Genomic DNA, 72089 nt, shown 5'->3' with positions numbered 1-72089 from the left:
ACGTCCGCTGAACGAGACAAAGAGCTGCTCCGTCTGTCTGAAAACAGACGAGCGAGACACAAGCCCTTAAAGCCCTGACAGGGCAAAGGAAGCTCGCGTCCTTTTCCTCATTAGAGACCGGCAAGGCTGAGCCCTAAACGGTGTGTTGAGGGATTTAGGAACGTACCCGTGCCTTGGTTTGAGTATGACTTTCGAGTCATTAGGCCCAAACTCCATACACGTCGCGCTCACTGAGAGCGCTTGCAGGTCCCCTATACGCTTTACCGAAGCGAGAGCCAAAAGGAACACCGTCTTGAGCGACAGGTGTTTGATATCTATCGATTGGATTGGCTCGAATGGGGCACCTTTTTTGGCTTCCAGAACCGTAGAAAGGTCCCACATGGGGACTGAGGGAGGTCTGGGAGGATTTAACCTCTTAGCTCCTCTAAGGAAGCGGATGACCAGATCGTTCCTTCCCAGTGACTGGCCAAGCGCCGGTTTAGTAAACGCTGCTATGGCAGCCACATAGACCTTGAGCGTGGATGGGGTTCTGCCCTTATTCAGTAGCTCTTGCAGGAAAGAGAGAACCTCCGTCACCCCACAGTCTGGGGGTGATATGCCACGAGCTGTGCACCAGCTAGAGAACACTGACCACTTCGAGGAATAGAGCCGTCTGGTAGACGGGGCCCTAGCCTGTATGATCGTGTTTAGCACTCCCTCCGGGAGGTTAGCGGGTACCCGTTGATGGCCCACACATGTAGGGACCATAGCTCTGGGCGAGGATGCCAGATCGAGCCCTTGGCTTGAGAGAGGAGGTCCTTCCTCAATGGTATTGGCCATGGGGCAGTGCTCGTCAGCTGCATCAGAGCTGGAAAACAAGCCTGGTTCTTCCATAACGGAGCCACCAGTAGCACTGAGCATCCGCTTTCCCTGATCCGCTCTAGTACCTGAGGCAAGAGCGTGATGGGGGGAAAGGCATAGAGCGGGCAGGTTGTGCTGAGCCCAGACCAGGAGGCGCTCCGTCAGCCTGTAAAGGTTTCGGGACTTGATACCTCCTTGGCGATTTATGTAGGCCACCACCGACATGTTGTCCGAATGGACCAAGACGTGGTGACCCCTTATCTGGGGACAAAAGCGCCTCAGCGCATTGTCGACTGCCATCATCTCCAGGCAGTTGATGTGTAGAAGCTTTTCCCGTTCTGACCACTGGCCGAAGGACGGTCTGCCCTCGAGCAGCGCTCCCCATCCTGAGGTGGAGGCATCCGTAGACACCACCTTCACACTCAAGGAAGTCCCCAGGTTTACACCTGACCGGTACCAGTCGGTCGCTTTCCAAGGTTTCAGAGCTGAGACGCATTTCTGATCGACCTTGAGGCGAAAAAGACCGGAGGTCCACGCTCAACGCGGTACTCGCGCCTTTAGCCAAAACTGCAGTGGGCGCATGCGAAGCAGACCCAGCTGGAGTACTGATGATGCTGAGGCTACGAGACCCAGCATCCTCTGAAACTTTCTGAGCGGGACTACAGTGCCGCAGCGGAAGGTTTTCGTCATGCGCTGAATATCCAGTCTGCGCTGCGGCGATAGCTGTGCTGTCATAGACAGCGAGTCCAGTTCTGTGCCCAGAAAAGATATTCTCTGACTGGGAGACAGTGAACTCTTCGCCCAATTGACTTTGAGACCCAGATCCTCGAGATGTTCGAGTAATATAGTCCTGTGTTCTATGAGCTCTGAGTGTGATCGCGCTAGAACCAGCCAATCGTCCAAGTAATTCAAAACTCGCATTCCCCGGAGTTTCAGGGGTGCGAGCGCCGCGTCCATGCACATCGTGAATGTACGGGGTGCTAGGGACAGGCCAAACGGCAGGACTTTGTATTGATGTGCCTGGCCCTCGAAGGCGAATCTCAAAAATCGCCTGTGACGTGACGCTATTTGTATTTGAAAATACGCGTCCTTCAGATCTATTGACATAAACCAGTCCCCTTGGCGAATGTGCGAGAGGATTTTCCTGGTTGTGAGCATTTTGAACCGGCGCTTTGAAAGCACTTTGTTCAGCTGTCTTAGATCCAGAATGGGTCTGAGACCCCCGTCTTTTTTCGGTACCAGAAAATATCTGCTGTATAGACCCCCTTCGCTCTGAGCTTGAGATAAAGGCTCTATGGCCCCTTTGCTCAACAGATTCGCTATTTCGGCTCGAAGTAGATGTGCTACTTTCATTTTCACCATAGTTTCGGTTTGTGCAGCGTAACGGCGGGGACGTCAAGCGAACTGTAGCGAATAGCCTCTTTTTTATAGCTTTGCCCATGCACTTGCACGAATAGCTAGGGGTTGAATGAGATCTGGGCTCTGGCTGTGACATAATGGCGACCGGTGAGCTTCGGTATGCTGTAACATAGACGCCGTGCTTGCAGCGTTCGAGGCGGGGGGCACGCTGATCACAGCGGGCAGCCTGCCCGCGCTCGACTCTCTTATGGCGGCTTGCTGAGAGAGAGCGAGTGGGGTGAGCCCCGTGGGGCTTGTCATGTCTGTGAGTGAATGTGGCCGCGGGACAGCGGGCACATTTACTATACTGAGAACACCGTCGGCTTGAGCCGACTGTATGTGCGTTGGTTTCTTTTTTACAGAAACCGTGAGACATGCATTGTGCAGTGTGTGTGGGCACTGGGTCGTGGGCACATTCACTACATTTAATGCACAATCGACATGAGTCGATTTTATGTGTGTGAGCCCTGTAATGTGGCGGGCTGTGCTTGCGTGTAGGAATGAGCACTGGGCTGTGGGCATTTTTACTACACTCATAACACCATCGGCCGTGGCCGGGGGGGAACCCCGTGGGGCTTGTCATGTCTGTGAGTGAATGTGGGCGCGGGGCAGCGGGCACATTTACTACACTGAAAACACCGTCGGCTTGAGCTGACTGTATGTGCGTTGGTTTCGTTTTACAGAAACCCATTCTGGATCTAAGACAGCTAAACAAAGTGCTTTCAAAGCGCCAGTTCAAAATGCTCACAACCAGGAAAATCCTCTCGCAAATTCGCCAAGGGGACTGGTTTATGTCAATAGATCTGAAGGACGCGTATTTTCAAATACAAATAGAGTCACGTCACAGGCGATTTTTGAGATTCGCCTTCGAGGGCCAGGCATATCAATACAAAGTCCTGCCGTTTGGCCTGTCCCTAGCACCCCGTACATTCACGATGTGCATGGACGCGGCGCTCGCACCCCTGAAACTCCGGGGAATGCGAGTTTTGAATTACTTGGACGATTGGCTGGTTCTAGCGCGATCACACTCAGAGCTCATAGAACACAGGACCATATTACTCGAACATCTCGAGGATCTGGGTCTCAAAGTCAATTGGGCGAAGAGTTCACTGTCTCCCAGTCAGAGAATATCTTTTCTGGGCACAGAACTGGACTCGCTGTCTATGACAGCACAGCTATCGCCGCAGCGCAGACGGGATATTCAGCACATGACGAAAACCTTCTGCTGCGGCACTGTAGTCCCGCTCAGAAGGTTTCAGAGGATGCTGGGTCTCGTGGCCTCAGCATCATCAGTACTCCAGCTGGGTCTGCTTCGCATGCGCCCACTGCAGTTCTGGCTAAAGGCACGAGTACCGCGTCGAGCGTGGACCTCCGGTCTTTTTCGCCTCAAGGTCGATCAGAAATGCGTCTCAGCTCTGAAATCTTGGAAAGCGACCGACTGGTACCGGTCAGGTGTAAACCTGGGGACTTCCTTGAGTGTGAAGGTGGTGTCTACGGACGCCTCCACCTCAGGATGGGGAGCGCTGCTCGAGGGCAGACCGTTCTTCAGCCAGTGGTCAGAACGGGAAAAGCTTCTACACATCAACTGCCTGGAGATGATGGCAGTCGACAACGCGCTGAGGCGCTTTTGTCCCCAGATAAGAGGTCACCACGTCTTGGTCCGTTCGGACAACATGTCGGTGGTGGCCTACATAAATCGCCATGGAGGTATCAGGTCCCGAAACCTTTACAGGCTGACGGAGCGCCTCCTGGTCTGGGCTCAGCACAACCTGCGCTCGCTGATAGCAGCGCACGTGCCGGGCCACCTGAATGTAGGATCAGACAGACTGTCCAGGAACAATGTTCCAGCAGGGGAATGGTCCCTACACCCGCAGACAGTCCAACTGCTGTGGAAGACATTCGGCAGAGCGAAGGTAGACCTGTTTGCGTCTCAAGAAAACGCTCACTGTCTGGAGTTTTTTTCCAAGAGCAGGGATGCGCTGGCCCATGTCTGGCCCCGCTGCCCGCTCTATGCCTTTCCCCCCGTCACGCTCTTGCCTCAGGTACTAGAGCGGATCAGGGAAAGCGGATGCTCAGTGCTACTGGTGGCTCCATTATGGAAGTTTTCCTGTAGCTCAAACAGTAGAGCGTTGGTGCTTGCAACGCCAAGGTCATGGGTTCCATTCCCAGGGAAAGCAAGAACTGATAAGAATGTAAATGCGTACCTTGAAATGCAATGTAAGTCGCTTTGGATAAACATGTTAAAATGTTAAAAGAACCAGGCTTGTTTTCCAGCTCTGATGCAGCTGACGAGCACTGCCCCATGGCCAATACCATTGAGGAAGGACCTCCACTCTCAAGCCAAGGGCTCGATCTGGCATCCTCGCCCAGAGCTATGGTCCCTACATGTGTGGGCCATCAACGGGTACCCGCTAACCTCCCGGAGAGAGTGCTAAACACGATCATACAGGCTAGGTCCCCGTCTACCAGACGGCTCTATTCCTCAAAGTGGTCAGTGTTCTCTAGCTGGTGCACAGCTCGTGGCATATCACCCCCAGACTGTGGGGTGACGGAGGTTCTCTCTTTCCTGCAAGAGCTACTGAATAAGGGCAGAACCCCATCCACGCTCAAGGTCTATGTGGCGGCCATAGCAGCGTTTACTAAACCGGCGCTTGGCCAGTCACTGGGAAGGAACGATCTGGTCATCCGCTTCCTTAGAGGAGCTAAGAGGTTAAATCCTCCCAGACCTCCCTCAGTCCCCATGTGGGACCTTTCTACGGTTCTGGAAGCCATGAAAGGTGCCCCATTCGAGCCAATCCAATCGATAGATATCAAACACCTGTCGCTCAAGACGGTGTTCCTTTTGGCTCTCGCTTCGGTAAAGCGCATAGGGGACCTGCAAGCGCTCTCAGTGAGCGTGACGTGTATGGAGTTTGGGCCTAATGACTCCAAAGTCATACTCAAACCAAGGCACGGGTACGTTCCTATTTCCCTCAACACACCGTTTAGGGCACAGGTGATTTCCCTGTCAGCCTTGCCGGTCTCTAATGAGGAAAAGGACGCGAGCTTCCTTTGCCCTGTCAGGGCTTTAAGGGCTTATGTGTCTCGCTCGTCTGTTTTCAGACAGACGGAGCAGCTCTTTGTCTTGTTCAGCGGACGTTCTAAGGGACTAACCGCGTCGAAACAGAGCCTATCCAGATGGATAGTTGATGCTATAGCACTGGCTTACACTTCTAAGGGCCTACAGTGCCCATTAGGTGTCAGAGCGCACTCCACGAGAGGCATGGCCTCGTCGTGGGCTTGGTCTAGCGGGATTGCCTTGCAAGATATCTGTATGGCGGCGGGCTGGGCCTCCCCGTCTACATTTATTAGGTTCTATAACCTAGAAGTTCCCGCCTTGCATGCTAAGCTGTTTTCGGTCTAATGTAAGACCCTTAATATTCATCAGTTCAGGCCGAGTTTTCGCCCTGACTGTGTGGAACACTTGATATAATTGCCTCCTAATAGGACGCTACTTTTTACGGAAATGATGCTGTTCTAACCCCTCTTTCCCGGACTCTCTGCGAGTCCCTGGTGATCATGCACTATATGAGCCCCGGGCACCTGCCCTTGGGACTTTGGTGTTGGATCTCTTTGCATTGTGTTCCCCTAGCGTAAGATATTACGCAGTACGAGAGACCTCTCGTAAGAGAACGTACTCGGTTACTAACGTAACCTCGGTTCTCTCTAGAAGAGGGAACGAGTACTGCGTATCTTGCCGTGCATGCATCACGCTCTGGTTCGCTTCGGCGATGAAAAACCAGATTCGATCAGCCTATCGAGCTATATTTATAAGCCTAAGTCACACCCGTTTCGGCGGGACATGACGTCATGAGGGGCCTCTCTCGATAGGCTGCTGCAGTTGCCGCAGGGCAGCCAATGGGCACGCGAGCTGTCTCGCCTATGTCTGCATGCTGCCGCAACGCGTTTTGCATTATTACAAAATTACCAGAACCAGGAAGTATGACCATATTAGCCCTGTTCTTTCAAAACTGCATTGGCTCCCTATTAAACATCGTATAAATTTTAAAATATTGCTGATTACTTACAAAGCACTAAATGGTTTAGTGCAAGCTCTTAACGCATTATAGTCCTTCACGTCTATTGCGATCTCAAAATTCCGGCCTGTTGATAATACCTGGAATATCAAAATCGACTGCTGGCGGTAGATCCTTGTCCTATTTAGCACCAAAACTTTGGAAGAGTCTTCCTAACATTGTTTGGGAAGCAGACACACTCTGTCAGTTGAAAGTTAGACTAAAAACACATCTCTTTGACCTAGCATACACATAACACATTATAGACTTCTCTAATTCAATGTTAGGCTGCATAGATTAGGCCAGCCGAAACCGGGAACACTTCCCATAAATCCTGATGTACTCGTTACATCATAAGAAGAATGGTGTCTATGCTAATATTAGGGCCCTATTTTAACGATCTGAAACGCAAGTATCAAGCTCAAAACGCAAGTAGCTTTGTGGGCGGTGGGCGGGTCTTGGGCGCTGTTGCTATTATACCGGCGGGATAAATGACTCTTGCGCCCGAAGCAAATCTAAAATGGGTTGGTCTGAAGTAGCTTCATTATTCATAGGTGTGGTTTGGGCGTAACGTGAAATAAACCAATCAGAGCGACATCTCACATTCCCTTCAAGAGCAGGCGCGCTTGTTCCATAGCGGATTGCTATCATTACGGCGGATTTGCCAGACGCACACCAGGAGCGGTTCACAGCCGAGGAGACCGACGTTCTCGTCAGGGCTGTAAAAGACAGAAAAGTGACATTGTATGAGGATGGGAGAAACGCACCCAAATCAGCTTCGGTTAAACAGGCGTATAAAAATTTGGGTAAATGTGTAAGCTAGATTTATGCCTATTTTTTCACATCTTCATGGACACAACAATGATTTCCCTCGTGTAATATTTTTCCTTGTAATAATGTATGGTTTTCTAAAAATGAGAACTGCTGTGTCTGTGTGATGATGAGATAAGCAAAGTGCACACGCTACATTGATTATGGCCAAGCATGCGCCCTTAAATAGCATATGAATAACATGCGCAATGTGCCACTGACTTTTGACTAGGTTTTTCCTGGTTAGTGGCGGAATTGTTTTCTAAACCTGCAAAATACATTTGCGCCTCCTCTTTGCCCTCCCCCGGGAGCGCAAATGCATTTGCTAGTCTATCGACGTGAGTCTGTGGAGGGAAAAGTCCGCTGTGCGCGGGTGCAAAATAGGAATGATACATGCGTCGGTGTACAAACTCAATTGCGCTGGGTGCAAGATAGGGCCCTCTCTGTTTATACCGAGGTCTACCGCAGTCTGCCGGATCCAGATCTGATGAACAACCAGTGCCTGGACGCGACGACAACTCAGTCCTGAAGTGTCAACTAGTCTCTCCTCTTCCGCCGAATCCATGCCGTATCTAAATTCGATGAAGGACCTGCGCCTGGACGCGACGAGAAGCCATGGAAAATGTCCGTATTGTAAGTAGGCAATTCCTCTCTTCGTTTTATTACTCTGAGTACACAGTCACATTAATAATAGGACATTTTAACAAAAGTTTGCAGTCAAAAAAGGACCATTGTCAATAGCGTATGAACTTTCGAACCAAGCAGCTTTCTGTTAGTCAGCACAGTTAATTCGCCTGACTTTACCCTCACGCAAAAATTCCCATTAAAATGACAAAATTTTGCCCTGAAAAACTTTGCCGGTCGACAGTAAAAGTGACCAAAACTTCAGTAACTTTTTCCAGGGTTAACCATTAAAGGTATCATGGCAAGCATTCAACAGTCTATTCCAGGGGTCGTCAAGTAACTTTGGCCGCGGGCCAATATTTTTTTTAGCCAGTAGATGGCGGGCCAGCTACACAGAGTAGGCCTATGGATACAAATTAAATACTCTTATATAGGCCTATAATCGCAGAATATGATGGGTCCGTCACCGTCCGTGGATCATTCGTTCAATCGTTTTTTTCAAATTAAAACCAAAAAAAAAAAAAGATGAAAAACGACTTGTTTTTCCATTATTTATTTCCTGAACTAAAATGAAAAAACGAATAACGACAGGTTTTCTGATTTTCTGATTGTGCTCAGATCAAAAATAGAAAAAATTAATTACTGGATTAGACATTTTAATTTTGATTTTTAATTTAACACCTATATCAAGGAAATCATTTAAAACAGATCAAGTACTATGGTAACAGATTACAGCCATTTTAATAAAGGTGTGAATAGCAATCATACCTCATTCGCTTACAGTCCGACTTTTGAACTTTATTCCTTTTTTTTATTATTATTTATTGGGGACACACACATACACACCTAAGGTTTAAGGACTGCGCGGGACTGTTTTTTTTCCGTCCCGCTCCCACAAGGTTCTATTCAGCAACCGCTTAAAATACACTCGGTGTTCACCCGCTTTATTTCCCGACCTGACGGGTCTGCAAAATTTAGATCTCGTTTCCATAATCTCACATTCAAATGTCTCTAACGGAAAGGAGGAGATTAAGTAGCCTATAATAAATGCTATACAAAAATTGTGTTCGTGTCAATTAGGCTATTTTAACATTGTAGCCTACTGTCAGCAGAGAAAAAAAATGAAATATAGCATAAATTAATAAATAGGACAAAGCCTATCACTCAAATTTCTAAGCAACATAAGCGAAAAACCATATTGCCCTACTGACAAATGAAGTAGGCTATTTTCTGCCGAACTATTTCAAACATCCTTGCAAAAAAAGAATGTTGTTGACTGACAATGGTTTCAGTACCAAACAGCTCCTCAGAGCTAAGTGTACAGGTGGTCAGAATTAAGTGCGGATACGCTGTCAAAAGATGTCGGGAGTGGGCTATTGTCAGTCAGACCGCCCGCTCTGTCCAAAGTACACCAGAGTTCTGACCGCTACCGTCTTTTGACGTGCGAATGGACACAAAGTGGTCAAGCGTATAACTAGAAGGGGCAGGCGTGAATTTGACGCGCTATTCGCGTCCGGTGTGAACGCACAGTTATACTTTAAAATGTAATCCCGCGCCGCATGATTCCCTATGGGTGTTTCACACAGTATGCGGCGGTGAAATGGCCGCGCGACTACGGCTTTTCTCAAGTAGTGGAAGAGTTTTGTGCAGCATTTAGGACTTCCAAAATAATCCGGCGGGCCAGAAAATATTGCTGGCGGGCCAGTTTTGGCCCACGGGCCGCCAGTTGTCGTTCCCTGGTCTATTCTTTAGGCGTACTGATGTTCAAGATGCTGTCTGGGAAGTATCCTGACAGGAACCTCCCTCAGATGTTTGGTGAGCCCTGGTACACAGAAGACATTTCCAAAGGTGAGAGCATGTGGACGGGTCATACAGGAACTTTTGTTACAGCTTAAAATAATATGATCAGTTACACAAAGTATAACACTTACAATAATAACTGGACATCTCTCCCCTCTTCACAGAATGCAGGGATCTGATCTCTTCATGCATGGAGAGGGATCCAGCCAAGCGGATTAATATGGAAAAGATCCTCCTCCACGACTGGTTCCAGGTATCGTCCTCACCTAAAAATGTTTGGAAATATGATACCGTCATGAGAACCAGAACAAGAAACAGAAGAAACCCAGAGAGTAGGTAAAGAAAAAACCTTATGTGCCTAAACGAAAAAAGGTAAGGAAAGGAAGTATATATGTGTATATGTATACAGGACTACACTGCAATGCATTCTGGGTAAAATAAGACATTTTCAAAACAAAAAACATGGCGGATCGAGTAAGCACATTCAACCAGTCAGTGCAGTTTACCCCAGCGGGAAATATGTGTTTGTTGGAGAAGCATAACAGTTAACAGTTCCTGTTGCATAAAATCTCAACGCAGTGCAAACCTGCGCCATTCGGCGTCTGTCCATCAACGGCTCAGGACCTTGTTCAAAATCCTGCCGTGCCACAGAGCGCCATTTACATTTTTGTCTCATATTTGTCTCAATTCGTCGTTAATGTATACTGACTTCACCCTGACCTGCAATATACATTTAGTTTTATATTCATTTACAGAAATCAGCTGCATGGATGAAAACTGCTGATGTTATCGGATTTTCAGGTGGTATTCTCAATTCATTCAGTTAACGGACGGTCAGAGGTAGACTGAGAAAACTGAGAAAATGCGCGTCCAGTGTGCGATACCTCGAGTTGTCCTAGACGTGGCGCTGCGCTTCTCGTCCGGTGTGTGACCTCCTTTAGACCTAAGTTAGCCTGGGGGTAAGGTGTCTAATTTTTTTGGTCTAAATTAAGTCAGTCTTTATTTTTGTGAAACAGTCTACCTTGCATTAGCAACATTTTTTTTGGTACCAAGGTTACTTTCTGTAGAGCATTCCAATATAAAGCCCCTCATGACTGGAATAACCTTCCTCTTTTTTTAAGGTCTATTTCTACATTTGGGTTATTCAAATCGTCACTTTTTTCTTTTCTTAAAACTACATGTTCTTGTAATTAGGGACACCAATGGTATTACATATAATTGGTTCATGTAAAAAACATTTAGTAATATGTGTACAATTATGACTTTCTTTGTTATTTTCTTTATCTTGATTTTCTTTTACATTTCCATGTGAGATGTGACGTTATCCTGTATGTTACATTTTGTCATAAGGCATATTGATAATCGATTTATTATTATTATTTTTTTATTTTTTTTTATTTTTTTATGTATTCGGTTGATTATTTGTGAATATACTTTAATATGTGTGCTATGTTAATTATGGGTGCAAGGGCAGGTGAGCGAGGTATTGTTTTGTATATATGTTTGTATCTGTGTTTTTTTCTGTGTGATTAACCTTTGTGTCTGTATATATGCGCAGGACCCCCTTGAAAATGAGATGATACATCTCAAGGGGTTATCCTGAAATAAATTCAATTCAATTCAATTCATTAGAGCAAATTTTAGACTTGTCTAACACTATAGGCCGGTCTAAAATAGCGTTGTGAAACCGGCCCCTGGGGCTCAGGTCAGGAAGCAGACAGACTGGCTTAACCGAACGTCTGCTAGCTGACCTATTATGCAAAATTCACTTTTGTATGGTGTTTGGACATAAATGTGTGTTGGCAGTGTGTGTACACAACCACCCTACAGTGATAAAAATCAACTCACTCCTTTTTTTTTTAATCCCCATAAATCATAAGCAGTCTCTCCAAACGACCTGTTTTCAGAATGTGGCTTTAGTGATATCACTAAAGCCACAGGCCCCGCCCACGAGTGTTGACTGACACTGCCGTTATAACTTAGACCCGCCCTGATCGAGTTCACTGTGAGTTGTACACATCAGCCATTGCTGCAGCAATGCACTCACGAGACGCGTTGAAGCATCTCCCAAGCGTTGAAGGTGTTGTAGCTGGATGTATTCATTCACATAGCTCTCTCTATTTTCTCTTGAAATCTGCCAGCCACTGAAGACGAGGTGGATTTATTTTGTTTTCAAAGAAAATGCTCCCTTAACTCTACAGAAATTTATGTAAGTTACTTATGCACTTCTTATACTGTTTACTCAGCTCTAACAGTGATTTTCTGAAGAAAAACTGATGCTTCATCTTTTGTGTGACATACAATACTTTATTAAACTCATCAGTATATTTTGTGTCATCATTCAGACAATTCAGATCGTCAGACGGAGTCCTACAGCAGGCTTGCATTAATAGTGTATGCAAGCAATGCCAAATAGGTTATAATCGTAATTAAACTAAACTATACCTGTTCCAACTCCACACAGCATATATTCTCTGACTGTGTAGGCATTTTTATGGTCGAAATGAACACCATTACTGTGACTATCTGTTTTATTATTATCATCTTCCCTGGTCTGGCTCTGATCGTGGCTGCTTAGGCTCCGCCCCCTTTGCCGTGAACCAGCAGCTCATTAGCATTAAAGGGGAAGCACTAAAACAGTGCGTTTTTCACAGACCCAAAAAATTATGATTTAAACGTGCTGTAAATAAAATTCTGTTGGGTATTTTGAGCTAAAACTTCACATACACACTCTGGGGACATCAGAGACTTATTTTACATCTTGTGAAAATGGGCATAATAGGTCCCCTTTAATGCTATGATTCTATTTTAATGCTTTGATGCTATGATTCAGTACATATGAAAGCGCTATATAAATGCCTCATTCTATTCTATTCTACAGACTGTAATCTAGATGTGCTGTGTTTGACAGAAACCTGGCTTAAACCAAACAATTAAATTACTTCAAATGAGTCCACCCCGCACAAGATTACTGTTATAAACGTGAACCTCGTTTAAACGTTTAAACGTTTAAACATGGAACTTTTCCTTGACATGAAACGGTAAATAATCAAACCAGTGGAAGCCTGCAGTGCATGAAACTGCTGTATCTAACCTACCTTTTTCATGCAATATCTATTCAGTCAGTACAGTAGCCTACACTTTAGTAATGTTTCTGTTTAATGTTAATGCTTCTTTCTGTGACCTGTCCCTGACCCCTCAGGCAGCGCGTCCACTCGCAAAGCAGACAGCCGCGCCTCTGCTACCGCGGGCGTTTTTCCACATTTGAATATTAATTTTGACATTCGAAATTCTGTTTTTTAAAACTATTCCAATATATATTAGAATTTAGAATATTCGTTGACAGCCCTACTGCAAAGTCAACTCCGTGTTACAAATATGTTAGACCTATCACTTCTGCCACTAAAGGTTGCTTTATTAATGATCTTCCTGATCAGTTTCATCATCTCAGCATCCCAGATAGCTTAGAAGAACTAGATATTGCGACAGAAACCTTTAACTCTCTCTTTTCCAGCACTTTAGACACAGTTGCTCCTTTGCGCTTAAAGAAGATTAAAGAAAATAGTCCAACACCGTGGTACAACGAGCACACTCAGGCCCTTAAGAGAGCAGCCAGAAAAATGGAGCGCAACTAGAAGAAAACTAAACTAGAGGTATTTCACATTTCATGGAAAGAGAGCTCGATTGCATACAGAGAGGCCTTAAGAGCTGCTAGATCTGCTTATTTTTCAAACCTTTTAGAAGAAAATAAACAAAACCCTAGGTGTTTATTTGAAATAGTGGCTAAACTAACGAAAAACAAATCTTCAACCCCAGACGTTTCCAAGCAGCACAGCAGTAACTTCTTTACTAACAAGATTGATAATATCAGGCAGAAAATTATAACTATGCAACCGTCTACTACTGTATCGCATTGTAGTCTCCTTGAAGAAAAATTTCTTCATTCGTTGCTATAGGAGAGGAAGAATTTACTAATCTCGTTAAATCCTCTAAATCGACAACATGCATGTTAGACCCTATACTGACTAAGCTACTGAAAGAGATGCTTCCAGAGGTCACAGATCCTCTTCTTAATATCATTAATTCATCTTTGTCACTAGGATATGTACCGAAAACTTTTAAGCTGGCTATGATTAAACCGCTTGTTAAAAAAACGCAACTTGATCCTACAGAATTAGTCAATTACAGGCCGATCTTGAATCTACCCTTTCTGTCAAAGATACTAGAAAAGGCAGTATCTTCACAACTATGTTCCTTTTTAGAAAGAAATGACATCTGCGAGGATTTCCAGTAAGGATTTAGACCGTACCATAGTACTGAGACAGCTCTCATTAGAGTCACAAATTATTTGCTCCTATCTTCCGATCGTGCTTGTATCTCGCTATTAGTGTTACTCGATCTTTGTGCTGCATTTGACACTATCGACCACAACATTTTTAAATAGACTCAGAAATGATGTTGGCATTAGTGGAATTGCATTATCATGGTTTAAATCATACTTATCTGACCATTATCAGTTTGTAGCAGTAAATGAAGAGATGTCTTATCGATCACAAGTTCAGTATGGCGTACCACAAGGCTCAGTACTAGGACCGTTGCTGTTCACTCTGTACATGCTACCCTTAGGAGATATGATTAGGAAGCATGGCATTAGTTTTCACTGTTATGCTGATGATACTCGGCTCTATATTTCTTCACGCCCAGACGAAACTTACCAATTCACAAAATTAATGGAATGCAGCTGATATAAAAAGTTGGATGACTAGTAATTTCCTACTTCTAAATTCTGAATAAACAGAGATTCTATTTATTGACAAAAAAACGTCCTCATGTAATAACCTAGAATACTGTCTAACACTTGATGGCTGCTCTGTTAAGTCTTCATCGTTGGTTAGGAACCTGGGTGTGCTCTTTGAGACCATTTGAAAGTCACATGTCTAGTATCTGTAAAACCGCATTTTTCCATCTTAAAAATATATCTAAATTATGTCATATGCTCTCATTGACAAATGCAGAACAATTAGTTTATGCGTTCATGACCTCAAGGCTAGATTATTGTAATGCACTAATGGGTGGTTGCCCTGCACACTTAATAAACAAATTAGGCAAGGCAAGGCAAGTTTATTTATATAGCACATTTCATACACAATGGCAATTCAAAGTGCTTTACATAGAAGAAATTAAAATAATAAAAAGAGATAAGAATAATTAAAACAGTTTAGAAAAATAAAATAAAATACAGTGCAGTACAAACAGTCGGACGAACAGTGCTCAGTGCTCATTCAGTAAATGCATAGCTAAACAGATGTGTTTTGAGTCTGGATTTGAAAGTGACTACTGTAGGAGCACACCTGATCTTCTCTGGAAGCTGGTTCCAGCTGCGGCTGGCATAATAGCTAAAAGCAGATTCGCCATGTTTAGAGTGAACCCTTGGTATTTCTAGCTGATATGATCCTAATGATCTGAGTGATCTGTTGGGTTTATATTCAGTGAGCATATCTGCAATGTATTGAGGACCTAGGCCATTGAATGATTTATATACCAGTAATAATACTTTAAAATCAATCCTAAATCTAATTGGGAGCCAGTGTAAAGACCTGAGGACTGGTGTGATATGTTCATATTTTCTGGTTCTGCTCAGAATCCTGGTGGCAGCGTTCTGCATGAGCAGTGAGGAGTCCATTACAGTAATCCACCCTGCTGGTGATGAAAGCATGCACAAGTTTCTCTAAGTCTTGTCTGGAAACAAAGCATCTAATTCTTGCAATATTTTTCAGATGATAGTATGCTGATTTAGTTATTGCTTTGACATGACTACTGAAACTAAGGTCTGACTCTAGTGTCACACCAAGGTTCCTGACTTGATTTTTAGTTGTTTGACCCCTAGAGTGAAGGTATGCGTTCACCTTGAGAACTTCATCTTTGTTTCCAAATGCAATGACTTCAGTTTTGTCTTTGTTTAACTGAAGAAAGTTTTGACACATCCAACTGTTGACTTCATCAATGCATTGGCACAGGGAGTCAATGGGGCTGTAATCGTTAGGCGATAGTGCTAAGTAGAGCTGTGTGTCGTCTGCATAGCTGTGGTAAGCGATTTGGTTCTTTCTCATTATTTGGCTCATTGGGAGCATATACAGGTTGAAGAGGAGTGGCGCAAGAATTGAGCCTTGAGGGACTCCGCATGTCATGGATGTCCACTCAGACTTATGGTCTCCTATACTCACATAATAACCTCTCCCATCTAAGTATGACCTGAACCATTTTAGGACTATCCCAGAAAGCCCCACCCAGTTTTCCAGCCTGAGTCAGTATTTAAGCGAATATCGTTTATTGTCTTTATGAGCGCTGTCTCTGTGCTGTGGTGTGGTTGGAAACCTGATTGAAAATTGTCAAAGTATCCATTCAAGCATAAGAATTTGTTCAGCTGGTTGAAGACAACTTTTTCAATGATCTTGCCTATGAAAGGAAGATTTGAAATCGGCCTATAGTTGCTTAATATGGTCTTATCCAGATTGTTCTTTTTCAGGATGGGCTTGACAACTGCAGTTTTCAGGGAGTTTGGAAAACTCCCAGAGAGAAGTGAGGCATTTACCACTTCTAGAAGATCTGCTTCTAAACTGTTTAACACACTTTTGAAAAAAGATGTGGGAAGTGTGTCAATAGCGCAGGTTGATGTTTTAAGGTGCTGTACGGTTTCTTCCAAAATTTTGCCATCAATTTCTTTGAAATCAGACATAGTAACTACTTTCTCAGGTGGTCTGATCTGTCTGACCCCAGAGCAACTCAAGGATGTGCTGATCACCTTTCTGATATTATTGATTTTCTCAGAGAAGAAAGAAGCAAACTCACTGCACTTGCTGTCTGAGAGCATTTCACTGGGAATCTGGCTTGGGGGGTTTGTCAGTCTCTCTACAGTAGCAAAAAGAGTGCGTGTGTTGTTTAAATTGCTGTTTATAATATTTGAGAAGAAAGTCTGTCTAGCTTTGCCTAGTTCCATATTGAAAGCATGCAGGCTGTCTTTGTAGATGTTATAATGGACTACAAGTTTTGTCTTCCGCCACATGCGCTCTGCTTTTCTGCATTGTCTTTTCATATTTTGTACTGCTGTTGAGTTTCTCCAAGGTGCTTTTTGTCTGCCACTCTTCTTCCTGACTTTAACAGGAGCAATATCATCAATTACACTTTTAACTTTTGAGTTAAAAGAATCAAGGAGAAAATTAACAGAGTCTGCAGATATGCTTGGTGTTAAGGATATAGCCTTCATAAATAGTACACTAGTGTTCTCATTTAAGCATCTCTTCTTGACAGACACAGATCTAGCTTCAGTGGCAGGAGAGATCAATATATCAAAGAAAATACAGAAATGATCAGACAGTGCTACATCCTTAATAACAATCAGTGAAATGTTTAGACCCTTACTGATAAGTAAATCTAGAGTTTGTCCGCGATTGTGTGTGGGTCCATGTACATGCTGAGTCAGATCAAAAGTTTTTAAAACAGTTTTGATTTCTTTTGCCATATTGTTTTCTGCATTATCTATGTGAATGTTAAAATCTCCAGCAATGGCAAAACAGTCAAACTCTGAGGTAACTGTTGATAACAGTTCTGTAAAGTCCTCAGCAAAGGCTGGAGAGTATTTTGGAGGCCTGTAAATAATGATAAGTAAAATGCGTGGAGCACCTTTTAACACAATACCCAGATATTCGAAAGAAGGGTAATTCCCAAGTGATATTTGCTTACATTGATAGATATCTTTAAAAAGAGCAGCTAGACCCCCACCTCTCTTAACAGCTCTGCAGACACTCATAAAAGTAGTTAGGAGGGACTGCTTCATTGAGGATTGTTGCACTGCAGCTGTCTTCTAGCCAGGTTTCATTTAGAAGCATAAAATCCAGTTGTTTGCGGTTATTAAGTCGTTGACTAGAAGTGATTTATTTTTAAGTGAGCGGATGTTTAAAAGTGCTAACTTAACAGTCTTACTTTTTGTCCCCACATCAATCTTAGTTTGACATGTAATAGGCACCAGATTAGTTGGGTTTGCTGTATGGCTATTGAAGGCCTTAGACTTTCTATCTTGTAATAGAACATCAATAGAGAAAGATACAGGCACACTGGGTTCCTGCTTGTTCTGTAAACATTTGAGAAAGTTACTGTTATCATAGCAGGGACCCAAAACATATCACTGAGAGCTGGTATCAGTTGTTTTTGGTTCACCTCGAGCAGATGGAGGAGGGTGTGAAAGGGGCTGTTGCTCTGGTGTTATCGGAGGCTGTGATATGCTGTCCTGGCTTCCCTGGCTGTTTTCCAGGAAGTCGTCCTTGGGTGCTGAATCTTGGAGCAGATATGTCTATCTGTGATGAGCTCTGTGGGCAGGGTTCAGCTGAGATTGAGTCCGTGAGCAGAGGTGGTTGTGGCGGAGTGGTGTTATCATTGTCCTTGTGTGATATGTCCATTTTGCTGCTGAAGTGAAGTCCCGTGGTCATTCATACTCTGTCCAGGTGTGTGTGTGCCGTTCAGATTGAGTGGATTGGCACACACTGCAGAAGGATGATTGAGGGAGAAGTAGATATTGTCCTTTAGCACAGTTAGCATCAGTGTTAGCTACTGGCGGATTCAGTCTGTGTTCGATCACATTCATCACATTTGGGGATTCCTCATTTACATTCATTAGTACTTCAAATCTGTTCTCAAGATGTATAGGCAGTGGTAGGAGACCAGTGTTTGCAATCCTTGTCAGAGCTGCAATCCTTTGTAAAAGTCTGTGGCAGTTAGTGCAGCAAGTAGATTCTTGAACCAGAAGAGGCATTTTCTCTTATCCTTGTAGGCAGTTGTGTTTTCCTTTCCCGGAATGTAAGCTGGTCGGGTAAAAGAATTATGCGTTTTTGTAGAAATCCAAACTTTGTCATATGAGCACTGTGCTGATTTGCTGAAGATAAAATTAGGTGATAAAAGGAAATAAAATATAAAAATGTAGGAGATAAAATGTAAAAGCGATAGAGCAAAGCGCGGAGCAGTAAGCAAGAGCGTCCGGACAGTAGCTGAGCAGGAAGTAAGATCACCTGGTCCAAAACGCAGCAGCTCGAGTTCTTACCAGAACCAGGAAGTATGACCATATTAGCCCTGTTCTGTCAAAACTGCATTGGCTCCCTATTAAACATTGTATAAATTTTTAAATGTTGCTGATTACTTACAACAAAGCGGTATTTAACCCTCTGATTATCTTCATTTGGGACGACACTAGTTATCTTTGGGGTCCCCAGACAATAACATTTAATTTTGTAACAGAAGAATAGTTTGTTTTGTTTTTTTTACAAATGTAATTTTACACTGTTTATTAATGTTTTTACTCAACATTTGTGCAGTTTTTGGAAAATTTATGATCTATTTTTAATTTCTATAAATAAATATTTAAATAGGCTTTTTACAAAAACAGCATTTTATGTAAAATTCACTTTATAAAAGACCCATATTTCTAACTTTCATTCATGGGGATAACATGGATAATTTTACATGGTTTAGTGTAAACTTTTTGCCCATATTTTGTAAAATGTAGTTTTAAAAGTAAAAAATTATCATTTTAGCTACTAGATGGCTATAGAGCTCCACTATATGCTATTTGACTAACTGAAAGATATCTTTTCACAAGATTTTCCAGTTGGATTCATATCTAAATATTATGAAATCACAATTCTATCACAAAATGGGTTTTTTTTGTACTGAAATTTTGTTTTTTCAAATAATGTTACATTATGATTAGAATCAAAAGTTGAAATTTTAGAGTTTATCATTTATTTCAATCATCTTTTTTTCATATAATTGTACAAATGTGATCTACACTTCAGTTACTAACTGTAACAGAACAGATATGTACAGTTAGATTATATATTGAGTACAAATACATGACATGAACATCAAAATGCAATGAATTGAAAAGCACCACTAATAAGCAAATAAAGCCAGCCACCTCCGTTTCTCATAACAAGCGCGGGTGAAGCTCCGGGTGTAGCTTCGTCCTCTGTCACTGGCCTGCTGCTGGATCTGTAAATCGGGTTGGTCCGGTCCGAGATCCTTTATCCTTTTTTTTTTTTCTTCCAGCGAACGCCTTGTGAAATTTTTTTTTTGTAAATCAATGACAGAATTTGGTTTAACTTCTGCCATTCTCTCTACGAAAATGATCAGCCTAGCAAGGTTTTGACGGAGTCGGAGTGACGGTGTCGCCCGCGCACTCGCAGTAGTGACAGAGCGTTGAGTTGAATGGCAGGTGACGAGAACCAATCAGATTGGATAAAATAACATGTATCCAATTCTGATTCCTGCGTCCGGAGGAGAATCTTTAAGAAACCAATTAGAGACCAGCTTCAGGTCACATGCTGCCCGAAAATTTGAGGACTCAGACACGTTTATATACTGTCTATGGATAGACATCCATTTGTCCGGCGTCCCTCTCACATGAAACCGCATGAAACTTATTGAAAAACATAATAAAGAAAATAGTTAACCGATTAAAGCCAGTTTTGATTAAATGCTGAGGCTCTTACTACTTGCATTGTATGAGTAAACTATTTTATTTTTTATTTTTATATAATTTTTGTATACATGTATATTTCTGGAATTTTGATGGGGGCTATACATGAATATCAGTCACGTGACCTCTTACCTCATCCGCTCTTTTTCCAGTTGACTTCCGCCATCTTGAGTACCTACCGAGTACTGTCTATGGTACTGACAAACCTATTATCTCAAGTCTTGTTAGAAAAAAAAGAAGAAAAAAAAAAAGAAACCTATTCTTGAAACATTATTTGAATTCTTTAAAAAAAATTATTGTATGGAATATAGAATATTATAGAATAGCTCCTGCAGCAGGTGCATTAGCACAACAGGTAGCATAAAGCTACATGACACAATTTAATTGATTAATATTACACTTTTACTTTAAACATACTTTAAAACACCATAGAGTATTCCCAGATAGCACACGTACATCGCGGAGACGTCTTTGAAAGATGGTAGCGTCTGGTAAACATCGCATTCGAACGATTGTTTTTTAATATTAATGAGCCTCTATACGATGTCTATACGATGAATCTTAAATATTTTAAATTGCATGCTGCCACGCGGATCGAGCAGATCAGCAGACGCGGCCGGGTGTGGCTTCGTTTTTTTTTTTTTTTTCAGTACAGACTACAGAATAATAAAATATAAGCATTACACACATGGATTTATTTAAATAATGCTTTCAATGATTTGTTAAGGGCAACTTTATCCTCTTACTGGATACAAATCCGTGTAACTTACGAGTCTACGAGAGTCCGGTCGTAGATATCTTACACCGCAGGCCGATCTTTGAAGGTTTTGATGGAACAACTGGGGAGAAGTTAAATCACGCCAGACACAGACCGCAAAAAGACGTCAAGATGTGGTGTGAAGGAGAAAGCAGATGTTGAAAATGGAGTGTTGATGCCGGTTCGGGAGTGATGCCCTGACAAAACATGTTTATATTGCACTTGATTGTTATCTGATTTGCACGTGATGCACTTTTATTTATTATTATTAACTGTTGGCAAATTGAAATTGTTTGTAGAAGTTGTTTTCTGTAACTTACTTAAAAATGAGTGAACACGGAGCAGTTTTTCCGTGAGCGGGACTGGAAAACCCGGAGTGGATCGGGAGCGGAGTGATTACAGAACTGCTGTAGAGTGGAGTATATTTCCCTATCATATATAGGGAAATATATTTTCTTTTCATAAGGGGACCCGACAGTAAAATGTGATTTTGTAACATCATGATTCTTTAAAACATGTAATATCACTCACTTAATTCATGTTTTTAGTCTAACCATTTTTTTATTATTTGCCTTAATTTCATTATTAGACCTACTAGCAACATTAGGTCAAATTCACTGTAAAGATGTACAATTAGTACAATTCTTAGTTTCATTCATGGTGGTAACATGAAAAATGAGCCATAATCTAGTTACTAGTGGAAGATTGCTGCAATTTCCGGGACAAACTAACACTTAGTAACATGAAATTTTAACAAAACCAACTAGATTTCAAACATAGCCTACAATCAGACATCATTTCAATTTATTTATTTATTTTGTTTAGCTATAGTAAGTGTGAGCTTAGTCATCAAGTGCCATGCCATTTAAATGAATGGAATTTTTTTTTTTTTATGTAAGTAAACGTCAAGAATAATTTGTAACCTTCGTCCAATTTCGATCTTGTCACAGCTCCCTGAAAACTATCCAAAAAAAAGGACAACATCTGCTATTCTTACTTTTGTCAGATATATTAATGACAGAGAAAACAAGCTGTGCACAGTCCATTTTGAGAATGAATGGCGATCGTAGCGGGCAGCGGCGCGACCGGAAGTATCGCTACCCTACTTCCGGTCTCGGTCGCCATTTTGTGAAATAGGCCTATTCCAGAGCCCGTCTACGGAGAGCCTGCCCACTCCCTATTAAGTCCTATTGTACCGAATTTTGGTTGTAGTTCCACCAGAGTTCCACTGGGGGCGATCGTCCATGAGTGCAGAATGAATGGGAGTCTATGGGGCTATACGGCTAAATTTGTCTCTTTCACCCGATTGCCGTTGAGAAATCTCAGATTTGATTGTAGGTTTTGCAAGTTCAACATGGGTTATAGGTCGAAAGTTGAATGAACGAGTACTTAAGTCCTTTTGATTTCTTACAGGTTGAGTTGTTGTTGCCCATAACACGCTAGCATTCTGCTAATGAACGCTGATTGGTCAGTGAAGGACTGATTACGACCAGAGATGCTGCTTGATGGCATCGTGGCATCCGAAGCGGGACCAGAAACAAACAAAACAAAAACTCTTCTAGCATGTGTATTTACCTGTGTCAGCTGTGTTGTCGATGCCTCGAGTGAAAAGAAAGTGCAGAGCGCGAAAGCACCAAAGTGACTGAAGGATTGCCGTAAAGCAGTATCTCTGGTCGTACGATGTGTATGACGTCATTGACACTTTAAAATACTTTTTAAAGCAAATAAGTGACTCTAAAAAATCTAACACCCAGCAATGTGTAATTTCTTTGCATCTCCTTTCGAATACAACATTCAAATTACTACACAAAAAATTATATCCTGAGAAAAGTGGATTTTGATGTGTATAGCGCCATAGACCTCCATTCATTCTGCTCTCGTCCTGTGAGCGCCCTCATATGGAATCAGAGTGGAACTGCAACCAGTTCAAAAGCCGGAAGTGTACTGAGAGTGAAACTTCTCGCCTTATTAGACATTCTCTGCCTATTCTTAATTAAGTTAATGCATAGACAGTATGGCTGCGTTCGAAACCGCATACTTGAATACTATTTAGTATGGGGAAAAGAGTAGGCGAGCGAAAAAGTATGTACGAATCCAAAAGAGTAGGCGAGAATTACCTGGGTGACGTACTAATTATTGCGAGATTCGGACTTAAGTGCGTTCGAATCATAGACAGTATATAAACCGGACACAGCGACCCCATTGGATTCAACGGAGACAAGTGAAGTCATTTAGAAGCGTTCACTTCCTGGGGGTCGAGCGTACTGCGCAGACTCAAACTGAGCTTGACGACGTAGATGTGACGTGAGCAACCCTTCTGTCTTCTAGTAGCTGTGCCAAGAGAAATCTGAATCATTCCCTTCCGAAACTTGCAGAGACAGAGAGTGTGAGTAGGAGGTGTCCATGAGATAGGAGCAGGAGAAACTTTTAGTAGGTATTCTGATTAATTACTTTGTCATTTTGCCTCCATGTCCCCCCGATTGCCCGCGAGCGTCTCTTCCTGTCCATACGGTAATTTCCAGGCGGGAAGGAAGTCGACCGGAAGTTCAAGAACAGGCCGCGTGCCACCATCTTGTAGCAGAACTACACCTGCAGTTAGCATCCCATTGACTCCCATTCATTTTGGCGTCACTTTGACAGCGAATAACTTTACATCTGAGGCGTTTGAAGACTCCATTTGTCCATTATTTATTTCTAAAGAAACACGACAATGTATAAAATGCTCCATTACCTTGTAGCTTATGTTATGGCCCCGTAGAAGCAGTTTTTGTAAAAGTAGGCTAACGATTGCGTCATAACCACACGACTCTCTGTCGCACAGTAGAGAGATTACCGTATGGACGGGAGGAGAAGCTTGTGGGCAATCGGGGGGACGTGGAGGCAAAATGACAATATAATTAATCAGAATACCTAGCAAAAGTTGCTCCTGCTCCAAGCTCATGTACACCTCCTACTCACACTCTCCGTCTCTGCAAGATTCGGAAGGGAATGATTCAGATTTCTCTTGGCACAGCTACTAGAAGACAGACGGGTTGCTCACGTGGTCCGTGTAACGCTTTGCTCGGTTTGAGTCTGCGCGTCAGGAAAGGAAGTGCTAAGAAATCGCTAAAAATGGGCTTCACTTGTTTCAATTGAGATCCAATGAGATGGCTCTGTCCACTTCTTATACTGTCTATGGTAATTTCCTACCGTGCGACAGAGAGTCGCGTGGTTATGACGCAATCGTTAGCCTATTTTTACAAAAACTGCTTCTACGGGGCCATAACGTAAGCTACAAGGTAATGGAGCCTTTAATACATTGTCGTGTTTCTTTAGAAATAAATAATGGACAAATGGAGTCTTTAAACGCCTCAGATGTAAAGTTATTCACTGTCAAAGTGACGGCAAAATGAATGGGAGTCAATGGGATGCTAACAGCAGGTGGGGGTCCGCTAGCCAATGGCGGCGCCCGGGGGTGGTACAGAAATCGAGCGCTCAATTACCCCCCTGGTTCGAATATGCCTACTTTCCTACTATATAGTAGGTGAAAACAGTGCGTGAAGGAAGCAGTACGTTCGAAACATCAGTATTCACAAAAGAGTAGGCGAGAAGTTCCCGGATGGCTTACTGCTTCTGGACAGATTTTCGAGTGCTCAACCGATGGATACTCTTCTATCCCAGGAGGCCACGCGAGAGGATGCGTCATAATCAAACATCGCAGAGATCGGCGACGCGGGTGCTTTCAAATGTGAGTAAACACGGTTCCTTGTGTTAAAATTGCATGTGTTGAACTACTGTAGAGTAAACTGTTGAATTGTTGAAGGTGTAAAGACGTTACACAGTATAGTATAGTTGTGATTTTGCTGTAAAAACACGTTTTATTATGTATAACGTTAGCTAACAGGGGAGCTCCAGTAAGGACACGTAAGTTAGTTCTAAAGTGGATTTACATAAACCATATACATCTTTAAGACGCTTATTTTAATGTCTATTTACATCTGACAGGAAAATCTTCAGTAAGTATTGCAGAAGAGCACATCACAACATGAAATAGACATCTGAGTGATGAATGTGTGCTATTATGTAGAACAAATCTATAAAGTAACTAAAAATAAATTATGTATTTTATTTGTCCATTACTGTTGATAAATTGAGGAACATTTATGTTGGATAAAAAGTTAAAACAACCTCAACATATAAATGTAGTGTTGAGCTGATAAATCTCAGAGATAATGTGAATCTCGTCTGGATGTTACAGGGACAGATGAACGTGTGTGTTTATCCGGTGGAGAGTGGCTCATGAAGACTTTGAGTGGTACTACAGAAATGAATAACAACAACTATATTTAAATATTAAGTTGTAGTTTATTTTAATTATTGTAATTTCAAACAGAGCTATTACAGCACTTTTCTGATTCTTGATTTCTGTGAATTTCCTGCACAGCTTTTGTGGTGGAGCAGGACCTGCAAGGAAAGATGATACATTTGTGAAAAAAAGCGTTTTTGTCTTCTAAATAATACTGAAATCAAATGACATTGTGCGGTTGAAATGACTGCTTTTGTGTTATGTTTGTGCATTTTTGTAGGATCTGAAATGTCAGCAGGCTGGTGTGAGCACTGAGGATGAGGAGCCCAGAGCTGAATCCTGGAGATGGTGCCATGGATGAGACCCTCCATCACTCCACCTGCCCTTCACTCCACCTGCCCTTACGAGACCCTCCATCACTCCACCTGCCCTTACGAGACCCTCCATCACTCCACCTGCCCTTATTGCCTCAGATTGTGAAGCACAACACAACACGCAACAACCTCCGGCACGAAGGCATGGCTCACCTCTGGCGGTCAGCTGATTCATCAGGATAAAGCCGCAAAATGGGAACCGCTGTGTTGTGATGGCAGAAGGATATGGGGTTCAGCGCCTGTAGTCTGCATACATGATTGTAGTTTGAATAAAGCTTTGTTTCATGTGTTGACTTGTATATGCATTTGTTTATTGTCATTCATTTCATTCATTCTTTCATTCATTCTTTGATTTCATTCATCATTGTCATTTCATTCATTCTTTTACTAATTTATTAATATTTCTCATTGTTGTCTGTAAATAAAATCAAATTATTTAATTAATGATTTATTTAATTGTTTGAATGAAAATGTAGATATGTTCACTATATACACATCTAGAGTGTATTCAATCATGCATAGCTATGTCATATGACATACATTACATTTTGTTTGTTTTATTGAATATATCATTTTAAGTAAAAAGTAATATAATTAAGTGTTGGTCAGCATTTATTGTTGTTATTATTGTATGTTTTGGGGTGGGATAGCAATGCAATTCATTCTGGGGTAATATTAATTTTTAATAATAATGATACTTAAATTTTTTGAGTATAAAATCAAGTTTTCTCCAAAGGCGAATCTTCGCACAGCTGCCCTTTGTGCAGACATTACAAACGCTGAGGAAAACCGTTCTAGGTAGGGCTGTCGAGTTACTGGTGTTATGAGATATGTATATATATATATATATATATATATATATATATAATGATTTTGCATACATAATGAGATTTTTTTACACAGGAAAAAAGAACCTACAAGGTTGAATATCTTAATATATATTTTCTTAAATAATTCATTATAATACATTTAAAAAATGCATTTTTTTTGTTATTTATAGGCCTGAGGGATGAAACGAGAGTTAAATTCAACAAGAAAAAGAGGAAAACATAAAGCAGTAAGCCACTTTTGCTTGTGGATGAAAATGTTTGGATATTAAATAAAATAAAAATAACAACATATTCAAGAGATGACAATTTTGGGATTTCGTAATAAAAATAAATAATATCGTTAAGGATAAAACGTTGGGTCACATTAGTAGGGTTAAATATAAGAACTTAAATCAACCCTAAATGTATTCACAAATTAAATGGGCAGCAGTTTCTTCAAAAAGACCACAAAATGAGCAAGTTTAATCAATAGAAGATATTTACAGATAGATGAATTAAACGTGTCGTTCAAATCTTTTAAGTTGTTGAGCGTGTGATAACCTATTTTTTACAGTCTATGGTGATAACGCGTCGTAGGTCATGATAACGTCAACATGGCAGATGTCCGGTTCGCATACTCAACGAGATCTGGCTATAAAGTACCTACTCTTTTAGCGCGTTTGTTAAGTAATGCCGCGTTCCAGGCAACCTGTAACCCGTGTTTTTCCAACCTTATACCCGTGAAAGTGCACTGGAACGGCAGTCTAACCCGTGACTTCCCACCCGTGAACTCGTACTAGATCGATGTACTCCCAGTTACGAGTTGCCTGGAACGCGGGCTATGTACTCACTGAAATTAAGTACCTAAGTTACTCATTGAGTATGCGGTTTCCAACGCAGCCTATGAGTTAATGTGGTAATTATGTCTGCACCATAGACGGTCTGCACCCAGTCGGAACTGTTTATGAGTGCACCAACATGTGCATCACTCAAAATAGACCCCCCTGTGTAACTTAACGTTACATGAGATACGAGATTCCGAGAGGTGTCACCTGTGGTGGCCCGAAAACCTGAACTGAATTCTGGACTTTATTTTTTATTTTTTTAGACGTTTCTGAACAACCCCATTGTCGTTTACATTTGTTATTTAAAATGCGTGATACGTTGCTACTACATAATTAGAAATCGGATGCAGTAATCACAAATGGCTGTGATTGGTCAATCCTCACCAGCGCTGAAAAAAGTAACAGAAACCACATGATAACACCACATCCTTTCGCTGCGGTTATGACACTTTTCACCTGAAAATGTATAAGAGAAACGTACTTTCTTTATAGCAGTTTCATTTAAAAGTAGTAAGTGAAGGGTCAAAACACAATACTTATTGTTTATGTCCACCGAGACCAATTAAAGACACATTTCGGGCCACTAATGCGCGCAAATAAAGATTTTCTGTGACTCACACGTGACATCGTTTCCCTCAATCTTGTGAAAATGCAGAGGGTTGGATTACATCTGATCTGTGGTGGTTAAAATTGGCAGAAGCGGGATCCAAAGTGTTTACTCTAGTCTAGACTATGATCCCATTAAAACGCAGGAAAGTATCTCTAACTGTTAGCCAACAGAATGACATCTGTAAATTTCCCCATGTTTCTATATTCATCTTGGAGAGAAAGATGGGAACATCTAGAAGAGCATTTCTTACACGTCTAGGACGGAGCAAAGGATTTCTTATTAAAGAAACGTACAGGTATGTTTACACTACGAACCGTCGTCAATTTATCATGGTATTGCCATAGTTCTTTTTTGTTCCATAAAACACAGGTTATTAATCTATTATACAGATAAAATTGGATTTAAATAATACATACTGTTGTGCATTACTATAGTGAGTACAAATATATAAATAATGTAACTTAATTTAACTAATTTTATATATATAATATACATTTTTCAGTGTATAAATTGGGTGTTTATAAATGATAGATGGCTTTTAAGTTTTAGGATGGGTCCTTCACACGAGAGTCCGTGCCATGGCATCTTAAAGATTAAAACCCCTGCCATGAAAGATAACTTTTGGACTAGCCCAGTTTGTTTTCTTCTACAGTTCCTCCATCACACATATTGTGTCAGAAAACAACAGTGCAGATGAACTGCAGGCCTGGCTGGACAACCAAACAGGACCAGACATTTCCAGTTCTGTCCATTTCTTAGATATTAAGTGGTTTACGGAGAGCATGGAGGCAGGACATCCCGTTACTGTTCAGGACAGACACACATTACAGGTACAAGGGCATATCTCACTTGCAGGATCTGCTTTTATGGACACATTACTTTAAAAAGAGCAAATGAACTAAGTATGTAAATGTAAATATGTTGCAGGTTAACCCAAAACCCAACATAGACCCAACTGCAGTGCTGATGAAAAGTTATGCCTGTCAAAGACGAACACCTTTGAAACACCACAATTCATTTCTAACAGTGAGTTATTTGATGTCTCAAATGCTTTCTGTTTATTCACTGCCATTGAGCTAAAGATGAGCAGTTATTTGACACTCTGTCCTGTAGGATGCTCTTGAAATCTTGTCTCAAAATGCCGAATATAATGACAATGAAGGACGAAGCGTCGCTTTTAGACGGGCAGCTTCAGTCCTAAAGGCACTTCCCTATCGAGTGAAGAACATGGAGGATCTGAGGTCTTTGCCCTGCCTGGGTGACCATTCACAGAGGGTTATTAAGGTGACAATTATACTTTATTGTAGCCTGAAGGGAAAGTTCACCCAAAAATTAAAATTTTGTCATTATTTACTCGCCCTCAAGTTGTTCCAAACCTGTATAAAATTATTTGTTCTGCTGAAGAAGAGCCATTGCCTTTGTCGCTTTGGATAAAAGTGTCTGCTAAATGCATAAATGTAAACTTCTCTCAAAAATCCATATTGTCTAGATATATCTGTTATGAAGCTTATTTCACCATTTAGGAGATTTTAGAAGATGGATCATCAAGAGAAGTGGAGTCAACAAGACAATCAGATCAATTTCAGGCCATGAAGGTAATGATTGGTATATGTTCAAAAATAGCATTCTTTCATACTACTCAAACTATTCTGAATATTGGCATCTGCCATTATAAATGAAATGCCTGATTTCGTACCTTTCGTTTGTGAATTATGAAGTCGCAACCTTTTCTGCAGGCACTAACTGGTATTTTTGGGGTGGGTGTGCGGACGGCAGATCGCTGGTTTAGAGAGGGATTGCGATCTCCTGATGATTTGTTTCGCACAGGACAACAGTTGAACCGTGCACAGCAAGCGGGTACTGCATTTCAATGTGCTACATTTTTGTAATTATATTCATAAATATAGAAATATTTTTATCAAACAACCTATATAGTGTGTATATATATATATATATATAGAGAGAGAGAGTATATATAGTGTGTGTGTTTGTCTCAAACAACATTTGATTGATCATATATACACTCACTGGCCACTTTATTAGGTACACCTTCCTAGTGCCATCAGAGTTTCCTTAATTTTTCACAGCAAAGATTTAAAGGAGCTGTATGTAAGAAATGTATTTCAATAATCATAAAATGGCCCTGATATGTCACTAGACATTAAGAAATCATGTTCATTTCAAATACTTATATAACTGACAACAGTAGTCCGGCCATGATATTGTCATTTAAAAAGTGAAGTTGCAGCCCTCAACTGATGTTGTCATGTTGTGTTTTGGCCTGAAGCGCCACCCTCCACCTATCTACCAATCATGAAGTCAGTAGTGTTTCGGCATCCGGGTTGCCAGCTCAGCTCTAGTTACCACAGCTGCAGCTACAAACGTTCCTGCTGGATCCTGCAGCCTATCTGGCAACCTCGAGTCAGGGGGGAGGGGGAGGGGATACACCGCTCTACAGTAATTTGAAAGTGATTGCAGTACCAGTTTTGGCCACAATCTTGCATTTAACAAGGTGCTGGAAACTTTCCTCAGAGATTTTGGTCCATATTGACATGAGAGCATCACACAGTTGCTGCAGATCCATGATGGGAATCTCCCGTTCCAGCACATCCCAAAGCTGCTCTATTGGATTGAGATCTGGTGACTGGACTATGAACTCATTGTCATGTTCAAGAAACCAGTCTGAGATGATTTGAGCTTTGTGACATGGAGTGTTCTCCTGCTGGAAGTTGATACACTGTGGTCATAAAGGGATGGACATGGTCAGCAACAACACTCAGGTCGGCTGTGGTGTTTAATGATGTTCAATTGGTACTAAGAGGCCCAAAGTGTGCCAAGTAAATATCCATTACACCATTACAGCACCAGTGGCCTGAACCGCTGATACAAAGCAGGACGATCCATGCTTTCATGTTGTTTAAACTCTGACCCGAACATCTGAACGACCCAGCAGAAATCCAGACTCATCAGACCAGGCAACATTTTTCCAATTTTCGATTGTCCAGTTTTGGTGAGTCTGTGTGAATTTTAGCCTCAGTCTCCAGTTCTCAGCTGACAGGAGTGACACCGGTGTGTGTCTTCTGCTGCTGGAGCTCTTCTGCTTCAACGTTTGATGTGTTGTGTGTTCAGAGATGCTCTTCTGCTTCAACGTTTGACGTGTTGTGTGTTCAGAGATGCTCTTCTGCTTCAAGGTTTGACATGTTGTGTGTTCAGAGATGCTCTTCTGCACCTCGATTGTAACGAGAGCTTATTTGAGCTACTGGTGTCTTTCTATCAGCTGAACCAGTCTGGCCGTTCTCCTCTGACCTCTGGCATCAACAAGGCATTTTCTGATCATCAACATCATCAACAGAACTGCCGCTCACTGGATATTTTCTGTTTTTTGGACCAAACCCTAGAGATGGTTGTGGGTGAAAATCCCAGTAGATCAGCAGTTTCTGAAATACTCAGACCAGCCCGTCTGACACCAACAACCATGTCACGTTCAAAGTCTCTTAAATCGCCTTTCTTCCCCATTCTGATGCTCAGCTTGAACTTCTGCAGAACGTCTTGACCATGTGATTGGCTGATTAGATTAGATGATTTGTGTTAATAAGCAGTTGAACAGGTGTACCTAATAAAGTGTCCGGTGAGTGTACTGTATATATATATGTATTTGTGTGTGTGTGTATATATATATATATATATGTGTGTATATATATATATATATATATATATATATATATATACCTATATTTATGTGTGTATATACCTAATAAATGTACTTATATTTATATTTAAGTGTGTGTCCATGTAAAGTATTTTTTTTATTTATTAATAAATATAAAAATATTTAAACAATTTGCATCTATAAGTCTACAAATAAATTAGAAGAAGATTTGGCACCGGGTTAATGAATTATGATGTGGTTCTTCAAAAAAACTGAAATGGACGATCTAGAATTTGAAATGACCTCTGACCTCATCACTTTCAGGAGTCCAGTATTACGCCGACCTCCAGAAACCCGTCACTAAGGCGGAGGCTGATGTCATCAGTGATATCGTAGAGAAAGCTGTGCGCGCTGTGCTGCCCGGAGCGGAGATCAGGCTCATGGGAGGGTTCAGGAGGTCAGATACTGTATCTTCAAACCATTTTTGAGCATTTACCTGAGTATACTGTATGTATTCAGGTAAAGTTTGATGTACTATATAAATAGAGCTGTGCGATTAATATATTTGACATTTTGCGACAATGTAAACAATCAAGCAGTTGAGATTCGCTATATATATTTCAGGGGGAAAGAAGTCGGTCATGATGTGGACTTTCTCATAACGCATCCAGAAGAAGGAAAAGAGGAAGGACTGATGCCTAAAATCACAAACTGGCTGGAGGAGCAGGTACTTGTGAAGTTCTTTGAATAGTCGGATGATCAAATCCATTCCTTGTGTCTGTTTGGTGTTGTAAATCATGTAATATCTTTACAGAGTAACATGTATTTTTCATCAGGGTTTACTGCTGTATCAGAAGACGACCAGAAACTCTTATCTGGAAAAGATGGACGGTCCAGCTAGAGCTCCTAATAACATGGATCGCTTTGAGAGATGCTTTTCCATATTTAAGCTTCAGACAGGAAGTGGAAGTGAAAGAGCCAGTGTGTCCGGCTGGAGAGCTGTACGGGTAGATCTGGTGGTTAGTCCCTACAGCCAGTTTGCCTTCGCTACTCTCGGATGGACCGGGTCTAAGGTGTGTTGCTTCCTCACTTCCAAAGGATTAAATCGTTTTGAGAATTTCACTATTATTTATTTCTATTATGTTTTATTTGTTTTCAGCTAGTTTTATTGGTTGAGTAGTTTGAAAACAAACACTTTTAGTAGTACTTTTAAACACTTACTAAATACTGTAATTATAAATACATTTAGTAATTTTCATAGTCAGATCATTGATTATTGTTTGAAATCAATCAAAATTGATCAAACACACACAAAAAAAAAAAATGTATATGTGTGTGTTTGTGTATATATATATATATATATATATATATATATATATATATAGTTTTGTACATTTTATTTTACTTTATTTCTGTTAACGTTCATTTTACTTAGTAACAAAATGTATCATCAGGCTGATTAATGTGAATGTTTGACGGAGTCGTCACACTCGCAGTGTTTTGAGGTCAGTGATGTTCACTCATGATGGGCTGTTTGTTCTGCAGCTGTTTGAGAGGGAGTTGAGACGCTGGGCTGGGCAAGAGAAGCACATGTCTTTGAGCAGTCACGCACTGTACGACAGCAAACAGGTGAGCCACTAAAAGTACATCAATAGTTATAGTATGTTAAAGTGCCCCTATTATGCTTTTTAGGATATTACCTATTATGTAGTGTGTGATATAGCTAGTAGTAAATGTAAAATAGGGTTATTGTCTCCTAAAAGAACCAATTCTGAACTGCCTACGTAGGTTTGTAACAGATTTGCATAATGCCAGCCTATGGTCTCAACTGGCTGCTCGCGAAAAAACGTCTGCGTTGACCCTCAAACACTGTAGTTGTAGCTGAGACTGGAAGAGTTTGGTTTGTGTTGTCGTCATGTAGAGGAGACGCTGTTTTCTGCGCTGCGAAATCAGGAGCTGAATACAGATATGGTAATGGGCATTTTGCTTCCGAGACATACTGTAAGCTTTCGACCAATCAAAACAAACTGAACCATCTGACCAATCAGAGCAGAGTAGACCAATCACAAGAGACTGAGTCATCTGACCAATCAGAGCAGAGTAGACCAGTCACAACAGACTGGGCCATAGCAATCACACAGAACACCCTAGCAACGCGTAGCAACACCATAGCAACCACCCAGAACATCCTAGCAACCGCCTAGAAACACCCTAGCAACCACCCAGAATACCATAGCAACCGCCTAGCAACACCATAGCAATCACCCGGAACACCCTTGCAAACGCCTTAGCAACCACCCATAATACCCTAGCAACCGCCTAGCAACACCATAGCAACCACCCAGAATACTTTAGCAACCGCCCTGAACACCCTAGCAACCACCCAAAATACCCTAGCAACACCATAGCAACCACCCAGAACACCCTAGCAACACCCAAAATGCCCTAGCAACACCAATCAGAGCAGAGCAGGCTCTCAGAAAGGCGGGGTTTAGAGAGACCGAATCCTTTATCGAACCGTGTGAGAAATGAGCTGATACTGCAATGTATATTATGAGAAAATTCAAGTGTTTCTTTTCTTACCTTGGATGCATGTAAACTTACTGCGGGAGACTCAAAAACAAAATTAGGAGTCTTTAAAAGAGCAAATAGGGGCACTTTAACATATTCTGTGTAATTTGACTTAAAATACTTTTTTGGCCTATATATTGTACAATATATAGGTTTTATAAGTCAACATTAAATGTTTAACTGTAAAAACGCTCAACACCTTGCTAAAAAAGGCTACATTTACATCTTTCTCTGTAAAATTGTACAGAATCAATACCTCAGAGCAAAGACGGAAGAGGAGATTTTTGCCTACCTGGGTCTGGAGTTTATTCCTCCGTCCGAGCGCAACGCCTGAATCCAGTCTATCTCCAGTTATCCCTACTAATGTGCCAGTGCTTCATCACAGAGCCGGATATACTTTTGATTTTACCTGCCAGTGTTTTGCAAGCATTAGAAATCTGCCAATAATTTGATCAGTTTTCTCCGTGTTTTGCACTATAGTTTAAGGTTTTAACGTGGTTCTCCATAAATAAGGTACAGTAATGAGAAATAATAATTCTCTTTTATCAGATACTTGAATGTTTATAAGATGTTGTTCTTATTTTAAACTTTTTAATTAAATATTTTAACTGAAAATGTGTCACTATACATTATTTCCATGTTAGTGCTGCATTAATTTGACGTTGTCTTTGGATAAATGACCATTGGTGGGTTTAATGTAACATCTTCACTGGCACATTGGTTTTGACTTGATTTTATCGTCTTTATCGCTGGTGTGATTGTCTACAATTTTGATAAAGTTGCATATACTAAACCTATAAATGTTCTACTGACATTTACAGTTGCATATACTAAACCTATAAATGTTCTACTGACATTTACGGAGATGCATGGAGGCTCTCAGCTTTATCAGTGAGAATATTTGATGCATGTACACATCATATATGCAGATGTGTTTGTGGTTAGATGATGCCTGACATTATTCTAACCTCCTTTTTGTGCACCTGGTTCATTGTGACCCGCATTTCCCAACCGCCAAACTTCTTTACATGCACATTATATATTGTAAAACATGTTCTCGAATACTGGGGGAAAACAGACTACATAACTAAAAAATTAAACACATTAAATTCAGCAGCCATTTTGTTTTTCTGGCATTGCAACCTATTTAAAATAAGGATATTTATAAAAAATAAACATGCTAACATTTGTTTTTGTGACAAAATTTACGTGAAATGATGTCGACTTTAAAACTCACCAGATCCTTTGTGAATCTTGCTGAACCGTAGAGGACCTTCATGAAGGCTGAGTTCAATAGTGCCTAAGTTTTGAAATGTTTTCATAATTATCTGTTGACAAACGGTAAAAACAGCTGATAAACCATATAAAACAGGTCTATTTTTTTCAATTAACCTCTTCCTTCTGTCAATGCTTAGTAGATAGTGTATATATTTCAGTTTTCAGTAAGATTTTTTAATAATTCAGCAATCAAAATAAAGATTTCTGAAGGATCATGTGACTCTGAAGACTGGAGTAATGATGCTGAAAATTCAGCTTTAAATCACAGGAATAAATTACATTTTAAAATATATTCTAATATAAAACAGTTATTTTAAATTGTAATAATATTTCACAATATTACTCTTTTTACTGTATTTTTGATCGAATAAATGAAGCCTTGGTGAGGATAAGAGACTTCTTTCAAAAACATGAAAAAATCTTTCTGGCCCCAATAGTATTTTAATACACACTGATCATCCGATTCATTTCAAGAGGAAATGTTGGCGTTTCACCAGCTAGCGTCAGGTGAAATGAGATGTGTTTAGTCTCGTGTCTCCTCCGGTATATAAACAGATGTCTCTGTCTCTGCAGGGGATCTTTCAAGTAGAAATTCACCTTTCTTTCAGTGTTAATGGCAGCAGCATTTATTCAGGCTTTACAAAATAATCAAATGTGCATGAGAGAATTAATCCATGATTTTACAATACATTTGCCTTGTGTGCATTATGGAGACATAGAGTAAATAAGAAAAAAGCTGCTGTGCTTACAGTATATTCAAATTAATAGTCTGCTTATTTGAAAACACAAAATAGCCACAAGTCAAACCAAATATGTTTATAATAATAATTTGAATGCAACTGATGTGGAAACTGTTTTCTCTGAGATAAATTATTAATGTTGACATATCTGACCTGTATTTTTCTCTTTCCCAATGCAATTTCTCACTCAAATATTTAACTTTTTCTTAAAGGGACGGTTCACGCAAAAATGAAAATTCTGTCATTATTTTCTCACATGTTGTTCCAAACCTGTGTGAGTTTCTTTCTTCTGTTGAACACAAAAGAAGATATTTTGAAGAATAACCAAACAGTTAATTGACTTCCATACTATTTTTCCTTTTTACTATGGAAGTCAATGGCTACCGTCAACTAGTTATCGACATTCTTCAAAATATCATCTTTTGTGTTCAACAGAAGAAAGAAACTCACACATGTTTGGAACAACTTGAGTAAATGATGACAGAATTTTCATTTTTTGGTGAACTATCAGTTTAATATGATGCATTTTTAGACAAGATAGTATGGTAATGCTCCAGTACAGTTTATAAAAACCCCTTTATGAAAATGATGATCAGTCAGTTGTTTTACTATTTGGGCGAGAAAGCTCCTTGTTCCTTGAAAACTCATGTTTTGAGTTTCATCTCATATTCTTTGCGTAGTCTTTTTCTAAGACATTTTGTTTTGATGTCCCATCATGTCACAAAAGCGTGTATAATACACTAATGGACAGTGTGAAACACTATATTGTTTTATCTCTGATGGCTGTTGGTTTGCATTGCTCTTTAAGTGGCGTGTCTTCAGGTTTGACAGGACATAAACCGGCGTGTCTCATTTTATCTACCTTTAAGTTGTATTTTATGGCGGTTTGAAACCGGCAGACACCTTCTGCTAACAACATAATTGACCTCTAAATGTCATTTTAACTTCAAAGGGCACGTCTAGGTTCACACCTCACATCAGCCTTTACATTACACTCTTAACAGGAAAAGGAAAGGCCCAAATGTAGCGTTCCCTCCTCCCTTGTCTTTCTCGGCGAGGACGCTCCTTTCAGTCAAGTGTCCATGATGTGAAAGCATTCACAAACATGGTGATCTGGCCCCGGCTCTTCAGTGATGTGTGTCGTAAGAGACGGGGTGGGTGGGTTTCGGCAGTTATGCTCAATAGGGCTTAATGCCTCCTTCACACTTCCCCTCCCCGGTTCCAGGTGTGAAACAAAAGTGCTCTGAATGGGCCGCCGGAGCGTCCGGGACACCTCTGGTCTCCGTGAGGAGCAGATCCCTGGAGGAGACGGGGCTCTGGCCCTCTCTCCTGATCACAGACCTGCTTTTCCAACCGGGCCGGTTCCTCGGGGTCGATTCCTCTGATTGGAGTCAATGAGGGATTACTGGATGTGTTGCAATCAGGGTTGATGGGATTAACCGGATTAGTGACTTTCACGGACATTCCCTGCATAACAAACGAGACCAGAACACACTATCATGAGGCTGTGTTAAAGTCGTTAAATGTTGTACAATCACAGTTTGAAGTTCTAATGTGATAATTGATACGTAACATACAATATCACAGAAATGTAAAAAAAAATAATTAAATAAACCCAGCTGATATCGGCACTAAAAGAAGAGCAGTTAACACATATTCTCAGCATAAGGGAGAGAGAACAAATTTGCTATGTATTAAGATTTGAGTAAAATTCATTATATAATATATATAATGGGCAGGCAATTTGGGTATTAACACATTTTAATATTTGCTTTTATTATACACACACACACACACATATATATATATATATATATACTGTTGCCTATATATATATATATGTATAAGTATGTATGTAATATATATATATTATTAATGTATATGTATATTAATTGTATCTAACATTAAAGTTTGTATAATAGACACATAAACATAAAAGACACACACACACACACATATATATAAATATAATAATATATACAAATATTGCATACACAAACTTTTATGTTAGATGCAATTAATCCATTTGTCAGCACTAATATATGTATATATATATATATATATAAATCAGGTATTTTTAGGTTATGTGTGTGTCATGCATTTATTTATTTATTTTTACAATGTCTGATTTATTTAAACTGTATTTATTTCTTTAAATTATTGGTATCAGTCTAATGTTGGATACTGTCAGCGTTTATTTATATATATATATATATATATATATATATATATATATATATATATATATATATATATATATATATAGATGGCTAAAACTACCACCATACAAAAATTGTTAACTGAAATGAAAATTAAAAACTTAAACTTATTATTTTGCCCTCTTTCTCATTTCTCACAACTTGATGTACTAAAATAACTAAAACTGAAATGAAAAGTTATTTAAAAATATATATATATTTAGACATTAAAAAGCTAATAAAAATGACAAAACTACTCAAACTTTAAAATTGAAATGAAAACAGTTTGTTTTCATTTGTTTTCAACTCAAAATGAAAACAGAAAATATAAAAATAAAAAGTAATTCAAACAAATAAAAACAATATCGATCTCAATAATACTAAAATAACTCTGATGTATTTTATTTTATATTGATATGTATATAACATTAAAATGAAAGGACTGTATATATACAGGACTGTTTACATAAATGTATTTATTTTATTGAAACCTTTAAATATAAATGTTATTGTTTTGATTTCAATATCAGCATGTTGAAGGGAATAATGTTTCTATAATGATATCTAAATGTGCACAAATCTGTCAATGGATGCTCAGCATAAGGGTAAAAACCTGTCTAAATGTCGGTGTCCTGATGATTGTGTAGTGGTGTGACGCTCGTGGTGCCGGTGTTGATTTTGCACAGCTGGTTGTTTGGCCCTCGGGCCCTGCAGCGCTGGAGAGGGACAATACCTGAGCAATAACAGAGCAGCAAACAGCCCTATTAGAGATGAAAGAGCCTCAATGAGGACAATCAAAGGCCCTCACTGCCGGGGGCCATTACTCTGAGAGACTGCCGTCTGTAGACCCACACTTAACTGAAGACTCATCAGCACAAATAAATATGAGGACAGAACAGTGTTATGGGTGTTATCCAGCAATAAAAAATGCTGTCAGTATCCAACATGAGCCTATGATACCAGTGAGTACAAGAAATTTAAATAAAAGTAAAAAAAACTGCTTTAAAACTAAAGAATTATTTGTCAAAGAAACGTTTTAATAAGAGAGGAGAGACTGCTGAAATCATTCAGATAACTTTCTATATAAATAAATGCGAAAACAGCCACGCTGACACAAAACATAAAGAATACCAGATTTAGTAAATAAATAAATGACACATGACCTAAAAAAAAACCTGATTTAGAACTTAAATGACACATAACCTAAAGAATACCACATAGAAAAAAAATGACACATAAGCTAAAAAAAAAAAAAAACCTGCTTTGGAACTTTAATAAATAAGTAAATACGAAAATTATTAGTTGAATTTAATAAAATTTTTTATCGTAAGTGGTTGCATTTAATTGATTTTACCTACATTTAAACAAATGCATTAAGTTGAACTAAAATTTATTAAGTTCAACTTAATGCATTTGCTTAAATGTAGGTAAAATCAATTGAATGCAACCACTTATGATAAAAAAAATTGATTAAATTCAACTAATAATTTTTTTCAGTGTACCTGATTTAGAGCTTAAATACATAAATAAATGCATGACACAACCTAAAAAATGACCTGGTTTAGAACTCAGTCATGCAACTCATATTCTCGTTAAAAAAAAGAAAATCTTCTTACATGGAAGGTTATAAAGAACTTTTTTTTTTTTTTTTTTTGGCTGTAAATGGTTCTTCAGCTGCTGTTAAATTATAGGATCTTCAGATCACTGTTTTGGATTCTGGTGGTTTCTATAAAGCACAAGTAGGTGAATTCAGGTTTTCTCTTTCATATCAATGGCAAAAAGTGTCCCAATCACCCTATATTGATGATTTTACTATAAGCATTGCTATCAGCTCAGACACATTATAACAGAAGAGTCCCTCTCTCTCACACACACACACTGTAATCTTTGCTTTAATGATAGTGTTAGTGAGATGAGAGGTGGCCCTGCCGTCTCCAACCCCTCCCGTCTGTCATCCATAAAAACAGGCTCCTGTCTGAGTCTGATTCCTCTCTGCTCACACACACATCAAAGTCAGCCCCGGGTTTATCACATATCAGGGCCCGGGGACGGCGGAAACGAGACGGGACCGTCCCCTAACACTGATCCTAGCGGAATATAGAAACCTACAATACAATTACAGAGAGATCAGTGACAGATAAGAGAGGAATGAGATCGGGTGTTTGTTTGGCCTCTCGCTGAAAGAGAGAGACAGATAGAAATGAAGATATGATGAGAGAGTGTAAACAAATCATCTGCCCTTTGAACCTTTAAATGGGCTGAAGAGGGAACAATATTGACAGAGAATCATTTAATTCTCATTATTTGATGAGTTGAGATGATGAATGATCATGTCACTTCTCTGATTTTGTTCGACATTGTTGACATCATTGTAAAGGAGCTGCTTCCATTCATAATTTGTAATCGTAATTTAAATATTTCCAAACAGCTGTAAAATGCCTTTTCCAGAACACCAAGAAACATATTTAGAGATATAATGCAAAATATAACTCTCTTTATGATTTTACAACTATACATAATATTGACTGTTCTTTTAATGTGATATTTGATAATGAGCATCATTTAGAGACGTTATGATATTTTAATAACCCAGAAACAAAAAAATAAAACACTTAATTTCATCAGTTTTAAAATAAATAAATCTATAGGCCTAACAGAAATAAAGAAATAACAAACAAAAAAACTAACAAATACCGACAGCCACACTATATGACACATAACCTAAAATTACCTGATTTAGAAAATAAATAAATACATGCATACAAAGACAACCACACTATGTCATAAAAATATCTGATTTAGAAAATAAATAGCAAATACCAAGACAGCCACACTGTGACAAATAACCTAAAAACAAATACCTGATTTAGAAAAATAAATAAATAAATAATATCAATAATCAAAAAAATATTAAATAAATAAATAATACCAAGACAGCCTATATGTCAAATAAGAAATAACTTAAAAAATACCTGATTTAGAAAAACAAATACATAAAATACCAAGACAGCCACACTATATGACAAATAACTTTAAAAAGTACCTGATTTAGAAGATAAATAAATAAATAATGAATCCCAAGACAGCCAAACTATATGAAATGATAAAAAAACACCTGATTTAGAAAAATTATTAAATACATAAATAATCCCAAGACAGCCACACTATATGACAAATAACTTTAAAAAGTACCTGATTTAGAAGATAAATAAATAAATAAATAAATAAATAATAAATACCAAGAAGCCACACTATATGAAAAAAAAACCTGATTTAGAAAAATTATTAAACACATAAATAATACCAAGACAGCCACACTATATGACAAATAAGAAATAACTTAAAAAATACCTGATTTAGAAAAATAAATAAATACCAAGACAGCAACACTGTATATGCACTGAAAAAAAATATTCGTTGAATTTAATAAAAAACAATTAGCGTAGGTGGTTGCACACAATTGATTTTACCTACATTTATACAAATGCATTAAGTTGAACTAAAATTGATTTAGTTCAACTTAATGCATTTGCTTAAATGTAGGTAAAATCAATTGTGTGCAACCACTTACGATAAAAAAAATTGATTAAATTCAACGAATCATTTTTTTCAGTGTGTCAAATAACTTAAAAATGTACCTGATTTAGAATTTATAAATAAATAAACAAATAAATAAATAAACATGACTATGAAAGATTTGCCAGCATCTATAGCAGGTAATAAATCTTCTAGTGAACCTTTGTATGCATAAAATCTCCACCCTTGGCGCCGTCTTTCTGTTTTCTTTCCTTCATTGAGCCCAAAAGGGATCAAACCCTTCAGATCCTTTAGAAACAATAATGGGACAATCTGAGTGTGCTTTATTTGCTCGTCTGATAATCAAAAGTGTCTGGCGGGCTTTGAGATCACGTATTCTTCAATAGTGGGACTGATCAACTTAATCTCAAGCAAAGCAGCTGATAAACCAGATCAACTATGCGTAATGATCCCGTTTGGGTGGGTGAATAGATCCAAGAGCCGGCAGTTATCTCCATCAGTAGTTGTTCTCCGCAGACTACTGTCTCCAAACTCGTGTAGTGTTTCTAAAACAGCCCATTAACCTCTACCTGCCACTTCAAAAGAGCCGCATGCTTTGATACCAATACCTGCTGAAGAGGGGTAAACAAGAGCTGAATTACACACGTTTGCAGACATTAAGTGTGTGTGAGAGAGACGCTTGTGTTTGTGACAGAGAGAGAGAGACAGACGCATTTTCACTAAAGTTTTGTTCTATTGTTCTATCAGAGAAACTGACAAACAAACAATGAATAAATAAACAAACAAGCTGGTTTGACACAATCATTTTTATTCTATAGACAAAAACAAAAAACAACAAACAAAAAACCATTTGTGCTTATTTTTGAAGCAGTAAACATAAATAAATATATTTAAAAAAATATTTTCTTACTATGGAATGTTTCAGCTTGTGTTTTGTTGTGCTGGAACTGCATGTAAACAAACTAATAAATGACACATTACCTAAAAAAATACCTGATTTAGAACTTAAATATATAAATACATAAATGACACAATTCGAAAAAGCCTAATTTAGAACTTAAATAAATAAATACATACATACATACATACATTTAAAATAAATAAATGACAAAACTAAAAATATGATTTAGAACTTAAATAAATAAATGACACAACCTAAAAAATACCTGATTTAACTCAAATAAATAAGTAAATGATTTAAAACTGAAATAAATAAATACATACATAAATTACACATACCCCCCCCCCAAAAAAAAAACTGATTTAGAAATTAAATAAATACATACATAACACATAACTGAAAGAAAAAAAACTGATTTAGAAATTAAATAAATAAATACATAACACATAACTAAAAAAAAAAAAAACTGATTTAGAAATTAAATAAATAAATGACACACAACCTAAGAAAATACCTGATTTAGAACTTAAACAAAGTTAAAAAAAAATACACATAAGAACTTAAATAAATACATAAATGAACAAACAAACAAACAAACTGGATGTCCTTTTTGGATGTTGTTTATTTTCCCCAATTTGTTGATCATTTCTGAAAGAAAGAAAGAGAAAGAAAGAAAGAAAGAAAGAAAGAAAGAAAGAAAGAAAGAAAGAAAGAAAGAAAGAAAGTTAGTTTTATGTTTTTTATGTGGATTTATCTTTGTGGACATTATACGATGATGCTTTTTCAATCAGTTTGAAGAGATTTTCATTGGTTTCTCATGAAGAACTAAAACTATTGAACTTTTAAGATTCCCAAATATTGCTGTTGGTTATGACTTCCATGACTCAGCCTCTGTTTTTAACCTTGAACTTCCTCCATCAGACTCCTTCTAGCGTGTACATATATGAAATCCCACACACACACACACACACACACCTCAGCGAGGAGACGGGATCAGAGATGGTTTTAGGGAGGGGATTACATCTCCAGACTTACTGGTGCCAGGAGTTAATGGGTTCACTCAAGGCCGATTGAGACGTCTTCATTACCACACTTGTGAAAACTGAAGGGGTGGAGATCAGGACAGGGGAGGATGTTTCCTTTGATCCGGGCCAACTGAATTGTAAATGAGCTGGGATTAGCCCTATAAATACTTGAGCCTCGTGCTGGAGGTGTTGATCAGTGAACCCAAAGCCACACTTATCAGAACACAAACACAGATCTGACTCGCTCAGTCACAGCACTTCTGGAAACTCACCCTAAAGAAGAACAACTGCATTACCTTGTTTGAAACCGGATATTTGTCTTTTCTTTGCTGGATTTGGAGCCGTTCTCGGAGATGAAGGGGCATTTTTCCATCGAGTGGCTTTCTCAGAGCAGCCAGGCCTTGTGCAGCTCGGCATCATCCACACATCCCTCAAACTCTTGGGACGGCCCGAGCACCTCCGGCACGGCATCCGAGAGCCTTCCCGGCTTCTACAGCAGATGGAGACCGGAAAACACGGAGGCTCAGGAGAAACGTACGGAGCCAGCACAGCCGGGAAACAGTTTGCTGTGTGCATCTACGCAAGAGACCGAGTCAAGTGACAACAATATCATCCAGCAACACACTCACGGTAAAATGCTTTTCTAATAATCCAAGAGTATTCTTCTATGCATTTTTTTCATGATTTAATATTGTTATTTTATATTGTTTTTCATAGAATTAACAGTAAAATCGTATATACAATTTAAATTATAAAGCTTTTTTTAAAATAGAAAAACAGTTCTAAACAGTTCAGATCTAAAATACCAACACTTTATTTTATATTTAATTTAATTAACTTGTTTTTTATTTAATTATTTGATGTAACGATTCTCCATACATTTCTCCTGATTCTCCATGCTTTCTGATTCTCCATGCTTTTCTTCATGTTATAGTTACAGTAGATAAAAGTAAAAAGTAAGGAATAAAAGACATTTTAAAATATATTTAAATAATGATTTAATGTAAAATTCTAAAACACTATTGTTATATTTTTTGTATTGAATTAGTAGTTAAAAAAGTCGAAATATTCTTTAACATGGTAATAATGGTTAAAAGTACTATTAAAATATTTTTTTCAAGTCATTTTGTTAGTATCTTATTTTAAAAATATATATTTGAATGCTTACAGCAAATCAACAGTTTACATACGATCTACGTTAATCTAATTTTGTGATTTTTTCCTACATTTTCTTCTATTTATTTTTCATTTGAGCATTTTCAATTTAAATGCAAATGTATCATTTTTCTTTCCCTCTTGCAAAGTTGTTTTTTGAGACCTGATGTGTATATGAATCTGTGTTTGTTTTCTCCTAGCGTCAGAGGCCGGTTTCAGCAGCAGCACGGAGGAGGAGGAGACGTCCGGGTACGAGAGCGAGGGGGGCCGTTCTCTGTCACCTGGGGCCCTCAAAGAACCGGCTGCATCTGCATCTCCCTCTACTGGCCGCAGACCCCGAACAGCGTTCACCGCCGAGCAGATCAACAGCCTGGAGAAAGCCTTCAAGAGGAACGCTTATCTGGGAGCCCAGGACAAAGCTGAGCTCTGCAAAAGACTGAATCTGTCTGATAAACAGGTATGAGGTTGATTTATTGTTTTGGTAACACAGTAAGGTTACATTTGTTAACATTAGTTAACTACATTAGTGACTAACAATGAAAAATACTTCTTAAGCATTTATTAATCTCAGGGTATGTTAACACAACAACGGTGTAGTAAAAAACTTTTACTTTTGCCTTTTTGAGAAGTTTTGCGTACAGACGACATTGTAAAAACAGATTTGCAAAAACGACTAAAAACGCTGTATTATGCATGCCAGGCCAGTAGATGGCGCTGTCACTGTAAAGAAACACTATGTGCCACAAATTCCTGTTTTTGTAGTTTACATTGGACCGATATTGGAATCTCTTTGAATCCCGTTTTTGTTTTGAGGCTCCCAAAACATCATTATCGTATAAATGAACAGCTAAAACACATTTTAGTTCAAAACGCTGTCGTGTAAACGGCCCCTTTGTTAATGTTAATTTAAACATTCACTTCTGTATCAACAAAAGTTGTATTGTGTTAACATTAGTTAATGCACTGTGAACTTATGGGCCAATTAAACATCACCATTTTAAGCTAAAAAATTAACTTTTTAAACGGGATTCAAAGTGAAAGTTTTCAAATCGCCTCCATGTAAACTACAAAAACGCGAATTTGTGAAAATGGTGAGGTCATGCGCATGCGTATTACAGTCTATAGGCACATAGTGTTTCTTTACAAAGTGACATCGCCATCTACTGGCCAGCCATGCATAATACAGCCTCTTTAGTCGTTTTTGGGATGCATGTGAACGGGATCGTTTCGAAAACGTTGTCATCTGAAAAAAGCAAAGGAAAAACTTTTCCATTTTTAGTAACCTACATCGTTGTCGTGTAAACGTGCATGAACAAACAACATAGAATTGTATTTGTATTATCTAACATTAAAAAAATAAACCTTTTAGTAAAGGGCTACCATATTATTTAACGGAACAGCTATGTTTATTAACTAATATATTAACAAAGATTAACTATCTGTTAGTTCGCAAACAAAACAAAAAATAACAAACAAAACAAACAAAAAATAGATTTTCAATAATGTGATTTAAGTGCTTCAACTTGTTGATATGCAAAATATGACCTTACCTTATGCTTCTCTCCATCAGATCAGAAACTGGTTCCAGAACCGACGCATGAAGCTGAAACGCACCGTCCAGGACAGCCTCGCTCACGCCTGCCAGGCTAAGGTGGCCTCGCATATGATGCATTACTCCGATCTGCACGGTTTCCGAGCCGCTCCGTATCCCAGCTTCTACGCGGGGGTCCAGGAGAGCGCGACACCGTACGGCTCCGGGTTCCACTACGGTCCTGCCACCTCCGGAGGCCTGCCAAGCCTGCCTGTGGACGCCCTGTATCAGTACAGCCAAATACAGAGCCTTCCCGTCCATCCCAGCAACCCCTCCATGATGACCCCGTACCCGCCGTACCACTCTCACTACTACAGCACACAGTGAGAGGAGAGGCCGCCAGCAAACCCGCCATTTCTGCCTGTTACTGTTAGTCAAGGCTTTGTTTACATCTTTGCATTTGTGAATACAGGGTGAAGTGCAATAACAAATGTGATTTTTTAAAGTTTTTTTGTTTTGAAGAATTATTTAAATATGTTTGTAAATCTTGAAAAATGTCTATGTGTACAAGAGGAGTGTATAAATAAATCTTTTTCTATTTGACTGCACCGCTTATGTTTTCTTTCGAAGGTTGTAAAGTGCTTAATTACTATACTAACTTTTTCTTTTTTTAAAAAAGAAGAAATTAATACTTTTATTTAGCGAGGATGCAATAAATTGATTTAAAAGTGACATCAAAGACATTTATAATCTTACATAATATTTTTTATTGCAACTAAATGCTGTTCTTTTGAAGTTTGTTCAAAAGAATCAAAGAATCCTGAAAAAATGCATCATGGTTTTCACAAAAATATTAAGCAGCAGAACTGTTTTTAACATTGACAATAATCAGAAATGTTTCTTGAGCAGCAAATCATCATATTAGAATGATGTCTGAAGGATCATGTGACTGAAGACTGGAGTAATGATCATGAAAATTCAGCTTTGATAACAGGGATAAATTACATTTTTAAATGTTTTCAAAGAGAAAAGAGTTATTTTAAATTCTAATACTTTAAAATCCCTTGTTGAGCAGGACTCCTTTTAAAAACATTCCACAAACTTTTGGACACACGTGTATATATCAGTTATACTGAATTAAAACGAAACATTTAATCTTACTTATTCCTTACAATTATTATTATATAATTATACCATCAAAATACAGATAATATATTTTGTCATGTCATTATGACAAATAGTTCCTCTAATGAAAATTTTTTTTTTCTCTATCCTGCACATTCTAAAGTTACGTTACTGTCGAACATATATGGCTACAACCTTTTGTTAAATAGTTAAAGAAACGTTTAGCTGATTATCAACTATAGTCAAATGTAAAACTATAAAAATAGGGGGGACTTTAATACTTTCAACTGAGGTCATTTAAAATGTTTTTAAGAGTAAAATTGACAGCCCACCCTGAGATAATTTCCATGTACTTTTTGTTTCAAAAGATATATACAATGGGAATATAGCTGGAAAAATGTTTCTATACATTTATTCACATCATCCCTTATGTCAGATCCAAGAATGACTATTATCAGCCTACATTTTTAGGCCGGTCTGCCTCAGTGGTCTAACAGCAGTCGTCAATGTCACAATGATTGAGATGGCCAATCAAAGCAAAGAAGACAGGGTTTACCGTTTACAGAAGTAGAGTCAACGCAACACTTTAGTTTTAATGGTGAAAGAGTGCATGGGAAGACGCAAGTAGCTAAATATTTAACATTTGACAACTGTTTTACTGTAGAAACGAAATGAAACAACCAACAATGTGATGGAAAGTTGAAACTACTGAACTAAATATGCTATAATTTTCCATGAATTATGTAATTAGTAACTGAATGCAAGGAGACAAGAAACATTGTTTTAGACATAAAGAGTGAATGTGTGCATATTTTAAAATAAAAGGATAATTTGCAGTCTTGGTATCAGGATTCAATCACTATATCTCTTGCAGCAATTAGCACAGCGTACAGCTAATAAAAGGATTATGCATTAAATGAAAATCACAGAAAAGCAAATCATTTAGAAAAAAAAAAGTATTTTATTGTATAAAACAGACTTTAAAAAGCCAAAAATGAAACCCACACCTCAGAACAGCCCATCTCTTAACCCAACTAAACAAAAGGCAGGATTAGTTTTCCTTTTTCCCCAGAACACGTAACAACCCCCCCATTATAATCATGGATACAGTACGTCAAACTCTAACCTCTGTTATGTTAAACTACACTTACCAAACATAACCAAACAAATGAGGAAACAACAAAAACAACTGCTTTCTCAACGCTGATTGCTGTTGCTATACAAAGACAGAGTCGAACATCAATCCATCTTATACAGTTTTCTGCTGGCCCTTCTTTCCGATCAGAGACTTATGGATGTGTGGAATCACACCTGTAGGGAAAGACGGAAACAAATGGAATTAAAATAATACCAGTCTTACAACTAAAACAGCATCAGTGTTCATTTGTGTTTTACAAATCACACCACACTTGAAAAATCACATTACGCAAACAAAACTCACCTCCGCCAGCAATGGTAGCTTTGATAAGCGAGTCCAACTCCTCATCACCACGAATGGCCAGCTGTAAATGCCTTGGGGTGATACGCTTCACCTTCAGATCCTTGGAGGCATTTCCAGCCAACTCCAACACCTGCCAATATGACAATCACTGGGTTTGCATTTGCTTTACAGATGCACTAGAGACGATCCATGTATAGCAGAAGAATCACAGCCAGCCAACTATGACATCCAACAGGCTTGTTTAACAAACGGTGCCAAAATAAATCCATTACCTCAGCAGTCAGGTACTCCAAGATGGCTGCGCTGTACACGGCTGCTGTGGCTCCAACACGACCATGGCTGGTGGTTCGGGTCTTCAGGTGCCTGTGGATACGGCCTACAGGGAACTGAATCGCATAAACCAAAGAAACGGTCAACATCATACGGTTAAATTTAACATCAATCCATTTTTTTTCTCTCTGGTAAAGGAATCCATACCTGCAGACCAGCTCTCTGTGATCTGGAGATTGCTTTCGCCTTGGCTTTCCCGCTGTCCTTTCCAGCCTTTCCTCCTGCCTGCGGAAGCACAAGAAAAAGGATTTATTACTCAAATGTCCCACCAAGGCTCATTGAATTTACATTGTGCTCAATGTAAATGAGGCATGTCTTCTTCAGAACAAAGCAACATCTGGTGAATCGGATCATTTTGTGAGTTATGTAGGCAATGTATATTGTTATAGACCATTTTCAATAGTGAAGTGATAAAATATACAAAAAAAAGATTAGTAACTTAATCATTTTTGCTCGGAGTTCTTAAAAATAGCTTGAGCTTTTTTAAGTTTATACGACTAAGCTACAGCAAACAACATAAGAAAATGGCTTAAAGGTTTGACTTTTCTTTATAAACACTACGTTATCTCTACTCTACGAACTTAAAAATATAGATATATTCCACCAGCCAGAGTCATAATGCGTTTATGCGCTAAATTTAGTTTAAAGCCAGGAAACTTTGTCCTGCATTCCAAATATTACATTTACACACACATTTTCCGGCTTTTTGATTCCTTTTAAGAACAATACACCAAATTCACTTTATTCCCGTGGTCGGCGCTCTCTTACCAAAACACTGCAACCCACAAACACTACGAGCTTATTAAAAGCCATCACGTGCACAGAATTAAAGCACTGCACAGATACGGTTTATACAGTACACATCGGTCCGAGCTTAGATTTATTCGAGAATTTAGACAATTAAAAACTTATCTTACCATATCGTCAGACGAGCTTCTTCTCTTTTCGCTTGAAACGGAGGGAAAACACAATGATGCCCACTTCAGCGATAGCGCGCTACGGTTCAGCGTTATAACCAATCAGCGAGCTCCGTCTTGGTTTGAAATGGTGATTTCGTCCAATCACAGAACGTTTCACTATGTGGGTGTTTTTTAGTTCTCTTTTTTTTTCCACCGACCACCAGCACACTAGACTAGTGTTGTGCGCATGCGTGCCGCCGTCATCTTACATTACATTAAAATCGATTAAACTATTATTTTGAAGTGTTGGTAATGTTTCGATCACAATAAAATATATAGAAGACTAATAACATGTCTGATATCTAGTGTAGCCTATGGTGTTTTCAATACAATGCAAAACAAATAAATATTGAGGATGTGTTGTATTTTACTTTATTAAAAATGTGTTGTCTTTTACTATATCTCTTGCAGCAATTAGCACAGCATAAAGCTAATAGGAGGAGCTCTTTCTTATCAGCTCTTCCTTCTCAACACCCCTAAAGGCTAAAATGGTAAAAGTGCCCTCGTGAGTTTCTTTCATTTTGTCGATTTTGACGACCACTGTGATGTTTTAGCTACTAATAGACAACAGGCAACTTAATAAAACAAACAGGTTTTTAATTTCCCCTCTTTGCAATACTAGAAAACGGAGCAAGTGAGGAACACAGTTTGTTTGTCCTTTGTATTTTCTTATTATTTAATGGCTCTTCCTCTTCATCCAAGTCTTCCTCTTTCAGTTCTTCTTTCCATCATTCACAGGATGATCAGAGTTGTGGGAGTTTGTCTCTGTTAATATTTGACCAGCTGTTAAATGCCCATAGAAGAGTGTTTCTAAGTGTTTACAGTGTTTATATCCAGCATATCATTTTTTAATGTTTTCTTTTATGCAGGCCCTTTAGGCCATTCAAAACACGGAGTGTGCATGGATGAGCGGCATGTAATAAATGGAATAATTAGTGGATTATTTAAGAATTAATCAAAATAACTTTTGAGACAAATGAAATATGTTTTGCTCATCTTGATTACTATAACATTCAGTATTTGTTTTATACTATAATTATGTTAATATGATTTATTGGCATAACTAAAGCACATAAGAACAGTGTTGGAAAGAGCAATAATGAAAACAATTTGCAATCATGTACAAACAAAACATTCGTCTTATTCAACCAGTTACATATTGTTTATTCTAAAGTTAAAAGCGATATAAGAGTAACAATTAATCATGTGTGCAACACTTTTTTACTATATTCAATGCCACGAAAACATCAGGCCTATTACTCACATTGTCACATTAACATTAGCTGCCAGGAAATAAAAAAATACATAAAAAAATTACATAAATTCCAGTGCTCTTAAAGCATTACATGTTTTTAGCACTTTTATGTTTTTAGTTTGTTCCAAAAGTCAAAAGTCCACTCCTTTTTTTAAGGTAGTTTCCTAATAAAACAAATGTTGTTCTTTACATTGCAAATTGTCATTCTTATAAAAAAAAAATCACATTTCTATCATATACTATTACGTTTACATTTTCTATTAATAATGTTTTCTAAATCTTACAGTGAAAAAACAGATGCAATATAGATTCTTTACTGCACAGAAATGCACCTAAATGAAATATTAAGCTTAAATCTTTCCAAAACATGCTTAGCAGGATACATTCTGTGAAGTTGCCTATCTTGTAAAACACTTCCTTAATTTTGTTATTTACACAAAACTTATTTAGCAATTTCCATGCTTTGACCCAAGAGATACAGAATAAAGACCAAAAGAATCTTGCTGCAGGAAAAGACACAGAACAAAGAGCATTTCTTATATCCTCATTATTGCTATTTTTACTATTATTAAAACACCAACATTATTAATGAAAATGTTACCCAAAGATGTTCCATGTTGATTTCCACTGAATTAGAGTTATTTAAGGGTAACATCACACTCTTTGGAATCATGTCAAGAACAATAGCAAACTCTATAGTTTAACTAAGTGAATTTTTTGTAGAAATTCAGTATATGATAACAAATATCCATTGGAATTGACCAATTGTCTTACTAAAATAATCTCTTTTCATTGAATCAAGTGTGGTAGAATAGGGATTTGTTTTAAATGATATATCTTTGTTATTCCATATGAAATAATTGTGAAAAATTGTGCTTATATCCCAATGTATGCTGATGAAAAATGAATAAGAAACCTAGAAAAAGTGTCAGCTTGGCTTGATGCCTCTAAAAAGTCTATGTTTACTAAAAAGTCTAGAATCCTTAAACATTAGAATTAAAGATGAGGTATTGAAGGTATCAGAGGAAAAATACCTTGGCATGATTTTAGATTCTCAGTTCAATTTTAAAAGTCATGTGAAAAAGATACGTAAAACGATTAAGGCAAATTTTTCTACCTTCAAAATAATAAGAAACTGTTTAACATATGATCATGCCCTTTTGGTTTTAAACTCGATGATATTATCACACATGTCCTATGGATTTACATGTCTTTACAACAGAGCCTTGAATATTTAGAAAGCAAAAAAGATACCATCGTTGTCAGATCTTATGTAAATACAAGATTTTAAGCTTTGCTCATTTTGTCTTTCTCCACTAAAGTTTGTGTTTAAAAGTCTAAGTGCCTATGTGAAAGTGTTGATAGATTGCATGGGTGCAGCAGATCCACGAGAGCGGCTTCTAAAAAAAGTGGAAATTGTAAAATGTCACTGTCCTCTCAGTGAAAGGTGTAAAATTATGGAATTCATTACCTGATTATTTAAAATCTGCTGCAAGGTTTAATTTTTTTTTTTTAAAGCCACTAAGTTTATATAGGTGTGTGACCCCCCCCCCCCCCCCACACACACACACACACACAAACACATTGTGAATATGAATTTTCATTTAGATGTTTCCCTCAAAAAAAAAAAAAAAAAAAAAAAATTCACATTGTATGGGTTATGCATCCTTTGGATCTGTTCTTAGTAGTATTCCTTTATTTTTTGAAACGTGAGTGTGTGAAATATGGCATATAGAAATGGACAGACTCTGCATGTGAAACATAAAAGTTATTTTACTTCAGATATGGTATGAAGTTTAATGTTGTTATTAAAATCCCTAAAGGCCATTCAAAACACTGAGTGTGCATGGATGAGCGGCAGAGTAATAAATGGAATAATTAGTGGATTATTTAAGAATTATTTATTATTTAAGTGGATGCTGCAAGTTTTAATATTTTTTAAAAAGCCACTAAGTCTTGGTTAATGCAGCAACAAACTTGCACTCATGTTTAGTTTTCTTTTTTCCCCCTTTTGTTCTTTTTTCTTTCCATTTTTCTCTTTGGATTTCTTTGCTGTTGTAAGTGTAATTTATAAAAGCCCTTCTAGGGAAAAGTGTTGCAAATTAGCTTTAGCTACAGGCACACTGAGACACGCATTGGATGGCTGTTGTCACAGTTTTATCTATGCCTATTATATCTGTCTCTATACAAATAAAACATAAAAAATAAAAAATTCCCTGCTTCATGCGCGCAACACACTGACCTCGGGAATTAAACCCCGACGTCACGGTTGACGTCATCGCGCACGTGATGGCGGAAGTTCAGCAGCGGATCTACAGTCAGCCTTTACGTCATTTCGTAAATAGCTCATAAACCAAGGGTGGAAAAACGGCTGATCCTGGGTCAGATCTTAAAAGGGAAAACGCAGAAAAATATGTATATGTATTTATAGGTATATGTGTATATGTATAGGCTGCGTGCTGCACTTTATAAAATTGCTACGTTGATTAAGACAGATTATCGTAGCCTATACGTTTTGTATGAATATTAATACAGATGAAATATGAGTAATGCATCTGTCACGTCCATATTTATATATTTTTCTGTACAATAGTCAATAATACAATAGTGTTCTGCACAAAACTCCAATAACATCTTGTTGAATGTTTTATTCTATTTTTATATTGATTTTATATTTTTTAAGTACGTCAACGGCACGTCATATTTGCATTTATTTTCTTCTCTGATGCTTTTACTGCATTGCATATGCATTGGCAAAACAAAGCAATTGAATAATTTGAAAAAAAATAATGTTGTATTTCTTAGTTCTCCTTCAAAGCTTCAGCTGAGCTCCAGAAGGACAGGAAATGCCTGCACACGAAGAGGAAATGTCTCTGACCAATGGAGCGCGCGCGCACCTCCCTCGTGCTGCGAATGACAAGCGCGCGGACCTATGAGTGACCCCGCGGGCACGCGCCGCCTGTTATTGGCAGATGTGAGGCCAATGCTGTGGAGCGTGCGTGCGTGAGTGCGTGCTGGAGCAGCGCAGAGAGGAGCGTTTCTCTGAGAGAGAAGTTGGCTGGAGGTGCTGAAGATGGCGGATGGAGACAGTGGGAGCGAGCGCGGTGGCAGTAGCGGCGGCCCTCAGCACTTCCAGCGGGAGCAGGAGACGCAGGAGCTGGCGTCCAAGCGCCTGGACATCCAGAACAAACGCTTCTACCTGGACGTCAAGCAGAACGCGAAGGGACGCTTCATCAAGATAGCGGAGGTGGGCGCTGGTGGCTCCAAGAGCCGCCTGACTCTCTCCATGTCCGTGGCGGCCGAGTTCCGCGACTACCTCGGGGATTTCATCGAGCACTACGCCCAGCTGGGGCCAAGCAGCCCGGAACAGATCGCGCAATCGTCCAGTGGTGAGGACGGCGGCCCGCGGCGTGCGCTCAAGAGCGAGTTCTTGGTGCGCGAGAACCGTAAATACTACCTCGACTTGAAGGAGAACCAGCGCGGGAGGTTCCTGCGCATCCGCCAGACCGTTAACCGAGGTCCGGGCTTCGGCGTCGGTGGAGGAGGCGGTCCCGGAGGAAGCGTGCAGACCGGCCAGACCATCGCGCTCCCGGCGCAAGGCTTAATCGAGTTCCGAGACGCCCTGGCCAAGCTCATCGACGACTACGGCGGGGAGGACGAGGAGCTGAGCGGGGGGCACGGGGCCGCGGGGGGCTACGGCGAGCTTCCCGAGGGCACCTCCATCATGGTGGACTCCAAGAGGTTCTTTTTCGACGTGGGTTCCAACAAGTACGGCGTGTTCCTGCGGGTCAGCGAGGTCAAGCCCAGTTACAGGAACTCCATCACCATCCCCTTCAAGGCCTGGGGGAAGTTCGGAGGAGCTTTCTGCCGCTACGCCGAGGAGATGAAGGAGATCCAGGAGAGACACCGGGATAAGATGTACGAGAGGAGAGAGGAGTCCGAGGGCGAGGACGTGGACGACGACTGACTTGCAGCTTCGCCAGGAGATGACCACACGTGTGAAGCGAGAAGTGCATGAACTGAACTCAAATAGCCTACTAAAATATTCATGGGACAGAAAACTAGATCTGTGAAGTTTCAATGTGGTGAGGGTTTGGGGAGGGGGGTTGTCTGTATCGAAGCCATGGGGCGAAGGATGTCTCGTTGGGTATGACTTATTCCCGATGCTGCCCTGTCCTGTTAAACCAGCAAGTTTAATTGTCTTAGCTAACAATTAAACTTTTGTTACATCAACGCCGAGGCTGCTGAATTTCAAAAGCGGCCTGAATGCGATAATACCAGGCTGTAAGGGTTCATACTGTCCAACATGTTTTTAGAGGGGAGAAATTGAGTATAGCCTATATATATAGTGTCACTGGTATTCATGGTGTGTTTCCAGGCAGCATGGGACTATCAAAACGTTGCATCAGAAGTTGTGTTCTCAGATTATTTTATTTCTTTCTTTTACAGACAGAAGTTCCCTAAGTTATTGTTTTACGGTTTTCGTTCTTGCATCAACGTGACTTTTATGGTTTGGCCAATTTGAGTGATGAAAAGTTTTAAATTCAGATTTGGAGGGGAACGTTTTGGCCCCTGATTTTGTGTTGACATGTCTCAGCTGTTCACAGCCAGAGACTTTTTAAATCAGAAGTCGTAATCTGTAAACCAGTGACTTCCTTGAGGCGTTAGTAATGGAAATTGATGCTTTATGCACATCATCCAACCGGTGTTATAAGATAACATTATGGACCGGTGGGATGTTTTGGTTTTGGGGTCAACATACAAAGAGCTTTGTCTTTTTCTAACTTGGGTCCAAGTCCCCTCTGAATATTTAAGGATAGATTGCTTAAAGGACAGAGCAACACGGACGAGTGTATTTTCACCCCCGTCCCCTTTTGCGTTGTCATTTTTTTTTTTTTAATGTAAGATTGATCTTTATGAGAATAAGTAAACAAACCAGCATATTTTTGAATACACAGTAAAAAAAAAATATATATAGCCTAAACTACCGAATTATTAAGGCTCAAGAAGCTAATTTTGTACAAAAGAAAACTTAAGCTGGGATTGAAATATTGGATTTGTTTTGTAGAAGAGTATAGCATCATATATGAGATTATCCTTGCGAAACATCACTCCTCCCACAAACCCCTTTGAGTTTACAGCACGCATACGGTGATTAATATCAATATCAAACGTCTTTCCGGTGGCAGCGTGCGTCCATTTCTGTGCATGCCCGTCCCCGCATTTGCCTTTTTATTTAATTTATTGCTTTCTCTTGCGTAGTAACTGCAGTTATATTAATGCAATATTTTTCTTTAGCCTTTCACCAAAAATATTATAAGAATAACCAAGTAGACCAGTGGGTTATGATGGAGAAAGATAGTTAATGTTGAGAATATTTCATCCGTGCACTTTAGCAAAAACATAAACTGCGATATGCTTGTATCCACGGTGAAGAATTGAAAAAAGAAGAAAAGAAAAAAAATCCCTTCATGGGTGCAACAGTGTTTTTGTGCTGGTGTGTAAAGCCTCCTTTAACCTTCCATACTGTTTTGTGTTAATGGCAGCTGTTGAAGTCATGTGTACTGCTGTGATCCTTTCAAGACGAATTGCAATCGATAGTTTGTTATGAAATATGAAATATTCTCCCACACTTATATCTATAGGCTGCGTGATTGTTATGGGATGCGCTTTCACTGCAGCAGCTGTTTCTCCTCAACGGTGAGCTGACTAGGCAGGCCGGCTATTTTAATGCGAGAAGCGTGGAGAGGGTGAGCATTCCTGCTGGCCGTGGATTCAGCTGTGCCGTTTGCTCTGAAGTGCGTTTACGCACAAGGGCCCGATTGTTGAGCCGCTGCAAACGTTATTACATCAGCAGACTGTGCATGTGATGGGGAGCCGCAGCCGTATAGTAGAGAGAGTGATGTTGTGGCGTTCAGCATAGTGTGTTCTGCGACTACCCTTCTGAAACAGGCCCCAATTTGGCAGCCGAGCCCGAACGGCAATAGAAAGCGTGACACAGCAGCTGTTGGCAGGACATTCTTGCGTTCCCCTCCCCTCGCCCCTCCTCAGCTGCTGTTCGGGTCGCTAAACTGAGCGTTTGCAGACGGGAGGCACCATTCGGGACTCGTTTTACAAACTCGCTGTCGGAAGGAGATTTGCCATGTTCTTGCTGGCGTGTCTAAATCAGCACCATTTGTGGATCACGTGTGCATTCATTTTGATTGTATGACCCATCTGTACTACTAGCGAAGTGAATGTGTCATGTTGAAGAACCAAGATGGTTGACTAATATGTTGTTTTAAAAAATGACCAACAAAAAGCCATTTTTTCCTTCACTTTATGATGTAGGCTATACATGCATTAAATCCCTCTAGGCTGCTAAATGTTAAAGTGGAGTATCGCAAAGTATCGCAGCACTTTTTTTTCTTTTCTGTAATGACCTGTCCATTTAACATCTGGAATTGGGCACACATCTTTCGCAAAACACCAGAAATGGACTTTCTTTCGACTGAACTTGGCTGCGTTTATTTCAAATGTGTACTTGGGATACATCGTACTATAAAGATTTGTGTTTAGTTTCCACCTTAATGTCACTTAAAAAAGAAAAAAAAAAGAAAAAGAAAAAAAAGAATAGGGACAGGAAGCAATACTCATCCATAGGGATGAGATTATGAGTTCATTTCCTGTCAGGCTCCTAGCCGACTCGCAATTGGCCGATTTGTCTTCCTGTTTCCTGAGGTTGGGATTTGTGCAAAGTTCTATGGGGCGTCCGCATACTTTTCAAATGAACAACAATACCTCTGTTCCACTGTACGAAAGATTGGAAAACTTCTGAAAGAATGTGTTATTTCAGGCGACTCACCCGAGCTCTTAACAGCATCCATGTGTCAACCACTGTTTTTTTATTTTGGACACCGTACGCACAAGAGCAGCAATTCATAGAACAATCTTTATTGAAAGGTAGCTATTTTTCCAATATATCTTGTGTTTTCAGCAGAGATATTAACGTCGGAATGCCCTTTAAACTCAGGTTCTTGGCGTTCTCAGTATATATATTTTGTATCTGTTACTTGATCCTGAAGTTACAGAGCGAGTTCACAGCTACTGCAGGACACTGTCAAGAGCTCAGGTCTCAGATACTCAAAGTATCTCCACCCATCCCATCAAGCCCCGTCCCGCGCTAGACTGCCTCTCAAGAACCGGCAGCCTTACGTTTTTCCCATGGCTGAACTTTTTTTTTTTTTTTTTTTTTTCTCTTGAAATTTACAAGTCTATATTTAGAAAATGCTATGTATGTTTGTAACAGAATAAAGGAAATTATAAATGATGGAAAGCATAATACTGGCCTGGTGTCGTTGTGTTGATGTACATTGGTTGCATGTTCAGTGTTATTTTAGTAATATTTATACAGTATTATATTTTTATTAATATTTTGAATTGGCTTTCATTTTAATATTTTCAGTTTGTGTTCATTTTAATTACATTTTTAGTACATTTGTTGTTGTTTTTATAAATATTACTGTTTAGGTTTATTTTTGTTTATTTTATTTTTAATTTAGTTTGTTTAGTTCAACTTACCTTAAGTTTATTGCCAAGGTAACATTTCTAATTTTTGTTAAAAGTGTTAATATTTATATTTTATTTCAATTAACAAACATGTTTTGATAGTTTTAGTTCAATATGAAAAACTGTACCTATTTACTTCCTTAAAGTAAATGATAAAACCATTTGTCTAATAATAATAATAATAATAATCTTTAATCAAAATGTAATGACTTTTGTTTCAGAGTCCCACCTCTGAAATGACTGCTATTATTGGATGATGTCATGAATCCCTATTATTTTTCAGCTGCTCCCTCCAAGTATCTCCATTCCGGAATGTAAGTCCCACTTTTTTTAATGATCCAGTCAGTCAGTTTAACTCTGAAATAACATGGCATTAAAGGAGTAAAATGGGTTGAAAGCACTATTTTAAATTTAAAATTGAGCATTTATCTTTTCTAAGTATAAGTTTGTGCTTGTAAACAATTCATTAGTGCATCTTATTCTAAAATTACTTGATTGATGTCAGCACATACTTGGGATTAATATTAATATTAAATAGCAGTTTAGTCATTAAGCTAGGCTACTTAATGCAGGTTAATGCAGTAATTTATTGCAATTTAATTCCATTTAATGTGTTATTAATTACTGCACAAAAGCAAATAATAGATTTTCTTTAAAAAAACACACAAAAAACATTATTTGTGGCATACATTCTTGTTTTTGAGGGTAAACTTGACCTTCATCTTCCACATGGCCCCCAAAAAGCCATTCCGTCGTACATTTAGTCAAATATCTTCTTTTATTCATAATATGTCACATAACTATGTTTGGGGTCCGTAAGATGTTTAAATGTTTTTGCATGAAATAAGTCTCTAATGCTCACCAAGACTGTATTTATTTGACCAAAAATACAGTAAAATTTAAATATTGTGAAATATTATTAAAATAAAAAACCTTTTTTTTTAGCTTAATATGTTTTAAAATGTAATTTATTCTTGTGATGCTAAGCTGAATTTTCAGCATCATTACTGTGTCACATGATCCTTCAGAAATCATTATAATATGATGATTTGCTGCTCAAGAAACATTTCTGATTATCAATGTTGAAATTCATATTTCATATTCATATTTGTTGTTGAATCCATGATACATTATTTCAAGATTCTTTGATAAATATAGAAAGTTCAAACAACAGCACTTATTTTATATGTAAATGATCATTCAAGTCATCACTGGCACTTTCAGAGGACTTTTGAATGGTAGTGTAAGTAAAACAGGTTATAAATGGTTAAATTTGACTTTAATGCATGACTTGCATAGTGTAAAAATGGCAGTGTTGCAAAGTGTAACATTACAGCACACAGATGCCCTGCGGCCTGTTTGATGACAGTCATCCTCACAGGATAGGGGTGTGCTCCCTGTCCCGGCCGACCCTTTGAAAGTGACCCCGCAGCACCTCTCCAAAATAATGGTGCATCTGTCACTGGGGCGGGCCCTTTTAAAAGGCTCTACTGTAGAGGTACTAATATGCCCTCTTCCTTTTGAAAGGGTAATAGCATTTGTACCTTTATTTCTGAGAGTGTAAGGAATTAGAGAGCGATGCCACGCTGAGGTCTCTGCCGAATCAGGCCGGGATTATTGGGAATGCAGTGAGCTCCCGCTGTGATCACACAGACATTCATTGGTCACTGAGTCGTCGCTGTCTCTCAGCATTAGATGGGACACGGTCTGTCCTTATTCTGATTTAGGTCATGGTGGGTGGAGTCGTGTGACGTCATAACAGCAAAACGCCAAAACAGTTTGAATGTAATGCAAATATGGGCAACACTTTACAATAAGGTTTCATTAGTTAACATGAACTTACAATGAACAAGACTTCCACAGCATTTATTAATCTTAATGTTCTTTTTTGTATATTTATTTATACTTGATTAAAATCAAAAGTTGTAAACATTAGTTCATGCGTTGTGAATGAACATGAACAAACAATGAAGAATTATGTTTCACTAACAAAAATATATTGCTCATTGTTAATTCATGTCAGCTAATGCATAATGAGACCATGGTTGAACGTTATGGTGGTGTATATTTTTTTTCTGTTAAAACTACATCCTTTTTCAAGATTAATAATGCTTTATAGGTTTTTCATTCAAATGTAATGGCATTTACATGTATTCATTTAGAAGACTTTTATCCAAGCGGGTATGATGAGATGTTTTTGAGCAGCTGATTGCAAAAAACATTTTGCAGAAAAAAAATGCAATTCAATTGATTTGTTTTCAAGGGATTGCAACCATGGCTCCATGCATGTCAGAGTTGTTATTAAAAGTATGTTACAAAATGTGTAATATTTGTGAACGATCTCAACAACAGGGAACATTCTCTGTACATTGGCTAACGTTCTGGCAAGGTTCTCTCAAAGTTATGAAGAAACATTCTTCCAGTAACGTTAATAGAACGTTTTTTTATTAAGTTATCTGGTCTTTGATAATGTTCTCAAAACATTAGCAAAAAACCCCAAAAAAAACATCATTAATGGGATGTTGGATGTTCATCTAACATTTTTAAAGTGTTTCAGAATGTTCAGAGAACATTCAAGAATAACAATCCCATAATGTTTGCAAAATGGAATGTTCCCTTAAAGGGACAGTTCACACAAAAATAAAAATTCTGTCATCATTCATCCACCCTCAAGTTGTTCCAAACCTGTAAAAATGTCTTCTGCTGAACACAAAATAAGATATTTTTTTGCGACTTTATATCACGCAATTCTGACTTGAACTCACAGTTACAAGTTTCTATCTCACAATTCTAAGAAAAAAGAAAAAAAAAGAGTAAAAAATCAGAGATATAAACTCGCAAATGCATGAAAAAAAGTCAGAATTGTGAGATAAAAAGTAATTACCTTTTTATTTTTTTATTCTGTGGCGGAAACAAGCTTCCATAATGGGGTCCATGACCTGTTTGGTTACCCATATTCTTCAAAATATCTTCTTTCAGCAGAAGAAATAAATTCATACAGGTTTGGAACAACTTGAGGGTGAGTAAATTATGACAGAATTTACATTTTTGGGTGAACTGTCCCTTTAACGTTCGCATAACGTCTAAATAACTTAATGGGAACGTTAGCAAAACGTTCTTAGAACACATTTTTGTTCGCTGGGAGGTTTGTCCAGTTGATTGCAGTCTCCCCTGAAACGACAAATAGTGGGCTGATTTTTTTGTGTGCGTGTGCACAATGCTTTCGACATCAGTTTGAGGTGAAGTCCTCAGAGAGCAACACACACACACACACACACACACACACACCGCTTGACTCCGTAAACGAACTGCAGCCTTTGGCAACCAGCTCGAGTTCCCCGGTGAGACGCAAGCGCACGAGAGGACAGAACGCGTAAAGAGGAGGAAGAGGAGGAGGGAGGGGGCGTTACGTGATGGGGATTCTGCGTTCGCAGGAACAAACCCTGATCCCAGCGTGCTCTGCTCTGCATGGGCTGGCACTGACAGGCTATATTTAGCTGGTGTTGCCATGTGCCCGCAATGTGAGACATACATTCTGCTGCACGCGCATGTGAGCGAGCAAACGGCCGGGGAGACAGATTATGTTTTCAATCCCTTGGAAATCAGTTGAATAATGAATAGCATTTATTTTCTCCAGTTTTTTTTTTTTTTTTATGTGTTTTTATGCAATCGGCGACAAAAATATATCATCACATTCCCTTGGATTAAATGAATAATTGTAAACGCCATTCAATTTGAATCAAAAACTTAAAGCATTAACAATCTTAGCATTTTAATATAGATTTTTTTTTTACACCATCATAAAGTTTGACCAAATAATACATATTTGCATAATTTAGGCTACAACATTAGTTGATGCGTTAGCTAACATGAATTTGCCAGATTATTTGTTTGTGTTTATGCGATCAGAATGATCTGCAACATCTTTTATGACACTGTCCTTTATGCATGGGTTCGGCTTGTGCAATTCAATGCAGCCTGCTGTGTGAACAGGGAATCGGGTTGCTGCAGTGGGACTTGTAATGGAGAGATGCAGTAATGCTCACAGGTTTACTGGAGAGCGGTTTGTGTGTGAGGGATTCTCTAGATTTGGGATAAACATCTGATTTAAATCTTTGCTCATGGAACCGCAGGACTTTTTGATCCAATCACCGAGCCGTAACCAACTGACTAATCACTCTGCTCATTCAGAATTTGAATAGATCTTTATAATAATTGAATCATCCAGGGATGTTTTTTTGATGGGCTACTCGGGAATTATTTAGGTGTTTTTTTAAGGTTTTTTTTTATCCATCTGAAAATTCGCCATTTTTTACAGATTAACCTCTTATTTAAAGGGATAGTTCACCCTAAAACGAAAATTCTGTCATCAGTTACTCACCCTCATATTGTTCCAAACCTGTATACATTTCTTTTGTGTTCTGCTGAACACAAAGGAAGATATTTGGAAGAATGTTTGTAACCAAGCAGATCTCGTCCCCCATTGACTACCATAGTCAATGGGAGGCGAGATCTGCTCAGTTACTAAAAGAAATTCATACAGGTTTGGAACAACTTAAGGGTGAGTAAATGTTGAAAGAATTTTCATTTTTGGGTGAACTATCCATTTAATGTATTTCCTGGAAATACGCATGAAATCTGGATTGGAATCTGTCATACATGACTTCAATTTTCTCACAATCATGTTTGTTTCAGGGACGAGTGCAACCAACTGGGACAAACCTCTGCTGTAAAGAACCCAGCAAGATGCCATCTGGTGGCAGGGCTTCCCTTACAAACAGCAGTGCCAGTACCATGGTATACAGTGATGGCAATATCATATTCATGTAACACCGTGTTCAACTTTACTTGGTATTCCAAGATACTTTAATGATGGTCCATGATGGATGTGTAACAACATGATTTTATTGTTAATCTCTTGGATAGAATATTAGTGTTTAGCACATCTCCACAAATAAATTAGCTTGTTGGATATCTTTATCGTGTGAATTAGGTTACGTTTTTTTGTTGCATGCACAAACGTACTTTTTAGATTAATTGTAAAAGGTATTTTTGTCATGCAAATTATGGAGGGGAGAGACCATGTATGGTTACAACACCACCAAGTCCATCTTTGTATGCTTTTTTATTTATTTATTTGTTTAAAAAGAAAGGCAGGTCAGTTGTGAAGAAAATGTTGAAAGCCAGCGGTGAGGATTCTGAGAAACTTTTGTGTTGTCTGAATGGAGCCATTCGGTAACTCAAAGGAATTGTGGGTAAAATGTGCCCTATGCCGTCTCTGGGTCCCCCACTCAACATTAATCTGTCACCGTTGTGGCTCTGATTGAGAATATTCACACACTGACATAAGCTCACACACACATTGACAGTTGTGTTGTTGTTAGACCTACATGTTCTTTACAGTCGAGTGTTCATTATAAGCATAAATACCGTTCTAATAGACTAATTTACACACACACAGACACTCCCGCGTCAAACAGAAAGTGGATTTGAGCTGTGGTCAGAGAGACATTTGGATTGATCCAATAAACCAGGTTTTTAAGCATATTGCATGGTGTGGCCGCTGTTTTTGCTGCTTTTGTCTAATTGTTTTAACCCCGGCATTGTAACAAAGACACACCATGTATTTGACATCAATTCATGAGGGCTGTGATATTCTTACAGAGGTTTGAATTGGTGCCTTTTGTTGTAAACATATGTGGGTACTTTGGATAAAAGTTTGAGCATTTTAAAAATGTTCAAAAATTCAGTGAGTTAATGATGCTGAAGCAAAAAGCCTATTCACAACCGGTTTCTCTAGTTGAGGTTCATCTTGTCTTATCTGTGACATAACTGTGTATTAAGCCTTTTCTGTTTAATCTTTTTTAAATTTTTTAATTTAGGCCAATTTATTTTTGCTTCAGTGGCATCTGTGGAAATTTATGCTACTAGTATTACTACTAATAATAAACAAAAGGTCTATTCAGGATTTTTTGTCCAACGTAAATTTATAACAAAGTGCTAATGACTGTATGTTTGTATTGTTTTAGTTTTATTAAGACTTGAGAATATGACCAATGACATACAAAAGTACAAAAAAAGGAGAGAATAAAAAACAAAAAAGAGAGAAAAAACAGCAAGATAGATATAGTATTGTATACTGCCCTACAAAGGCAAAAGACCTTAACTCACCAGAGTGTGAAACTGAGAAAAATGACTTTAAAGTTTTTTTGTTGTCCAGCCAATTGTATGATAGGTAGGACACTGAAAATTTGCCAAGTAGTTGTCATAATGAATATATTTATCTACATTAAAAAAAATTGACCTCAAACTTGACCTTTGACCCTTATTCGGAAGTTACTGCATTCTGCCTTTGCATAATCTGCAAAACAATAATGACTCATACAAAGGCAAAGTACCTTAACTTCTAATTTATTGACCATTTTGACTTTTATCACTCTATAAAACATTTCTATGATAACAATGATAGTCTTAAAATAACATTTTTGTGAGTTCTGTTTAGAAGGCTTAATATTACATCAATAGAATATTATAAAATAAAAAATAATGAGAAGGGTACTGGATCGTTTTAAAAACTTTATCAGTGTTCTTAATTTAAGTAAAAACACTAAACACTAAAGAAGAAGTTAAAGTAACCTTTCACAAATATTTCTTACATTTGAAAGATTTGATTTGACACACACACACAGGCGCCTCTGTTTTCTGACGTGCTCTCTGCTTGCCGTTGCGGATTGAGGAACGCGCTGATTAGCCGGTTTCATATGTTGTGTGTGCAAAGATAAGCGCCAGTAAATTTAAAGTATATGCTTATAACGGCCCAAAAAACAGGACATTTTCGTCACTTTATAAAAAAATAAAAAAAACAGCCACGACGGCCAGGACAAGACGTGAAACCATGACATGTCCTGGGAAAACAGAACGTTTAGGTCACCCTAATTTTAACTGTTTAACCTGACGTCTGCCTACTAATAGCCTACCCACAGCGACACTTAAAATGTCAACCTCCGGACAACTTGCACTTTGATAGATTAGGTTAGCCAGCCGGCACATGATGGATTTAAACAATGGATTGTCTTCTCAGTGGATGTCGTTTTCCATGGATTTTGAGTTTGACCATGTTAAAAAAAGGTAAGCTGCAATCTAAGTTATATCTGCTGGGTTTGTTTGTTTGCATGGTAATGTTTTCTCCTCCCCTTACTTATCGTGAGACGTCCCCAACCCACTCGCGTTGTTTTCAATTACATATAGGCATTAACATTACACCGTAACTTCAGCGCGGCAAAAATTTAACGTTGTTAAAACAAAGGCAGAGTGCCTTAACTCCAACTGTAACTTGATTCCAGCATTCCGGAGTGCAGCGGAACAAAGCTAAAAGACCGTAACTGATGTTAAGGGCTTCTGCCTTTGCTTTCCCTCTGCTTTTGGAAGTTATGACAAAAACAACATCTTATTTTTAGCAGAAAAGAACAAAATTGACTCAAGATATTTTTCCACATGATAAAACTGATGTCCATTGTTCCAAAAATGGCAATAACTAATTTTGACCAAAATTGAAGTTAAGGTCTTTTGCCTTTGCACGGCAGTATACATGTAGGTTAATCTAGAGTGATATAATAGTGAATATTAATATTGATTACATTTTTCTGGTGATGTTGTGGAGAGAAAAAAAAAGAGATAAACTCACTGAGTGATAAATAGATAGAGACAATTTGAAACAATCATAATATTAATAATAGTTGTAGTAATAATAATAATAATAGTGGCAGTAGTAGCAGCAACAATAATAACATCTAAGTTTTATGGGATTTTAGACATGTCAAAATCTAAATATTGTTGAAAAATTGCTTATTTAAATTTTATTATGGACAGGCTTTGTTATAGGCCTAAATATGATCGCCAAATGAAAATATATAGTGAAACAGAAAGTCGACATTTGAAGCGCTCTATTTGAAAACCTCATAAATCAGTCAAATATTCTGATATCAACAGGTTCAAGATTACTGAGATGTCTGAATGTGAGATTTTGGACTCATTCTAATGGACAACACACAGATTTAACAACACTGAGGACGGTTGAAGCAATTGCAGTGTGCAGTGATTATTTCTATCACATGGGGGCGCTCAAGTTTCATTTCCTAATTCTGTAGGACCAGAGCAGGTGATATATACCCTATATTTTTTAGTGATTAAAATGTATGCTTGGAAAAACAACTGGCGTCATCTTTTATACATTTCCCTACATGTTTGGAAGGGAGCAAGTTATCAACCTTTATCATGTGTGTGTTTTTTTTATGTTGAAAAGACATCCTGTTCAAATGAAGGTCTAATGATCTGATCAACTCAACAACATGTAACGGTTTAATTCATAGGTTTATTTCGTAACAAAAATCAGTTTTGTTACACAAATCAAGTACAAAACAAGTCTGATTTAAATACATTTTAAATACTTTAAAATAAATATTAAATATCATTACAAATTACGGATAGTCAAATAGAAACACTTGAATTCAATGTGAATTTTCTATTACCAGAATAAAATCTTCACATGGTGCAAAAACTAAAACCAAAAGATCTGCAGGAGTCTAACAGCTGCCTGTACAAATCAGATCTAATACGTTTAGACCAATGAATAAATCCAGATTATAAACTGTACTTTGTACATACTCTGAAAATATTTACGGAATCAAATTAGATTCTTAACTCTGGATTAGTTTGTCGTTCTCCAGCGTGAAGATTGTGCATCGGTCTTTTGACACGTTCTGGCTCATTTCCACTGCCTTGGATTCACAATAATAATCCGTGCTAATAAACCATCCAGGATACTTGACGGATTCAAACGTGTTATTGGCCACACCGGTCTCTTTCCTGAAGAACAGGACGTTGTCATACTGGTCACCAACTTCAATGGTGTCTAGGGTTTCAGTGATCTCCTGGAATAAAAATCAGGGGATTAAATCTTTAGTTTATAATGTGGATTAAAAAAAAAGAAGCAGCAATAGTATGGTTGTAAAACTTGGTGTGGGGAACAAACCTTCAAGATCAGTTGGGGGGGAGAATTGGCCGGCTTGGTACAAGCAAGGTAGAAATTGGTCTTGGAGATTCCCAAGCACACAGGCTGGGATGAATTCGTGGTGGCGCGCGGTGATGCATACAGCGACAGATTGAAATCAACTGGAAGTAAATAAATGTGGAGGTTAAGAGAGAATCGTTTCAGTGAGTCAAGAACCCTAGAGTTGGATTCAGAAGCACTTTTTTGTAAGAGTGATGAGATTTACCTTTGTACTGAGTGGCTCCGTCTCTCAGCGTGATGGCCAGCAGACGAGGAGATCCGCTGCTTTGCACCAGAGTCTTCTTGAACTGATCACAAATGTTGCACTGCACCACCTTGTGGGTGCTTTTGTAAGATTGTGTCATCTCAACCCGTTCTATCCGACGCTCTGTGGAAGTAAAAAGACATTAGTGAACATCAACAACCAAAACAAAAAGAGCAAATGCTTAATGTCTGGTCAATTATTTTAGGTCAAGTCACATGCATTTATTTATATAGTGCTTTATACAATACGGATAGTTTCAAAGCATATTGTGATTGAGCTTTACCTCATGAAAACACAATGCTTTGATCAAATTCAATACGCCCATAGAAATGTGTAAGAACAGTGGCCAGTAACACACCTACTGTATGTCAGTTAAGAATAATAACAAAAATTTGCTCGTGTCACATAAACATCTTACTCTGGTTATTGGAAATAATCACATTTTCATGCAAACTACAGCAAATATTAAACAAATGCATGAAAAAGACAATAGTCGTGATTCAGCTCAGTTCAGGGCTCATTACTATTCTTTAGTATGGTATTGCAAATGCATAATATTATGTGGTTTCACTGGACAAACTAGGTCATATGTTAACTGGAACACAGTAACTGGATTGTTGTAGCCCACCAGCACTAACCATCTTGACCAATGTGGTTTACCAGTCATTCAATGCACAGTCAAACCGCCAGAAGCTAGTTTTAGCTGCATGAAAGTTTGGTGGTAGTACCTTCAATCACACTATCCATGATGATGTTGAGCACCTCCTCTTCACCAAACTCTGAAGACTTTGTTTTGATGTTCTTCATCCTCTTCAGAGCGATGATGATGTTCACCACCTGCTTCATGTTGGGAGAATGCTTCCACATTTCCAAATTGATGTCTTCATCCATGTTGCATCGGCAGCTCTGGAGAGAAATGATTTTTAGAGCTATGTTTTAGATGACTTCATATTAATTAGTCCATATTTATGAGCATATAACCCTCTGGGCTTCTTCGCCCGAAAACGGGCGAAAACTTGAACGTTTCGAATTGTTTAATTTTTTGCTTCATCGGATGGGGGTGAAACTTGGTGACTTTTCTTTTATTACCTATATGAACACACAAAAAAATCAAGGAGATGATTCTGATATGTTAAAGGGTCGTAAAAATAAATTTTTATTATGATTTTGCATATCTTTCTTATTTGTCATGGAATAACTCAGGAAGGAAATAAGGTAGGAGGAAAATTCTTTTTAGTGAAGTCCCCCTACATGTTAGCTGCATCTGGATAAAAAAATAATAATTTTTGGATAAAGGAATCAAAAATTACAGCATTTTGAAAAGAGATAGCCTTTTTGTACAGTCTTTGACACCCCCTCATGGGCAATTTTTTTCTCCATGAAGAATATCTTGTCATAAAAGCAATAGATTATGTTAATTTTGGGCTCATTTTAATTGTAATAATATGCTGTAAAAAATGAAGTGCCATTTTCAATTATCTGAGAATGTTTCATGAGCTGTATGATGTTTTTGACACATTGCAGTACATTATTTTATAGATTATGAAAAAAAAGAAATTCTATTTATCAGCAAATAACTCAGCAATACTTAAGAGTTTTTCAAAGTGGATACATTCACTGTAAAGTTCAGACTTCAAGCTTTCAAATGACATCAACTTTGTGTTAATCAAGGCAAGATTTTTGAAAAATATGGTAATGAATATTTTCGCAGCTAGGTGGCGCCTGCTGGCGGTACACTTGGTTTTTAGAGGGATTACTCAGCACTCGTTAGGAATTAATAAATGTAATTAGATGCATTAAAAAGCTGAGATCCTAAGCTTTAAAATGATATATAATTTGTGTTGTTCCATTCAGTGGTTGCTTAGTAATAAATTGTTTTCTTTCCGAATGGGAATAAATCAAATAAATAAATAAAAAAGCTATAGGCCGCCTATAGGCGGTTATAGGACATGACACAAATTAATAAATTTTGAAGCCACTAGGTGGCGCTCTTCTCACTTGAAAAATTATTTTTTTTAGGCCTGCACTCTAATTAGGGCCCAAGCCCTGAAAGGGCGAAGGCCCTATTGTTTTCGTAAGGATTATTTTTAGGGCCCAAGCCCTGAAAGGGCGGAGGCCCTATTGTTTTCGTAAGGATTTTTTTTTTTTTTTTTTTTCTTCATTATTTTTTTTTTGCCTTTTTGCCACTTTTGGGGCCCTTAACATGCTCAAAAACTCTTGAAACTTTGCACACAGGTCAGAACCCGCGGCCATCAGGGACCGGACCGAAGCTGGTACCCGGGCGTGGCAGGGGGGCTCGACAGCGCCCCCTGGAATGGGGTCCGAAATCTTGGTCCATATATCAAACACGCTTGCATGTAATAATATGAAACTCAGTACACATATAGATCTCATCGGGCCGAACAACTTTCGTGCTCTAAGTTTTACAAAAGCCCAACAGGAAGTCGGTTATTATACGTTGTTTGGAAAACGCATACAATGGAATGTGAAATACTCCTCCTAGGGAATTCATCCGATCGCCGCCAAACTCGGTGTGAATGAAGTCAAGACATTGAGGATGAATTCTTGCGAACAGATTTTTGATATCTCGAACGGTTTGGCCGTGGCGAGGAAACGAATTTATGGCGAATAATGGGACACAGGAAGTGTGTTATAACTTCTGCATACATTATCTGATCTTGCTGAAACTTCAGCAGTGTGTTCGTTGTAAGAGGCCGATCACATGGATGTGACCTTTGTGAGTCAAAGTTATAGCGCCACCAACTGGCAACAGGAAGTGTGTCACTTTCAAAATGCTTTGAAATCACTTTCTTATTTTTACCCGATTTGCTTAAAACTTTATGTGTATAATGTAGACACACGGCAGATGTAGACCTGTGAAAGGATTATTGATATCTTAGATACTGTTGCCGTGGCAACGCATCAAACTTTAATATTCTTTTCGGATGCTTTTGAGACTCTTCACATGCTTGAAAATGCATGAAACTCGACAGACACATCACATTTATTATACAGTAGACATGTGCAAAGTTTCAGAAACAGGCGTGGTGGAATGGCTCAGTAGCGCCACCTTTAGTCAAAAATGGGGGCTTAGTTTTTCCTAGAATCACAAAACTTGGTGTATTGTTCTCATCAAGCAGGACACCTTTCTAATTTACAGTCATAACCTCAGACCCACAGGAAGTCAGATATTTTGGTTTGAATGTGGATTTTCTGGAGAATTTTCTCTCTCTCTCTGTGTGTCTGTGTGTGTGTGTGTGGGGGGGGGGGGGGTTGTCTATTCCATTTAATCTTTGTTTTTCAAGGTTTCAGGGGCTTTTGGGGCCCTTAACGTGCTCAAAAATTCTTGAAACTTTCCACACAGGTCAGAACCCACTGTCATCAGAGCCAGGCTGAAGCTGGTACCCGGGCGTGGCAGGGGGGCTCAACAGCGCCCCCTTGGACACGGTCTGAAAACTTGGTCCATATATCAAACACGCTTGCATGAATTAATATGAAACTCGGTCAAAGAGTATAGAAGCCCAAGAGGCGAAACTCTGTTGTGTTATGGGTAACAGTCTGTAGATGGCGCTGCGGAGGCGCGTCCGCCATTATGTACTGAAAGCTGCTGAAATCGTTAGCGCCAGTCAATGGCAAAATCCATTTTAGTAGGTGTTTATAGTTCATGTGTGCACTTGCTAGATTGCACATCTTTTTTGTACCTTTCCGCCTGTAATAGGACATTCACAGATTGTTTTTGTTCTTGCCATTGAAACGTTCACTGTGTGCACTTTCACTGAAGATGTTGAAAAAACAAGTTG

The 72089-nt window shown here is 38.8% G+C and overlaps 5 protein-coding genes across 5 annotated transcripts in view; 3 read left to right on the top strand and 2 right to left on the bottom strand.

Moving 5' to 3' along the window:
• Positions 1-27298: 27298 nt before the first annotated feature.
• On the top strand, positions 27299-34797 carry polm (polymerase (DNA directed), mu). The gene is made up of 11 exons (XM_084105184.1): positions 27299-28027; positions 28385-28562; positions 28660-28758; positions 28846-29016; positions 29256-29327; positions 29469-29589; positions 31706-31838; positions 32006-32108; positions 32218-32454; positions 32927-33010; positions 34200-34797. Exons 1-11 carry the CDS (start codon positions 27855-27857, stop codon positions 34284-34286), a joined length of 1458 nt encoding a protein of 485 aa, XP_083961310.1. The 5' UTR covers positions 27299-27854; the 3' UTR covers positions 34287-34797.
• A 9025-nt stretch (positions 34798-43822) lies between these two features.
• ved (ventrally expressed dharma/bozozok antagonist) lies at positions 43823-46925 on the top strand. Its single transcript, XM_084103734.1, has 3 exons — positions 43823-44261; positions 44987-45243; positions 46357-46925. The coding sequence occupies exons 1-3, from the start codon at positions 43985-43987 to the stop codon at positions 46702-46704; spliced, it is 882 nt and encodes a 293-aa protein (XP_083959860.1). The 5' UTR covers positions 43823-43984; the 3' UTR covers positions 46705-46925.
• A 1458-nt stretch (positions 46926-48383) lies between these two features.
• h2az2b (H2A.Z variant histone 2b) lies at positions 48384-50254 on the bottom strand. The gene is made up of 5 exons (XM_084104723.1): positions 50131-50254; positions 49361-49438; positions 49156-49269; positions 48884-49013; positions 48384-48753 (listed from the first exon to the last, which is right to left on the bottom strand). Exons 1-5 carry the CDS (start codon positions 50131-50133, stop codon positions 48692-48694), a joined length of 387 nt encoding a protein of 128 aa, XP_083960849.1. The 5' UTR covers positions 50134-50254; the 3' UTR covers positions 48384-48691.
• Positions 50255-53510: 3256 nt separating this feature from the next.
• Positions 53511-57718, top strand: purbb (purine-rich element binding protein Bb). Its single transcript, XM_084104721.1, has one exon. It carries the CDS (start codon positions 54501-54503, stop codon positions 55392-55394), a length of 894 nt encoding a protein of 297 aa, XP_083960847.1. The 5' UTR covers positions 53511-54500; the 3' UTR covers positions 55395-57718.
• A 9608-nt stretch (positions 57719-67326) lies between these two features.
• The window catches only part of il1b (interleukin 1, beta), a 7724-nt gene continuing 2961 nt past the window's right edge, over positions 67327-72089 (bottom strand). The window contains exons 4-7 of the mRNA XM_084104549.1: positions 69018-69195; positions 68251-68412; positions 68007-68146; positions 67327-67905 (exon numbers count right to left, since the gene is read on the bottom strand). Coding sequence (XP_083960675.1) covers positions 67672-67905; positions 68007-68146; positions 68251-68412; positions 69018-69195 — 714 coding nt within the window. The 3' untranslated portion in view covers positions 67327-67671. The remainder of the gene's footprint in view (positions 67906-68006; positions 68147-68250; positions 68413-69017; positions 69196-72089) is intronic.

This window comes from Abramis brama (assembly GCF_963993115.1).
Source record: "Abramis brama genome assembly, chromosome: 25".
Lineage (NCBI taxonomy): Eukaryota > Metazoa > Chordata > Actinopteri > Cypriniformes > Leuciscidae > Abramis > Abramis brama.
The sequence above is the reverse complement of the archived record's forward strand: the minus strand, read 5'-3'. Positions and strand labels throughout refer to the sequence as shown.

Excerpts from the sequence above, each read along its gene's own strand:
- polm (XM_084105184.1), top strand. The coding sequence starts at position 27,855 with ATGATCCCATTAAAACGCAGGAAAGTATCTCTAACTGTTAGCCAACAG. Across the intron at positions 28,563-28,659 it reads AGGACAGACACACATTACAG|GTTAACCCAAAACCCAACAT; the intron begins GTACAAGGGCAT and ends AATATGTTGCAG. Across the intron at positions 31,839-32,005 it reads CTCATGGGAGGGTTCAGGAG|GGGGAAAGAAGTCGGTCATG; the intron begins GTCAGATACTGT and ends TATATATTTCAG.
- ved (XM_084103734.1), top strand. The coding sequence starts at position 43,985 with ATGAAGGGGCATTTTTCCATCGAGTGGCTTTCTCAGAGCAGCCAGGCC. Across the intron at positions 44,262-44,986 it reads CATCCAGCAACACACTCACG|CGTCAGAGGCCGGTTTCAGC; the intron begins GTAAAATGCTTT and ends GTTTTCTCCTAG. Across the intron at positions 45,244-46,356 it reads TGAATCTGTCTGATAAACAG|ATCAGAAACTGGTTCCAGAA; the intron begins GTATGAGGTTGA and ends TCTCTCCATCAG.
- h2az2b (XM_084104723.1), bottom strand. Across the intron at positions 49,270-49,360 it reads CACAGAGAGCTGGTCTGCAG|TTCCCTGTAGGCCGTATCCA; the intron begins GTATGGATTCCT and ends TATGCGATTCAG. Across the intron at positions 48,754-48,883 it reads AGCTACCATTGCTGGCGGAG|GTGTGATTCCACACATCCAT; the intron begins GTGAGTTTTGTT and ends CTTTCCCTACAG.
- purbb (XM_084104721.1), top strand. The coding sequence starts at position 54,501 with ATGGCGGATGGAGACAGTGGGAGCGAGCGCGGTGGCAGTAGCGGCGGC.